The sequence below is a fragment of the Peromyscus eremicus genome, chromosome 7 (genome assembly GCF_949786415.1).
Source record: "Peromyscus eremicus chromosome 7, PerEre_H2_v1, whole genome shotgun sequence".
In the NCBI taxonomy this organism is placed as follows: Eukaryota; Metazoa; Chordata; class Mammalia; order Rodentia; family Cricetidae; genus Peromyscus; species Peromyscus eremicus.
Window position 1 is genome coordinate 40,846,151 of NC_081422.1, and position 71,806 is coordinate 40,917,956.

The following is a 71,806-nucleotide window of genomic DNA, read 5'->3' on the forward strand; positions in this document are numbered from 1 at the left end:
GATTAAAGGCATGGACCACCACGGCCCCACCACAATCACTCTTAACCGCTGATCCACCTCTCCAGCTCCTGTGGCCCATGATTTAAGAAAATAAATAAATATTTGCCAGCCTTTCACTCTTGATATGCTAGCTTTCTGTAACAAAAAGGCCTTTGCTCTGAGGACAAACAGAGTCGGCCAAGCTGGCTAAGACAGTAAAGACGGTTTTCTGTCTTGAGGCATTTTACCCATTTTGGCCTTGACTCAGTCAGTAATCGGTCCCCTGACCATCATCTTTCCTCAGGCCCTACTGGCCTCTAGGGAGGTAGAAAGAGAGGCAGCTGCCCTTGTTGGGAACAGCTCAGTTCACTTGGCTTCCTCTGCTCCATTTCTTCCTTAAGCTCTGATATTTTAGGGTCAGCTCTTGCCATAGTTGAGCACAGGGACAGCCTGTTGGAGATCTTCGGTGTGTTGAGCTGTGGGGAAGCCAGCCACACGGGCTGTGCTCAGTGCCTGTGTCTAGATACCTGCTCTGAACTCCTGATTTTGAATTATATATTTGGTTTACCAAACCTATCTGTTTGATGTACTGGAAAAGGTGCTGAACTCAGAATCATTGACCTGGGATTGGTTCCGAGTTCGCTCCTTGATAATTTTAGTTTCTTGAACAAGTACCTGGAGCTCCCTGGAGCTCTGTTTCCTCATTGTTGGTGGGTCTTAACTTGTAGAGCCATTGAAGATGGTCACAGTGTGGTTAGTTATGGGAAACCCCTCACTCTCCCTCTTGCCCAGGCATCTGAATCCTTCCAGGAAATAACAGCTGGAATGCTATGCCCTCTTCCTGGGACCTAGGCTTCGTGGAAGCTCTCCTTTTCCCTGGCTTGGTGGGATGAAAGCCTCCTGTTACTTCTTTGTGTCTTGGAGCCCCTAGCCGCAGTGGAGCTGGCGGGTGATAGGTAAGCCATGCTCACATGGCCAACTTCCTATATCCTGGCAGAGTCTCTCTCTTGCCTCCTCTTCCCAAGTCCCTGCCATTCCTTCCTTCTGACTGCACTCTCTCTTTCATGGCCCCTGCAGCCAGCTTGAGCAGGCTTCTGCCTCTCCTCCAGCCCCTGAGGACTCCACAGCTAGTGTCCACAACCAGGTTCCTGGCCTTGAGTGTCAGTGCTACATGGCGTTTTGAATTCCCCTCCCTCAGCTCCATTCAAGCCCCAATCTGTGGTTGCCTTTGTAAAGCATGGGCCACAGAACACACTGGATTGGTTGTTGATTGGCTGGAGCCTTTGGGTCAAGACACCCTGTTGCTGCTGTTCACTGGTTGGGGTCCCGAGAACTCTAGAAAACCAGGATGAAGTCGTCAGCTCTTCCGTGGGCATCTTGTTGCTAGTCTGAACATCATATTTATCATGATCATCACATGCTTGGCACTCCTTAAGGTCCCTGTGGAGCTGATATGAATGCCCCAGCAGCATCTCATGAACCTGCACATGTGCCTGTAAGGTCCCACACCTTGCTTCCAGGTGCTTACCTGGTGCTTCAGAGGCTGCTGTGAGGAGATGCATGATTCAGACATGCGTGTAGTAGGTTAGCCCAGAAGATGTGGAGAGGTGGAGGGACCACCATTCCCACCTTGCTCTAGAAAGAGCAGCCCAGATAAGAGCTTTGGATTCTGGAGTCCAGGAGAGCAGGGTTGAATACCAGCTTGTCTCCTCCATTCCTGTCCCTTCCTTACTTCCTGCCTCATCTGTCTCCCTTCCGGTTTCAGAGGCTGGCCTCGAACTTGTGATTCCTCTTGCTTTGGCTTCCTGAGTACTGGGATTGCACCACACTGTGTGCCCAGCTCTGCTATTTCTTTTTGTTTGTTTATTTGTTTTTTTTTTTTCGATTTATTTATTTATTTATTATGTATACAGTGTTCTGCATGCATGTATGTCTGCAGTCCAGAAGAGGGCACCAGATCTCATTACAGATGGTTGTGAGCCTCCATGTGGTTGGTGGGAATTGAACTCAGGACCTCTGGAAGAGCAGCCAGTGCTCTTAACCTCTGAGTCATCTCTCCAGTCCCTTCTTTTTGTTCTTTTAATTTGTATTTGTGTGTGTGTGTGTGTGTGTGTGTGTGTGTGTGTGTGTGTGTACATGTTCGTGTGTGAATTAGGACATGTGCACGTCACAGTGTATGTGCAGGGGTCAGAGGACAAACTCAGGTGTCAGTTTTTGCCTTCTGGCTTGTTTGAGACAGGCGCCAGGAATATCCGTGACTCTACCTCCCGTCTTGTCACAGGGGCACTGGGATTACACGTGTGTGCTACCGTGCCCAGCTTTTATGTGGATTCCGGGGATCCGAACTCAGGTCCTCATGCTTATGTGACAAGCCCTTGACCGGCCGAGCCATCTTCAGAGCCCTGCCACTTTCTGCTGTGAGACGTAAAGCGAGTCCCTCAGCTTCTCCAACCTCAGTTCCCTTCTGTGCAAAATGGGTTAAGATTCCTCACCCTGAAGATGAAATGAGAAAGGAGTACTGGGAAGCCACCAGAGCAAACACCGAGCATGCAGGCCACACGGCTGTACAGAATCAGCTCGGCTCCTAGAACACTGGAAAAAGTGAAACTTCATGTTCTTGAGTTTTCTTTCTCCCTCCCTCCCTCCCTCCCTCCCTCTCTCCCTCCCCCCTCTCTCCCTCCCCCTCTCTTCCTTCCTCCCTCTCTCCCTCCCTCCCTCTCTCCCTCCCTCCCTTCCTCTCTCCCTCCCTCTCTCCTTCCCTCTCTCCCTTCCTCCCTCTCTCCCTCCCTCCCCCCTCCCTCCCTCCCCCCTCCCTCCCTCCCCCCTCCCTCTCTCCCTCCCTCCCTCCCCCCCTCCCTCCCTCCCCCCTCCCTCCCTCCCCCCCTCCCTCCCCCCCCTCCCTCCCTCTCTCTCTCCCTCCCTCCCTTCTTTTGATTGTCATCAAATGACTTCTTGGGGGAGGCAGAGAGCGTATGGTCACCTAGAGTGGAAACTGAGGCACCCACTCTCACGAGACACCAGGGGCTCACACTGTGAGCGACTGTGTAGTGGATCCTGACCCCAGGCCTGTCTGACATGGGGCCTGGCTCACTTCTAGCCTCTTGGCCTTCTGATCCAGCCCGTCTCCCTAACATCTTTGTGCCTGGCTGGGACCCCATAGCGTGGGGCAGCTAGCCTGAGCTCTCTGTCCCAGCCCCGGCTGTCCCAGCCCCAGCCCCAGTTCATGGTTCCCCAGTTCTGCTCCCCAGTGTCCGCTCCTTGGCCGAGGGGCTCACTTAGGAGCCCGTCTCTTTGTGGCGTTGATTAGAGGCCTCTTCCCACAACATCAAAGCTTCAATTAACGCGGGCCGCTCGCAACCCTCTTGCAAAACTCTGATAAGAATAGAATTTTCTCTTGGAAAATGGATTTTTATTTAGTTGTGTGTACTGTTGGTTAAATGACCTACTCTATACACTAGCGCCGAGATTCTGGGGACAATTAGGGGGCTCGTCAGGAAGTGGTTATCTGAAGGAAACAGGCACAGGCTGTTTAGCTGTCTAATATCCTGATGGGGGTGGGGGGCAGAGGCAAATTAAAAACAGGCTTCCCCTCCTTTCCAGACGTGGGGATGGGGTGCTGGGCTGAGATGGGACTCTGTGGGAGGTGGATGTGGCTGGATGGTGGCTCCCCAACCTTGTGTCTAGATGACTGCTCACATTCTCTCTCTCTCTCTCTTCTCTCTCTCTCTCTCTCTCTCTCTCTCTCTCTCTCTCTCTCTCTCTCCACTCCTTCTCTCCCTCTCTGTGTGTAAATTCATGTGTGCCATACGGGTACTGTGCAAGAGTATAGTCTGGCTTGGAGAGGATAGGATTCAAGCATAGAACAGAAATGGAACCCTGGAGTTAGGAAGCATGAATGGCTAAGGCTGGTGGCTCCTTAACTCTTAATTTTTTTTAAAAAAAGATTTATTCACTTTATTTCATGTGTGAGTGTTTTGCATGCATGTCTGACTTCATACCACATGCATGCCTGGTGCCCATGAAGGTCAGAAGAGGGCATCAGATCTCCTGGAACTTGAGTTATGGATGGCTGTGAAGCACCATGTGCAGGGAGCGCATCCAGCATGGGTCCTCTGCAAGAGTAACAAGTGTTCTTAACTGCTGAGACGTCCCTCCAGCCCTCTCCCTACTTCTCTGAGGGCCATGAGCCACTCTTCAGCTTGGCCTCTCGAAGGAAAGAATGGGATGATACCTAGAATACACATGTCCTCGACTCTGTTACTTCTGGAAAGGAAAAGAAATGGCCCTTCTTCAGCCTTCCTTCCTCACCCCATCCCCAGATCCCTACCCAGGATCCCTGCACAGGATCCTGGAGAAGTCACTAAGTAGGCACGTGGATAGACTCCTCCCTTGGGTCTGAACATGTTGTTCATAAGTCAAATCCTCAATTCTATATTACATTCCATCCAGCTAAGAAAGTTTTACCTATTCTCTAACCACAACATACATGTTCTTTAGGTGTGAGATGAAGCAGATGCATTTGAGAAGGGTATTGGGTGATTTAAAGTCAAGGGAATAGACAGGTTGGAAGGGGGTGTTTGGGCTGGGGATGGAGGCTGACCCTGAAGGCAAAAGGAAAGAGTAGGAAGAGAGGCAGCTTACAGGCCAGCCTCTTCCTGGAGCAGAGGAGGCCTGGTGTGGCATGCCTATATTGATTCAATTATTCCCTGCAATGTAATACTCTGCATTCGTGTGATAGCAACAAACAGAGTTGAAAGACATACAAAAATAAATGATCTGAAAGTTAACATGGCTGAATGGGCGTCTATGAATTCGAGGAGCGAGGTTTTGTTTTACATTGTAAAATCAATAATGTGCAGAACAATGTCCTAACTTCCCCGGGGGACCCCAGCAAACCCGCCCGTATTGATCGCCATGCAAATTAATTGAATTCATGAAATCCACATTGCTGGGTAATTGATGCTTCTTATAATTACCTCCGAGTTATGAGCTTTTAGGGGATTGCATTGATTCCTGGGCAGTGGGGAGGGGATAGAGGCAGCTTCCTGGAACTGTAGGCAGTGCTGCCCAGGTGGCCAGTGGGCAGGTGGGGGATGGTTGAGGAGTCAAGGGAGGGCATTGCCTGCTGGTGGTGGAGGTGGGATGGGCACAATTCTTAATTCCTTTAACCCAGCTGGGAGAGACTAGGCATTTGAAGGGACCCCAAGGAGGAAGGCTGCCAGGGGGATTTGGGGCCCCCAGAGTGTCAAGGCTGTTCAAGGATTAATAATAGCAAACAACTTCCGATATTTACAAACAATATACCCCAAAATTAACCCCCTAAAATTACTTATGAAGAGTGTACTATTACTGTTTCCTTGGGCTGTTGAAGTCATGAGGTGAAGCAAGTTGTTTAAGGACACACAGGGGTGGGTCTGGATTCCTTTGATGAACATTTAATCTTCAATTGGCTTCAGAGTCAACACCTCCAGATCACACGTGCCATCTGTGTGTTGACCCCGGTGAGCATTTTTCTTTTCTTTTCTTTTTTTCTTTTTTCTTTTTCTTTTCCTTTTCTTTTTTCTTTCTTTCTTTTCTTCCTTTTCTTTTTTTTTTTTTGAGACAGTATTTCTCTGTGTGGTTTTGGTGCCTTTCCTAGATCTCGCTCTATAGACCAAGCTGGCTTCGAACTCACAGAAATCCACCTGGCTCTGCCTCCCAAGTGCTGAGATTAAAGGCGTGCACCACAACCGCCCAGCCTGATGAGCATTTTTCAAATGAAGGGTCTGTGACGCTCACCAGGTCATCACTGATGCAAACATCTGTTACAAAAACATGGTTTGCACTCATAGGTTTGAATTCATGCTTTTGCATCACGTGTTGTGTGACCTTGGAGAAGTCACCCAACTTCTCGGATCTTTTCTGCAGCTGTGACACCAGGAGGCTCAGGTGGATGCTCTCCATGCTCCTGCAGGTTCAGTATCTGAGTGTTATAGGGCATTTTTCATGTGGCTTCCCCCAAAGCCCCATGCCAAGGAGGATGCTGAGGCATGATAACCTTGTTTGGCAGAGGAGAAAGTTTGACGGAAGTTAGGTCTCTCGTGGGAGATCATGTGGTCATGTGGTGTGTCAGTGGCAGGGACATGACAGGGATGGATGTGGCTGTGAATGTTCCCCCTTCTCTGTGTCTCCCTTCCCTGGGCTCAGTGTTTTCATCTGCAGGAGCTGAGTCTGGCGACCAGGGATGGATTCAAGGGTGAGGGATGCTATTGCACAGGCACCCATGCTGTGCTGTATGGAGCACCTTCACTAAGTGTTTTTCCAGAATGCTTCCCAGAAAGGAGCTGTAGGACCCCAGATCCCTTCTCTCGCTTCCCTGGGTTTGGCAGAAGATGAGAACTGAATCTTCTCATCATCATTCCCATTTTCCCTGGGTCTGTGCTGGAACAGTCGAAGCCAAGGTCCAGCGAGACCAGTTTCCTGATTGTCAGAGTCTAGCCTGGTATAGAACTGGTATATGACTGAAGCACCATGAATCACACAGTCCATATTGGGAGCCTGGTCTGGCTCCATGTCCCTGTCAGGGCTGTCTGGCGTCCCACAGCAGTGAGAATGGGGCTCAGAGTTCAAGGTTGTGGCTGCGACTGGCTGGCAGCTTGGCCCTACCTGAAGTGGAGCTCTCACAAGGATGTTGAAGACTTGATGCAAGGAGACTGTGGCCACAAACCCCTCACTGTACTAGCCAGTGATGCTGACTCTTCATCTCCTGCATCAGTGGTCCTAGGAGGGACCAGATACTGCATGGAAGCTGTATGAGTAGAGGGGACATATGGGGCATGCTCAGGGCTCCTTCTAGTGCCCTAGCCTCCTGGCTAACTCCAGCCCGTGGTGTCGAGGCTCCAGGATCTGCTAGGGTGTGTTTCTTAGCACTGTTCACAGTCGTGGGGAGGGGACCCAGGAGGCTTCCCTGCCCTATTCAAGCCCACAAGTGGCCAGCTTCTGGTGGAATTCTTTTGTCTCTCTCCCAGGGTCTAAATCACAAGATCCCAAAGGACTTTGAACACATCTATTTTTTTTTTTTTTTTTTTTTGGTTTTTCGAGACAGGGTTTCTCTGTAGCTTTGCGCCTTTCCTGGAACTCACTTGGTAGTCCAGGCTGGCCTCGAACTCACAGAGATCCACCTGGCTCTGCCTCCCGAGTGCTGGGATTAAAGGCGTGCGCCACCACCGCCTGGCGAACACATCTCTTTATGAGTTCTTGGGAGGACTCCATGATTCTTGAGAGATGAGAGGGGTCTTATAAGATCATCCAATCCATCCTCATTGAATGAGGCTCAAAGAGGTCATAAAACTTGTCCATGGTGACATGATCAGTAGATGTAATAGTTGACTCTTCAGTCCGGGGCTTTGAATTATCCCAGGCCTTTCTATGACACCAAGATAATCTAATCATTGAGCTGTCATTTCCCCTCTGGGCATCCTGAGGTGGCGACAGGGTGGTGCTGGTGCTGGTGGAGTCTGTTGAGGAGGCTCTATACCCTGCACCATTCCATATTTATCCCAAGGTCCCTAAGACTCCATCCCTTCTAGCTACTGGGCCCCTGACTATGAAGAGCACAGGTTTCCAGATCTGGCTACATCTCCTCACTCTCCATCAGTTCAGGAGAGAAGCCTAGCCTCCCTCATCATCTCCTAGGGTAGAGATGATGCTAGGACAGCCTAATTAGATGAAGTTAACGAATGCATCAGGAGTGGGTGTGATTCAAATGGAGAACCAATTGTAGGATGGTTGGTGTTCCTCGCTCTCATTTCTCTGCAGGAGAGGAAATTTCTCTGTCCATATTGAAACCCAAGAAAGGCATAGGCTGAGGCCTGGCACAGTCCCTAGAACAAAGGACACTCTCAGATCATCCATTCAGCCTACCATATGTCCACCCATCCCATCCATTTATCCACCTATTCATCATCTATCTAAGCACCCACCCCATCCACCCACCCCATCCATCCACCCGTCCATCATCCATCCATCCATCCATCCATCCATCCCTCATTCATTAATTCATCCATCTACCCCCATCCATTCCCCCATCAAGTTTTCCACCCACCACCAACCCTCCATCATCCACCCATCTATCCTCATTCATTCCCTTGTGTATCCACTTATCCATCTATCCATCTACCCACTATGTCTGTATTAGTTACTTTCCTCACCGCTATGACAAACTATCTGACAAGCAATTCAAGGAAGGAAGGAAGAATTTATTCTGTCTTCTAGTTCAAGGGAATGCAGTCTGTCGTGGCAGGGAAGACGTGGTGGCAGGATATGGTTGGCTGGCCATATTCATCTATAGTCAGGAAACAGCGATGAATACTTTTCATTCATTCTACTTTCTCCTTTTTATTTTAGTTCATTTATTATCTAAAACGATGTGTCTCTGTGTAGGTATGTGCATATGAAGTGCTGTCGTGGTTTAAAAGAAAATGGTCCCCAAAGGGAGTGGCACTATGAGGAGGTGTGGCTTTGTTTGGTATGGTATGTGTGTAGGCATGTTCTTGTTGGAGGAAGTGTGTCACTGTGGGGGCAGGCTTTGAGGTCTCTTTTGCTCTAGCTTCGCACAGTGTGACACTGAGTCAATTTCCTATCGCCTGCAAGATGTAGGACTCTCAGCTACTTCTCCATCACCATGTCTACCTGCATGTGGCTATGTCCCACCATGATGATAATGGACTGAACCTCTGAACTCTAAGCGAGCCACCTCAATGAAATGTCATCTTTATAAGAGTTGCTGTGGTCATGGTGTCTCTTCACATCAATAGAAACCCTAACTAAGGCAAGTGCAGATGCCCGTGGAGGCCAGAAGACAATGTAAGATCCCCCAGAGCTGGATTTTCAGATGTCTGCGAGCTGCCTGACATGAGAGCTGGGAACTGAACTCAGGTCTTCTGTAGGAGGAGTACACCCCTAACCCTGAGCCATCTCTGTAGCCCCACTTTCTTCTCTATATTCAGTCTGGGACTCCAGCCCTTGGAATGGTACCACTCACATCTCTACCTCAATTAACATAATCTACTAATCCCTCACAGGCATGCCCAGAGGCTTGTCTTCTAGGTGATTCTAGATTCTGTGTTTGACAGTCACTGGTAGCCATCACGGTGTCCTTTCTTTCTCAGGCATGCACTTGTGTGAGCAGTTTACTAGTGAATACAGAGCTGCAGAAAGCTGGAGGGAGCAAGGCAACAGATGTGCAGGGAAGAGGACAGATTGATGCCCTCTGTAAGAAGTTCTTGAGATTCCCAACAAGTAATTCCCATGGAGACCTCAGCAAATGAGTGAATTACTGTGGTTACCAGAGTTATTTAGGAAGAAGGAATTTCAGTTGAGAAAGTGCTTCCACCTGTTTGGCCTGGGGGCAAGCCTCTGGTGCATTTTCTTTATTGATAACTAATATGGGAGGCCCAGGTCTCTGTGGACAGTGCCACCCCTGGGCTAGTGGTCCTGGGAACTGTAAGAAAGCAGGCTGAGTAAGCCATAGGGAGCAAGCTAGTAAGCGGCACCCCTCCATGGACTCTGCATCAGCTCCTGCCTCCAGGTTCCTGACTTGAGTTCTTGTCCTCATTTCCCTGGGTGATGGACTACACACTGTGGGCTAAAATAAACCCTCCCCATCCTAAGTTGCTTTTGGTCATGATGTTTATCACAGCAATAAAAATGCTAACAAAGACAGCTACCTTCTGTGAAAGGAGCTCAATCCTTGAGTTATTTAAAGTCTGTGCTGTGGGGCTGCAGAGATGGATCAGCGGTTAAGAACATAGATCATTCTCATAAAGGACCTGCGTTTGGTTCCCAGTACTGATAGTGGGCAGCTCACATCTGCCTGCCACTCCAGCTCTGGGGGATCTTATGCCTCTGGCCTCCACAGACACCTGCACTCACACACACAGATCTGGACACAAACACATACACATATACACAAAGAAAAACAATAAAAATACGTCTTAAAAAAAATCTGTGCCTAAGAGCACATTTTGTATTGTAGACCTGGGTGAGAATGTTGTTACTGTCATAGTCATCAGGAACACTGAGGAAGACCCATGAGGCCCTTGTCTCTGGTCATCTCTGTTGTGCCCAGATCGCGACCCCCAGAGAGACCACCAAAGACGAGCATGCCGGAATGCAAAAGCAAGGTTTAATTCAGGATATACAAGCCTAGGCAGGGACTTCATCCAATACATCCAAAGTAGTGGAGGCTGGAGGAAGTGCCCGCCTGTCTGCAAGCTCAGTTTTTAAAGGCAAAAGCCACAAGGTTACATCATTTAGGGGTGCTAGTACGGGTACAATTCTGATTGGCTCACTTCTAGGGGCTTTCTAGAAATCATGGCTTAGTCTTACTTTTAAGGGAGTGGTTACCCACCACCATTTCTCATTGGCTGCCCTCAGGTGGGGACATTTCTGTGGTCAGTTACCCTGGAAACCAGGGAGAGGACATTTTATAGTCCGGCAGTCACTACCTCGTGACTACCTTGTGACTCTGTACTTTTACACTTCCTGGTTTTTGGAATCTGGACTGACTTGTTTCAGTAACTATTGGCCTATTCCTAGAAGGAGAAATCTTAGGCCTTAGTTTTTAGGTGAAAGCATTTTGGTCTTATTTTTTAAGATGGCTCATTTTGGTCTCAAAATCTCCAAGGTTCACAGCCACTGAGGTGACCCGGCGCTATTGCTAGCACAGTTGAGGAGACTGACACTAGGAGAGGTAGCAGAGGGAATGCGTCCCCGTGAGTGTCTTGTTTACTTTGTGGTCACTGTGACCAAGCACCTGCCAGAGCAGCTTAGGCATGAAAGGACTTGCTTTTGTCTCCTTTTGAGGTGCAGACACTGTGGCAGAGAAGCATGCCTGTAAGAGTGGAGGCTGAAGCTCTTCTCCTCCACAAAACAGGAAGCAAGACTGGACAGGAAGTAGAGTCAAGTGTCAAACCTCTTGGTCCACCCCCAGTGACCCACTTCCCCCAGGGAGGCGCCAATCTCTTCAAGGTTATACATTGTCTCAGTAGCACCACCTGCTGGGGACCCAGCATTACAACCCCTGAGCCTGTGGGGGACATTCCCCATGGAAACTATGACTGTGAGGAACCCAGGGTTGTGATGAGAATGGAAGTAATCAAGGCCAAGATTAGCTCCTTACACAAATTGGAAGATTTGGAAGAATGTTATATGACAGAAAGGGCTGGAATTCTTTTTTCCTTTCTCCCCCGCCCCCCCATGTGCTGAGACTCAAACTCAGGGCCTCTAGCCTGCTAGGCAAGTGTTCTACCACTGAGCCACATATCCCCCCTTCTCCCCCTCCTCTCCACTCCCCTCCCCTCCTCCCCTTCTCTCTTCTCCCTATCATCTCCTCTCCTCCACTCCTTTCTTCCCCTCCTTCCCCCCCCCCTCTCCTTCCCATCTCCCCATCTCCTTCTCTCTTCCCTTTGAAACGGGGTTCTGAGACCACGGTCTGTGGGCCACATGTGAGTGTAAAATCAGTGAAAAGCAGGAACGAGAGCCGTGCTCCTGGCTTGAAGGGTTGGGTGCCAAGTGTGGTGACAGAGGCCCAACTTTGTCCTCGATGCTGTGGGGTCTTTTTCTCCTTTGATTTTTATGTAATAAGGCTCTGCAAACCATGCGGATACTACCCCACAGGACAGGTTTATTCATACCATTTTACAGTTGAGAAACTAAAGCAGAGAGATATTATGGGGAAGACAAGGGTTTGAGTCCAGATGACCAAAGCCACCGTACACTCTTTTACCTTGGCCTGCCCTCTAGCCTCACAGAGCTTGTCTCATCTGGTATCATCCAGAACTCCATCTGTGGCAGCATCGGCTGTCAGCACTACCTGGTTGTCTCTGCTTCATCTCCAGATCCCTCTGCAGTGGACGCGGATCAGGCCAAGTTGTTTCAAGCCCAGGTCCGTCACTGCCACTGCAGTGGGGAGGTGTGGCTCCAGGCTCCGTCGCCAGCCTCAAGTTAGCTGGCCATCACTGCGTTAGCAAAGGATCCCGGCACAAAGCATATCAACACAGCCACCGGTGTCACCCGCATAGTCTGGGGTCAGGAACTGGCTCAGCTAGGTGGTTTTGGCACTACAGTTCTGGTGTGGCTGGAGTCAAGATGTTAGCCAGGGCTGCGGGGTCCTCTGCGGGCTTGACTGAGAGTGGCCTTGGTTACGTGTTTGTCCTGGTCAGTGATAGGAGGCTCCATTTGTTGGGACACAGACCTCTAGGATGCCTGTCTCCAGAGCACGGCTTCTCCTAGAGTGCAGGAGTCTAAGAGAGAGGACAGCAATGTCGGTTTTTAAAAATTAATTAATTGTTGGTAGTGCTAGGAACACAATAAAAGCCAGGGCCTCAGGCATGCCAGGCAAGTGCCCTATCATTGGGCTATAGTCCCAGTCCTTGCAATGTCTAGTGTCTACAAGATTAGAAGCTACCTCACTTCTGCCACACCCTCTTGTGCTATATATGTAAGTCACCAAGACCGGTCACATTCAATTGGAGGGGGACTAAGTTCCATTAAATCCTTTAATTACTGTATATTTTAATTGATGTGTAATAATTGTACAAACTTCTAGGGTGGATGTGACGCTTAGATGCATGTATATATTGCACAATGATCAGGCAGAGTGAGTAGCATTCCCATTACCCCAGACATTCATCAGTTCTGGGGAAGAGAACATTAAAAAACACCTAGGTATTTTGAAAAAAAAAAAAAAATATATATATATATATATTAGCTGGGGATAGCAGTATATGCCTGTGACCCCAGCACTTAGGAGGCCAAGGCAAGAACACAAATTTGAGGCCAGCCTGGGCTACATGGTGTGTTAGCCTTGGCTAGTGATTGAGACCTGGTCTCTAAAACAAACAAAAATAAACAAAATAAACTGTGGGTGTAAGGATTTGATCCTTAATTACATCATCAGCCTTCGCCGGCTTCTCAGCCTAAAAAGCGGGTGGGCCCTCTGTGGACTCTCTGTCCCCTCTTCTTTCTGCTCCTTCCTCACATCAGCCCCCCTCTCTCCCTCCCCCCTTCTGTGTCTCTCTCTGTCTCTCTCTCTCTGTCTCTCTCTCTGTCTCTCTGTCTCTCCCCCCCCCCCCCCAATAAAGCTTTAAAAAAGGTAACCGTGGCTATGATTCTTTTAATCAGCACGCTCCTTCGCTGGCCATGGCCGCTGCGGGCGGCGACCAGGCACGAAGGGCAGCGCCACGGCATAACCAACAGTGGGTACAGTTTAAAACCACCACCCTTTCAAATATTTTATTGGCCATTGAGTAGGTACCAGCCAGGCCTCTGCCAAGTGCTTTGGGGAAGGCTCCTCTCAGCTGCAGTTCTGAGTCCACATGGGTCGGTGCCTGCCAGCACCCAGGCTCTGATATCATCCAGGCCTCTGCAGGTTGACCCCAGTCTCCAGCTCATTTCTAAGCACTTCCTATTACTGTAGGCCAGTATTTTCTGCTTATTTTACTTTACACAGGGTCTCCCCACGTAGCTCCGACTCTGGCTGCAGCTCATCTATTTTTTTTTTTTATAACGATAACCATTTCCTTATGGAGCCAGGCAAGGCACAGGTACCCACGATCCTTAAACAGTTCTGTGAAGTGAACGGAGGGAAGAGCACAAAGTCAAGGGACCTGAGCAAGATAACAGCTGGCCAGCAGCCTGGACTCAGACAGGCTTTCTCTGTCCTGTCTGCTGCCCAGCTCCTACCTCGCCAAACTCCCCCAGACCCCAATCTGTCCCAGTCGTCAGGGTCTGGCTTGAGCGTGGTCCCCAAGAGAAGCTCTCCCCTCCCTGGCCATGAGAGTCCCTCTGTCCCTTTGTCATTCTTTGTGTATACGCCTCAGCTTCCCTACAGGTCTGTGAATGTTGGAAGTCACACGCCTAATTGTTCCCACAATCCTCTCCCCTAAAACAATGGGACACCAATACGTGTGAAGTTTCCTCAGCCAGGCTTCGGAGGGAGGGTCGGAGGCTCAGTGTCCCCAGCTGGGGCTGGTGGCTGCAGGAATGTATCCAAAGGCTCTCAGGCCAGCCAGCCAGCTCTCCTTGACCATTTATTTCTCTGCCGTGTCCCTCCGCCCAGGGCTGACCCCCTGCCCCTCCTCACTTCAGCCACCTGGGCTGGCTCCTCCTGTGTTCATCGCCGAAACTCCCCGAGCGAGCGAGCTCTCTTCCTTAAATTGATTCTCAGTAAAAACCTCTCTTATTCTGACTGCTGGGCTTCTTTAGATTTCCTGGAATCTTTTGTCTCTCTCCCCTCCCCCCAGCTCATCGAAACCACTCTCTCGGGTCTGTCTGTCACCCACCCCGCCTGGCAGGGGGACTTGTTGCTGGGCTGCAAACCCTCATCCTTTCTGTCTCCCCTCACCCATCTCCCTGGCTCTGTCTCCAAGGTTACTGCTGCCTCTGCCTCCTCTCCTGCCTCCCCTTCCTCCTTCCTCAGCCGTTGCTGCAGGGAGGCTGGAGGACTGGGGGCTGTGGAGCAATGGAGCCTTCCCCTCTTCCCTGGTCCCGTGATCTCCCCTTCCTCTCCCGTTCCTTTCTCTCCGCCCTGGTCTGTAACCTGTCCTCGGGTCCCCATCTCTTTGTCTCTCTCGTTCTTCCCACCCTTCGTCTCCCCCGACTTCCTCTTTCTTTTTCTCCGTCTCTCTCCATTTCACCCCTCCGATTCCTTTGGACTTGCCTCGTATCTTTTTCTCTTTTGTGATCTTCCGGCTTGAATCCCTATTTCTCCTTCAGAAACCAGAAACAAAGACTCTGTCTTGGGTTTCCTGGCCCCGCCCTCCCCAGTATGCCCATTCCTTAGAGTTTGGTGCTAACGGGCTTTCTAGAGCCTTGCAACAAGCCCCAAGTTCAGAGTCCAAAGCGAGGCTCAGTTCTGGTCATGACCGGGCATGAGGTGCCAGAGAGAAGAGAGGGCAGGACACCAGGCTAGCTTGTGTACCCCACTTTCCAAAGACATGGCAGACCTAAGGATGTCCCTGTCACAGATGAGCCTGACATAGGCAGAGGCCAGTGCCAAGCGGTGAGCTGTCATGGATGAGCGATCTGTTGTGGGAAGTTTTCTGTAGTTGTCTGTGACTGTGATCTACAGGTAGCCCTGTTTGTGTCCCCCCAGACAGTGAGTCTGAGGACCACAGGCCAGGGCTTGGCATACAGCAGGCACACAGTATGGGTGTGTTTCCTTTCTGACTGTGCTGGGAGGGAGGTTTGCAGGACTTCCGGCCTCCTTGGCAGATAGCGTTAGGTAATATTCCAGACAACAAAAAGCTTTTCCTTTTGAGGGAATTTTCCAGACAAATTAATATTTCTCTTTCAGAAATTATTTAACTATTCCCTCTGTTGAAAAAAAGATTCATTTTTCTTTCAAGCATTGATGTCTGTAATTAAAACACAGTAGGCGGATACAATTGTTCACTGTGGTCATTACAGCCTAATGCAGTGGTTCTCAACTTGGGGGTCACATCCCCTTTGACAAACCTCGATCTCCAAAAATATTTACATTACTGATTCATAACAGTAGTAAAATTACAGTTATGAAGTAGCAACAAAATAATTTTATGGTTGGGGTCACCACAGCATGAGGAACAGTTTTAAAGGGTTGTGTGCGTTTGGGCCTCCTCACCACTTCCCTTTGGCTTCACTGTTTCTAGAATTTCCTCTCTGTATGTCTTTAGATTGGGAGCCTGGGAGAGTGAGCTGTTATGACAGGTGTCTCCTCAGGACATGAGCAAGAGGGAGGCTTCAGGATGGCCCTTCTCAGTCCTGTTGTCCCCAGTGAATCTAGAGAGGGGCTTTCCCTGGCTTCTGTCCCATTCTCAGGATGAGACAGGGAACCAGGACCAGGAGTTGGACATAAACTCAGAAATCTGGATATAGAGGAAGGTGATTCACGCTGTTTTGTTGGTCTAGCCTCCGCTACAAGTGCTTGAGCATGCATATATATTGTATCAGCCCTGGGCCATCCCTCAACTGCGGGTGCTATCTTTCTTCTCATCACTATGGCCATTTCTCTTTTGTTTTTCCCTCCCCACCCCTTTCTTCAGGGTTTCGTGTAGCCCAGGCTGGCCATGAACTTACTGTGTAGCGCAGGATGACCTCAAGCCTCCTGCCTTCGCCTCCTAAGTACTAAGATCATAGGCATGTGCCACCACACTGGGTTTATACAGGGCTTGTGGTTGAACTGAGTTCGGGGCGCTGTGCATGCTGGGCAAGCATGTCCCCAGTTTGTGCCACTGCTTTAAAAAAAAAAAAATGAACGCACACCTCACATTCTCCAGGGAGCTCTGCCCAGTTCATTCCATCCATTCATTCATCGTGTGTTCACGGATAAATTTACCATGTGCTGTCAGAGACACCAAGACCACCTTAGCGAACAAGACTATAAACTTCCAGTCCCTGTGACACATGGGAGGGACAGACATTGAAAACCAGGTGCTGTGGGTGACAGCTCCTGCTTTAGAGTCAGGGAAGGCCCTGCCTTCCTCACAGGAGAGGCTCCCTCTTGCTGCAAGTTCTAGTTCATGTTGGCCCCCAGCCACTCCTGTGACACTGGGCATGTCCGTGAGCTGATTTTCCTCGTCTGTGCAAGAAAGTGTCCCTTTCTATTCTAAGATGATTATGCTTCCACTTAAAAGCAAATTGACCTTGAGACCGATTTACAAATAAAAATTTTATTTCCAGATGGGCCTTGAGGAAAAGTAGGGAATTTCAACTAAGCCTAAAGAGGAGGGAGAAGTTGGGAGACGGCTCAGTCACCAAAGGGCTTGCTGTGCAGACACGAGGACCTGGGTCCAGGTTTCCAGCACCCACATTAAAGCCAGGCCCAGGGCTGCAGTCACAGTCTCAGCATGGAGGAGGTGGAGACAGGAGGATCCCTGGGACTCCCTGGCTAGCCAGCCTCACCAAACACACAAACTCCAGAATCAGTGGCAGACCGTGGAGAGTGATTGAGGAAGACTTCAGAGTTGACCTCTGGCCTGAAGGAGCACGTGTACACACACACACACACACACACACACACACACACACACACACACACACACACAGTCAAAGACAAAACCACAGCCATCACTCCTAAATCCACTTTTCAGGGCAGCTTGGCTCTGAACCGGTAAAAATCCCTTCTCGAGGTCCCCGAAATGCCCTTTCAGCTGCTCTCTCTCCTACCTGTCCCTTGCTTTGTGCTTCTGTGCACTGCCCACCCAGGGAACCTCGGAACCCTGAGACTTGGGGACCACACCATCTCCAAAGCCAAAGGGACTCTCTGTGGATGCCTGGGCGAGTCGGGTGTGTGGGGCAGCCATCTGTGGTCGCTGGCTGTCCCTCTGGGCGGGCCTCGGAGGACAGGCGCCCCCCAGCAGCCGGCGGGCAGCAGGCGGGCAGCACACGCCTCCTGGGACAGGCTGGGGCAGGGTGAGCCCTACCCGGCGGCTGGGGAAGCAGTTCAGCGAGGGGCCGATAGATGGCGGCACTGCACCGCTTCAGGCCGGCGCTGCCGAGGTCCTCAGGACCCGCGGCCCGCAGGTGGGCAGTGTGTGAGCAGGGGCCAGGAAGGGTTTGTCTCTGGTTGTTCAAAGCCCCGGGCGTGGGAGCTAAGGCTTTGGCCTGGTTTCATTGAACGTGTGGCTCTTGTGGCCACCATCCAGAGCGACAGGTAGGTCACTGCACACTGACTGCGTCCGCTCTGGACTGGAGTTCCCGCATTTCTCTCCAAACCTCCAGGATTATTTGTTGTTTCTGAGCAGAGCAGTGTAGGACCACAGACCCTGGCTCATCCTGCCAGGAAGGAAGGATGGAGGCAGAAGGGACAGAGATGGCTAGGATCTCTGGCGTCATTCTCACGGCCCGCCCGCCAGGCCTAGTTTTGCCACTTGCTTGCTGGGTTACCCTGGGTAAGTTACTGAGCCTCTCTGAGTTTTCCCATCTCTAAAGCGAGAACAGTGAGGATAATGTTAGGCTTCATCATCGCTCTTTTAATGAAAACTCTGACCCCACCTCAGTGTATCAGCCCGGTGAGAAGTACTTCTTTGTTGTTGTTGTTTTGTTTTTTGTTTTTTTTCGAGACAGGGTTTCTCTGTGTAGCTTTGATGCCTGTCCTGGATCTTGCTCTGTAGACCAGGCTGGCCTCGAACTCACAGAGATCTGCTTGACTCTGCCTCCCGAGTGCTGGGACTAAAGGCGTGTGCCACCGCAGCCACCACCACCGGGCGAGAAGTATTTCCTAGCTCTGGTCTCCCAGCGTTCCCTGGCTTCTGCCCTCCTGGGGCTCATCACCTGCACGTTTGCTCTGGGTGATGCCTTTTGTTTTAGACAGAGTCGCAGGTAGTCTAAGCTGGCCTTGAACTCACTTTGTACACTTTGTAACCAAAGATGACCTCGAACTCTTGATCCTCCTGCCTCTCCCCGCCTTCTCCCACACACAGCTGCTGGGATTATAGGTGTGCTGGGATTACAGGCATAGACCACAGCTGGTTTATGCCGTGTTGGGGATGGAACCGAGGGCTTCATGCATCCCAGACAAGCGCTCTGTCAACTGAGCTGGTGCCACCAGCACCCGTCATAGTGCTTCTTTTCCGTGTGCCCAGTGCTACACATACATCCCAGTGAGGTGCCAGCTCTTAATGGGGAGACTGGGGCTGGGGAAGATGGAACACCTCTCTCGAGGCCACACTGTAGCACTGGGGTCCAAACAGGTGTCCTAGCCCTGGACTGCACCCGGCAGGTCTCACGTTTTAGGACTGGCTGCTGTTTTCTGTCCCGATGCTATGGCTCCCACCCCTGCTCCATGCCCTGGCTGCCTTGGTGCTGCTGTCCAGTTTCTGAGCATGTGGGGCAAAGGGCAAGCCAGCCTCGGCTGCCCTGGGGTGGGTGTCCTCTGCACTGGGCAGAAGAGGAAGAGCTAACTCATGGAAGGTTGATGTCAACACCACTGGTCCCCCTTCCCCGCCCTCCCAGTACTGACTTGTTAGGCCAAAGGCGCTGGCACCCTAACAGCGCCTGTCAGACGCCAATGAGTTGATGAGGTAGAAACTGGTTATTAAATGTAATAACAGTGGTTTTGTTTTTCCGCGGTTCTGCCTCTAAGTGCCTAAGTGACAGCTGGCTGGGGCCACCATGCTGCCTTTTAAGCAGCCTGAAGATGGGGCGTTGGGAGCAGGTGGGGCTCTTCCCAGGCTATGGGTGGAGGGGTGCCTGGAGGGGTGTCTGAGCCTCTTTTGGGGACATTTTTCACTCTCAATGGGGCACCAGCCCTGACTCCTGGGACATGGTCAAGGCTGGATGGAATGTGTAGGTTCAGAACATAAAACGATGCTGCACTGTGTCCCTAGACCTTCTGAGGCTTATGTGTACCACTTTGCTCATGGACCTGTTCCCGGGGCTGACGGCCTAAGAAGTGGGGTTTGGGGGTTCTGGAAGTTCAAGGGGAGGTCTGTGCTTTTTTGGGATCAGTTGCTTGTGGTCCCGGGACCACGGCTTAAGTTTTTTGGGCTGCTACATCTTCATAATGGAGGACCGAACAGAGTTAATTTATTTGCTTAGTTAAAAATATGAAATTGTTGGATCACAGATAGAAACTTAAGATGAAGAAAATGTGGTACACACAATGGAATATTATTCAGCCTTAAAAAAATAGGAGATCCTGTCATTTGCGACAATGGGAGTGAACCCGGAAGACATTAGGCTAAATTAAGTCAGTCAGTCCCAAGACAAGGACTGCATGATTTCTCGAGTTAGTGTGTTTGTGTGCCTGTGTATGCATGTGTGTGTGCATAGGACTTTGGGGATGAAACCCAGAACCTCACACATGCCAGGCTAGCCTTCCCCATCCCTGCTTTACATGAGGTGTCTAAAACAGTCAAACTAACAGAAGCTGAGAGCGCACTTGGGAGCTCAGGGTTTGGAGCAAGTTGCCGGGGTTTGAGAGGAAATGATGGGGTGTCACTCAGGGAGAGCACAGGTTTTGAATACGTTCTGGAGATTGCTGTTTAACAGTTCTGAATGCTAACAGTGGGCACTGCACATTTTCTAAGAGGGTAGCCCTCATTTGAATGTTCTTATCACACACACACGCACACACACACACACCATAAACAAAGGGATGCAGGAGCACTGTGTGTGTGTGTGTGTGTGTGTGTGTGTGTGTGTGTGTGTGTGCGCGTGTGTGTGTGTGTGTGTGTGTGTGCTAGATCTGATTTTGGGATGGTCTCACGGGTGTTCACATATGGCCAAGCTCATCCGGCTGTACTGTTAAATATGTGCAGTTTTTTTGCATATCAATTATACTTCGATAAAGCTGTTAAAACAAAGAAACTCACTGCAAGACACATTTTGTTTGGCCCACGCAGTGCTTTACATTTAAATGCCAGCATTTAAAGTTCTAGAATTTCCAACGGAGATCCACATGTCTGGCCTTTCATCAAACAATGGTAAGAGCTGGTAACTTGGTGCGCATGCTACTGGCTACAGTAAATTTCCCATGCTGCAGAGTATATGCTCTCCAGTTTCCTTAGTCCCCATCACTGCTCCTGTCCCTGTCCCAGAGGCCACTTGAGACACCCAAGCTGCCTAGGTCACCTGGTTCCTGCCTGGCCCTGCCTCAGGAGTCCACTGAGGGCCTGTTCCAGGTGTGGTGACATGATATTGCTATTGGAAATTATGGCAAAAAAAAGTGAGAGCTTGACATGGGGAACCCAGACCGAACATGTAGAGACCAGAGACTTCTCCAGCCTTGTCTCCAGCTCTGAATGTTAGATTTGGATGCCAGGAGTCCCCAACCATCCTTCAAGGCATCCCCCCTTGGTGCTCAGCCTGGAAGGGGGTTGTCTCCTCCCAACCTCATCAGAGCTCAGTCTGATTACAAATACCTTAGGCCCTTCTGAGTACATGTGTATGCATCTGTACACATGTGTGAGTATAGGTGTGAGTGTGTGTGTATGTATCTGTATAGTTGTGTGAGTATAGGTGTATGCATCTGTACACGTATGTGAGTATAGGTGTGAGTGTGTGTGAGTGTATGTATATGCATCTGTACACGTGTGTGAGTATAGGTGTGAGTGCGTGTGAGTGTATGTATATGCATCTGTACACGTGTATGAGTATAGGTGTGAGTGTGTGTGTGAGTGTATGTATATGCATCTGTACACATGTGTGAGTATAGATGTGTGTGTGAGTGTATGTGTATGTATCTGTATATGTATGTGAGTATAGGTGTGAGTGTGTGTGAGTATATATGTATACATATATGTGTGTGAGTATAGGTGTGAGTGTGTGTGAGTGTATGTGTATGCATCTGTATATGTGTGTGAGTATAGGTGTGAGTGTGTGTGAGTGTATACGTATACATATATGTGTGTGAGTATAGGTGTGAGTGTGTGTGAGTGTATATGTATGCATCTGTATATGTGTCTGAGTATAGGTGTGAGTGTGTGTGAGTGTATGTGTATACATATATGTGTGTGAGTATAGGTGTGTTTGTGAATGTATGTGTATGTGTATATGCATATATGTGCAAGCATATGCATTAATATCCATGAGTATATATGTATGTGTGTGCTTTTGTCATCATCAACCATGTGTGCTCCCTGCCTCAGTTTCTCCGTCTGGGAAACAGGCCGTTGGACTGGGGAAGAATTTGAGTTTGAGGTTGTTAGGCCACCTGCTGGGGAAGTGACAGGGACAAGCCACCTGAGCCAACTCTTGCTTTTCTTCCCAGAAAGCTTGCTCTGGGAACCAGAAGCGCCATACAAATGAACAATTAGTGCTATCAGTTCTCTGTGTCTAAACAGCAGAAGCTATTTTCCCCCTCCCTGTGCCAAGGGGATGGCAGGAGAATGAAGTGGAGTGGTGTGCGTGGCAGTGCCTTGGAAGGATCTTGTTCCTGTTGCAAGGGAATCTTGCATTGTGATTATTAATATAGTTTCACCAAATGGTCTTGGCTGGAAGCCTGATGATGCAGCAGCTGCTGAGGCTCCGAGCTCTCCAGTGTGGTGGCTTCCCCAGGCTGCACCCACCTCTTCTCTAGCTGCTTGCTTTCCTGTGCCCCTTAGCACTCAGCCCCTGAGCCCCATTCTACCTGTTCCACACATGGCCCTCGCTTTCTGGGTACAACTGGCATCATGGAGGGGATTTTAGCCATCACTAGTGATTCAGTTGATGGGGAAATTGTCTGTGAGCCCCTACCATTGCCAGATGCTGTTTGGAAGCTGACATTAACGCGAGGGATTGGATGGATGAAGCCCTCGGACTTGGCAGGGCGGTGGGGCTCACGGGGAAGAGGGGATGGAAACAGCAAACATGAATACACACGCAGGTAAATTCACAAAGAAAAGCACACAGAGCAGATGCTCCAGGGGGGTGGGGTGTGGGTCACAGAGGGTGATCAGGTCCGGAATGGAGGAGCTGGTGTGTGAACTAAGGTCTGAAAGATGCAGAAGAGGTGCATACTAGGTGGAGAAAATAAGGTTGTCTTGTCCAGCCTCCTTGATTAACTGAAGAGAACAGAGAGGAGCTGTACTTTACCCATGGTTACACAGCTAGAATTCTGTTCTCTGGGCTTCCAAGCTGGCTCTCTGTCACTTACAGACCTTATTTCTTCCTTAGGAAGTGTCAGCTCTTAGAGGGTGAGGCTGGGCTCCATTGACCTCCCCTCCTGACAATCATCTCTCTGTACCCCAGCTAGCCCTCTGTACCCCAGCTAGCCCTCTGCACCCCAGCTAGCCCTCTGCACCCCAGCTAGCCCTCTGCACCCCAGCTAGCCCTCTGCACGCCAGCTGGCCTTCTCCTTGTGTCCGGATCTCCAATCCGGGATAGCCGTGAACCCGCTTCACTCCAGCTCGCCAGAGATACAAGGGGCAGGGCAGAAACAGAAAGAAAAAGCAAAGTGGTCGAGTGCTTCTTGTCATTAGTTGCTAAGCGCAATAAACCCAGTGGAATCCCAGCCTTATAATGACCTCGTTTAATTAATGCTAAATGACTGTGGGACCCGTATGGATTTATACATTAGATCCACATTAACACCAAATCGTTTGATCACGAATCACTGTTAAAATAATGAACACGGGCTTTTTACAACTGGATGAGAAGGATGTGGCAGGCTTCTGCCAGCCTGGGGGTTGAAGCACCTCCCAGGTCCTTTGCCTCTCTCTCATTCTGCAAGTCCCCCCCCCCCCAGAAGGTACTTATTGAGCTGTCTGTGCACTGGGTGTTTGTGGCAGGGGAGGGGGTGGAGCACTACATCCCCCAGGAGCTTGCAGGCCTGCTGAGGTGGTGGGTGTGCACTTGCTAATAAATGTAGCACATTTAGCAAGGGCCTACTAAGTTCCAGGTGTTACAAATATTTAACCTATTCCACCAGCAAAGGGAGGTACGTATCAGGACAGGGATGGCTGATAAGAGAACAATGTTCATAGAAGATAAGAAACTTAAAGTGAGAGTGATAGCCCTCGCCGTGATCCCAGGGCTTCGCAGGTGGAGGCAGGAACGTCAGTAGTTCAAGGTCAACCTCTCTCTTTTAGAGCGGAGCTCTCTAAAAGCAACAACAATAAATCCCTCCCCCCCAACACACACACACACACACACACACACACACACACACACACACACACTCACACAAACCCCTCCAAAATATTTACGTTTTTCTCTACAGACCAGTGGGCTTGGGCCAGAGAAGCTTTCTACTTATTTATTTATTTATTTATTTATTTATTTATTTATTTATTTATTTATTTATTTATGTTTGTAGTAGGTGGCAGTTATGCAGAGACTCACAACAGGTCATAGTGCTGACAATAACTGACTGTTGAGTGATAGTCCTCGAGGGACATACCACACTCTCTCTCAGGTTCAGGGGACGTCACAGAATGGCTGTGGGTGGGAATGGGACTGAAGACCTAGGAACTGAGGAAGGGGTGAGGTATTATCCTCAGACATGATGTGACTCTTCTTGCACTCTGGAACTCTCAGCAGCTGTGATTATGAGACCCACACAAGAACATGCCTATCAGCATCCTGTCATGAAGTGGGGCAGGCTCACAAGGCCTCTCCAGTCCCAGAAGATCTATGATCAGTTAATCATTACTGAGGGAGGGAGACTCCTGAGAGTGGAGGGGGGCCATTTGAGAAACCAAGGCTAAATATTGTATAATGGAGTCCCTAAGTAAACAGACTAGATTGGGGAGTATCTGGAATGTTGGCCCAAGAACTTTGCAAGTATAGTTACTTACGGTGACTATCTGGTATTTATATCTTTGTTCTCCTCTGTCTCACTACTGGAGACAGAATGTTTCTGTCTTTGCCAAATGTGTACATTGATATTGTAACCTCTGAGGTATTTTCGGAAGTGGGACCTTTCGGACATGGTTGAGTTTTCATGAGTGGGATTAGGGACTCTGGAGACCTCCCTCCCCTCTTCTGCCATAATCCAGGAAACCGGCCTTCACCACGAACTAGGCCCCAACTTCTACATTTCATTCTTTCTGTAACGTTACCAGTTTGTGAATCCATCAGGGGATGAATCTGTCCATCAGGTCAGAGAAGCCAGGACCTAATCATCTCTGCCAACGCTGTTACAGATTTACCATGAAGTTTCCTTTATTGGGCATTTCTTAATCCATTCAAACTGACGATCAAGATTCACTCAGACATTTCAGACTCAGAATTAGACATTTGTGAATGTTGGGATGGGGTGAATGAACTCCATAAGCAGGAAGAATATAGATTTTGAGGGGCTGGGGGACTGGGTGTAGTGGGTTGAGTACTATTCCCAAGAATTCCCATTGACTTGGAATCTCAGAATGACCTTATTTGGGAACGTAGTGACTAGTTAGGAATGCCAGGATGAAGTGGGGGTGGGGCCCTAAATCCAATAATTGGTGCCCTGCTAAGAAAGGAGGACAGAGAATCATACCTCTAAGAAGGCCATGGGGATGGAGGCAGAGAATGGAATCACTCTATCACTTCTGTGTTGAACTGTGTCCCAGCCCTCGGGGATGCAGAGGCAGGTGGATCTCTGGGAGCTGGAGGCCACCACACCTAGCTAACTTCTGTTGTTTTAAATCAGCCAAGCTATGGTACTTTCCTCTATCTGCCTTAGGAAACCGGCATGGCATTCTTTCAACTAACAGAAACCTTTAAATCTGGCACAGACACAGCAGTCACCTTGGTTTACAGCTTTGTTCATGAAGTCCCTCCCTTCCCAAGATCACTCACGGGCTTTATTCATTTTCATCCTGTTGGGCCTGTTATTGTGCCTTTCAACTTATGGCCTTTAATCTATCTGAAATTTGCCTTTCATTTTATTTTATTCTGTTCTTGAGACAAGGTCTCACTGTGTAGCCAAGGCTGGCCTTGAGTGGGTAGCAGTCTTTCTCAGTTTCTAGAGGGCTGGGGTTGCAGGCTTGTGCAACCATGACGAGCTTTGGAATTAATTCATCTTTGTATGAGGTAGAATTTTAACACTCTGTGTGTGTGAATCATAACTAAATATGTAATCCCTTTACTACTGATTCAGGTGCCATCTTTATCATGTATCAAGTTCTTATGTATTCATAGACCTATGTGTTCCCAGTACTGTCCCATTGGGTTGATATGTCTGTGCTTTTAAAAATTACCATTTCATTAATTTATGTGTATGATATTTTGCCTGCAGTGTGTGTCTGTGTACCATGTACATGCCTGATGCCTGCAGAGTCCAGAAGAGGGCATTGGATAGCCTGGGACTGGAGTCATAGATGGTTATGAGCCACCATGTGGGTGCTGGGAATTGAACCCGGGTCCTTTGCAAGAGCAGCAAGTGCTCTTAACTGCTGAGCCATCTCTCCAGCCCAGTATGTCTGTTCTTGAGTTAGTGCATGGAATTCTATAGTTCTAAAGTACACCCTAACATCTGATATAGCAAATCAACATACACTGTGCCTCTTTTTAAAAAGTGAACTTAGGTTTTTGTAGACTTCAGAACTTCACTTTTCTCTATATTAATTTTGGAACCTACCTTTTAATTTCTGAAAAATTATCTGCAAGAGTTTCGAGAAACTTTAAATTCAGAGGTGTAAATTTCTTGCACACACATGAGAAGCTGCAGACTTGCTCAAACACGGCGTCTGAATCTATCCTATCTCCACAGATTGAGAGAAATCACTACAGATGGCCCCTTTTCACCATGGCTACCTCATCAGTGGAGTGTGTGTTCACTTCAAGAGGATGCTGGTGACAATGTTTGGTTGGACATCAGTGATTTCAGTAGCCACTAATGACAGTGACTGGATCAATGAATTTATTCATAATTGCAAAGAGTGATGTTTTAATTTAGTGCATCTTTATTTGTGTGTGTGTGTGTGTGTGTGTGTGTGTGTGTGAGTGTGTGTGTACGAGTGTCTGTGTGTGCAAATGCGTTTGAGTATGTGTGTGTGTGCTCCCACACACATGTGGGCATGTGCATATGCAGAAGTCAACCTTAGGTGTTTTCTACCATGCTTGGCTTTATATATATGAATGTGGCTTCTGAGAACTGGACTCGGGTGCTTATGCTTACATAGCAAGCATTTTACCAACTGAGCTCTCTCTCGAGCCCTTTATTCTTGATTTTATCGATTGCCACATTGTTTCATTTTATTCTTCCTTGCTTTAGGATTATTCTTCAAATTATTAAGTAAAATATTTAGTCTATTTTTCCGTCTTTTTTTTTTTTTTGACAAATATAGCTAAAGTCATTCGTTTTCCTTAAGTCTTGTGTTGGCTGTGTCCCTAAGGTTTTGACATGTGGTATTTTTATTGTCATTCAGTTATAAGTATTTTGTAATTTTCCTAATACTTGCTTCTTTGACACAAGTGTTATTAAGTAACTTGGGCTCTAGGTTTCTATGACTTTAGTATTAATAAGACCCTGTCTTTTTGTTATAGATCCCTATTTTTATTACAGGTTTAGGGATGGTTAAATAATCATCCTGTGAAAGTCACTTCAGAAGGAATTTGTTTGAATGTTCCAGGTGAGCTAAAATGTAATCTGTACTGCCCACAGCTGGGGCATTGTACTATATTTCAGTCAAAAATTATCAGTTGTGTTACTCAAATCTGTCTTTGCTCAGTTTTGTCCTCTCGATCTGTTTCTGAGAGGGGCATATTAAATCCCCAAACTACACTTTCCCTGTCTCTTTTCTCCACAGTACCTCAGCTATTGCTTTATGAGACATGGTTTCACTATGGAGCCATAGCTAGCCTAGAACTCACTATGATTGGTCTCAAACTCACAGAGACCAGCTGCCTCTGCCTCCTTAGTACTGGGTGTGTGCCACCATGCCCAGCCTGCTTAGTAGTCTTTGGGACTATATTACTAAACACACACACACACACACACACACACACACACACACACACACACACACTCATGGTGCTGTGTCTTGCTGTTCATTGCTAGGGTTTGAATATAAAATGTTCTACCCACTCTGATGTTTTAAGAGCATTCATCCAAGCTAGTAGAACTGTCATGCAGGCTGTGGAACCTTTGGGAGGTGGAGCCTGGCTGGCAGAAGTAGGTTCCAGGAGGTGGGCCTTTGACGGTCATAGCTTGACCTCTGGTCTAGCCATTCTCTGCTTCTTGCTCTGCCGTGATGAGAACAGTGTCCACCTCACGCTTCTGCTATGAAGAATGAATCTTTTCCTCACTACAGTGGACTGCGATTTCCTCAAACCATGAGCCAGAATAAATCCATCATTTCCTAAGTTGTTTTTGTCAGGTATTGGTCAGTGACGTAAAAGTGGTGGACTTAATTGCTCTTTACAGCTCTGAATTCCTTCATTCTTTGTAGTTGGCTCTTTGACCTAGAATTCTACTTGATTTGAAAATGAAACTGTGGTTTCATTTCACATGTGTTATCTTTCACCTTTGGCCATTTGGATTCAGTTTCTCTTCAGTCACAGAACCCAAATAAGATGACGTTATTTCTTTAAATGTCCTGAAGAAGCCTAGGATTGATGTGCCTTCAATATGGCAGACATTTGTTTTGACAAGAGGTCATGGAAGCCCCACAGAGTCCTTAGGGATCATTCCACGATCCCTTGGCTGTGAATGTTCCTCATGCTCATGGTTTAGAAGAAAGGGTAAGAAAGCAAAGTAGGGAGGGTAGTCCTTGTTTCTTTAAGAATACTTTCTGGAAGTTGAGTACCACTACATCCCACTATGACTTAGTCATAGGCTATGCCTGGTAGGAGAGGTACTCATTATTCCCAGAAGCCGTGTACCCAACTGAAAATCGTTTTCTATGAAAAAAATGCAAGAATGAACAGCATTGACAATTTTTCCATCTGTGCCATACTGTCCCCTTATTTTTCAAATGTTCTATAGATTATATTTTCATTGAAAAGTTTATTGACATAGTTATAGATTTCCATGCACGGTAATAAACAATATGGAGAGATCCTGTGTACAATTTAATGAGTTTCCCCTAATGGGAACATTTGGGCAAAGCTCTAGTGTAATATCATAAGGGAGATATTAATGTTGATATAACATACCAAACCCATTAACTACTCAGATTTCCTTATTTCTTCCTTATGCTCATGCATGCGTGTGTGCATGTGAGTGTGTGTGTGTGTTTCCAGCGCCACAGTGAAGATATTGAACAGTTCTGTGAACACAAGGATCCATGCTGCTCTCTTGCAACCACACACACATCCATTTTCTCTCTTTCACCATCCCTAACACCTGGCAAATTCTGATGGTCTCTTATTTAAAGATGTTTATTTTAAAATGTGTGTGTGTGTGTGTGTGTGTGTGTGTGTGTGTGTGTGTGTGCGCGTGTGCACATGCACTTGCGTGACTGTGTGAGTTTATGTGCACCACGTGCATGCAGCAGCTGTAGAGGCCAGAAGATGACATCAGATCTCCTGGAACTGGAGTTACAGGCAGCTGTGAGCTGCCATGTGGGTGATGGGAACCGGATGGACCCAGGTCTTCTGCAAGAGTTATAAACATTCTTTACCCGCTGAACTATCCCAGTCACTTTAAAGTTATGTAAATGTTGTCACATGGTAAGTAACATGTGGGATTGACTTGCTTTTCATTTAACGTATATCCCTAGAGAGTAGTACCCAACTATAAATACACTATATGCATGCATGAAATTCCATTATTATATATAACTAATATATGTCAACAAAAATGAAAAAGATCAGTTGAGGAGTTGGGATATAGCTCAGTATGTAAACCACTTGCTGCACAAATGTGTGAGGATATGAGTTCAAACAGTTACAATTGATGTAAAGCCAGGCCTGCTAGTGTATATCTGTAATTCCAGCTCTCCTGTGGTAAGACAGCAGACAGAGACAGGCAAATCCTCGGAGGCCTGTGGACCAGCTAGTCCAGTGTGCACAGCGATGAACAACAAAAGAGACCCTGTCTTGAAACAAGGTGGGAGATGGAGGGCCAGCTCCTGAGGTTGTCCGACCTCTGCATTGTAACATGAATTTTAAAAGGTCTTATTAATAAAAACAAACCCGGAGCCAGGTATTGGGGTGAATGCTGAAAGATCAGAGAGACAGAACCAGCCACAGCCACCTCACCTCGCCAATTCCTCAGCTGATCTTGTTTCCTCAAACTGGAAGCCTCTGTGTCCTCATCCAAATGGATCTCAGCTGAACTGCTGCTCAAAAGCCTAAAAGCTTAACCAGGCTCTAGTTCCTGGTCTTTACACCTTATATACCTTTCTGCTTCTTGCCATCACTTCCTGGGATTAAAGGCGTGTGTTACCATGGCTGGCTGTTTCCAGTGTGGCTTTGAACTCACAGAGATCTGGATGGATCTCTGCCTCCAGAAGGCTAGGATTAAAGGCGTGTGTGTCACCATTTTCTGGCCTCTATGTCTATCTAGCGGCTGTTCTGTTCTCTGACCCCAGATAAGTTTATTAAGGTGCACAATATATTGGGGGACACACTATCACCACACTGCATGCATGAATTTCATCCACAAACAGCACATACATCACACATACCAATCAACCCACCAACCAGCCGATCATCCAATCAATCAAGTAATCTTATTCGTGTAGGTCTATTTCTGTGGACCTTCATTCTTTTCCATAGACCTCTCTGCAAAAGTATGTTTTTCTGATTACCCTGGCTATATAGTCAACTTTATTATTAACAAAGGTGATTTTTTTTCCACTTCATTTCTCTTTGTCATCATTATTTTAGCTACTGAAGGGCCTTCAACAGAAGTTTTAGATAAGCTTGCCTGATCCCATAATTGGTTTTATGGGTCAGCTTGATTAGGCCATGGGGTGCCTGACATTTGGTTAAAAATTGTTCAGGATGTGTTCCTGGATAAAATGAACTTTTTCTTTTCCTATTTCTTTTTCTTTTCTTCTTTGAAGTAGGGTCTCTTTGTGTACTCACAGCGATCTGCCTGCCTCTGCCTCCCAAATGCTGGGATTAAGGCATGCTCTGCTATGCCCAGAGAGACTAACTGTTGAACCAGGAGTCTGAGCGAGAGAAGATGGCTTTCACCGGTGTGGGTGGGCAGCATCCGGTCCACTGAACAGAGCAGGAAAATCGAGGAAGGGGAGACTTGTGTGCTCTCTGGTACGTCCTTCATGGGGGGGGGGTCACCAATCTCCCCACTCCCACTCCCTGCCTTACATTTTCCTGGTTCTCAGGCCTTTGCACTTGGCCAAGAACTTCCAACACTGTTGTCCCTTTCTGGGCCCTGAAGTAGGGCTGGAGCTGTACTGGTTTCTAGCTTGCTGACTGCCAATACTCAGACTTCGCAATCCTGTACCACGCAAGTCAATTCCTTACCATAAGTATCTGGTTACCACAACCAGAGATTGTGTTGGTTCTGCTGTTCTGGTGACCTGGTTAATGTACTCATATCTATAAAAGCCTTGATGGAATTCTTTTTTTTTTTTTTTTTTTTTTTTTTTTGGTTTTTCGAGACAAGGTTTCTCTGTGTAGCTTTGCGCCTTTTCCTGGAACTCACTTGGTAGCCCAGGCTGGCCTCGAACTCACAGAGATCCGCCTGGCTCTGCCTCCCGAGTGCTGGGATTAAAGGCGTGCGCCACCACCACCCGGCCTTGATGGAATTCTTATTGGATATGCTTTTAGGTCAGTTGTGGGAGAAATGGCGCCTTTGTTCTGCTGTACCTGGCTGCCCAGGAACACAGTAAGTATCTCCACTTACTTAGTTCTTCTTTGACCTATTTTTTGATCTTTAGCAAACAGATCCCATGAATATTTTATTAAATACACCTATAAGTACTTTATATTTTTTTTGGCATACCATAAATGGCAGGGTGTACCATAAATGTTTCTTTCTGCATGTTTATAAACAACTATACAAAATATACTTTTACATGTTTGCTCTCATGGAAGCTTTTTTTTTTTTCGAGACAGGGTTTCTCTGTGTAGCTTTGTGCCTCTCCTGGAACTCACTTGGTAGCCCAGGCTGGCCTCGAACTCATAGAGATCCGCCTGGCTCTGCCTCCCGAGTGCTGGGATTAAAGGCGTGCGCCACCCACCCGGCTCATGGAAGCTTTTGATGAACTCATTATAGAAAGTTTTCTGTGCGTTCCATGGGATTTTCAAGATAAACAATCATGCCATTGTAAAGCAAGACAGCAGTTTTATTTCTTTCATTTAAATGCATGTGTCTTTTGTTCATTTCTCTTGCTTTTGATTACAAGCTGGGACTTCCAGTATTATTTTAAGTTGTGGTGAGAGTGCACATTTGTGCCTTGTCCCTGCTTTTCCCTAAGAGTCATCCCTCTCAAGTATGATGTTAGCCATAAGATTGTGTGTGTGTGTGTGTGTGTGTGTGTGCTCATTGTTGAGTAATTTCCTTCTTTAGTAAGTGTTGGATTGTTATATTTCATAAAATGCTTTTTAACATTCATTGATAACATCACATGATTTCTTTCATTTTATTTTATTTTTGAGACAGGGTTTCATGTAGTCCAGGTTTTCTATGTAGTGGATGGTGGCTTTGAACTTTTGATCTTTCTGTTTATACCTTCTGAGTGCTGGGGTTGCAGACATGTACTACTACTGCACCTGGTTAGTTCAGTGTGAGGCATTTCCCCTCCGGTGCATCTTGGGCAAGCACTCTGCTAACTGATGTACATTCTCAATCCCAATGCTTTTTCTTCCTTAGTTAACTGAAATTATGGACTACACTGATTGTTTTTTAGATCTTGAAGTAGCTATCCTGAAATATTTAGAATAAAGCCCACTTGGTTATGATGTATGATTCTTTGTATACATATTGAATTCAGTTGGCTTTTTTACAATAATATTTTTTTAGCTAAGTTCATAGACACTCTGAGCTCAAGCTTCCCTTTTCCGTACCGCCTCGTTTGTGTTTAATCTTGTTGTCAGGATGATACAGGCCTTGTGAAGGGAGCTGGGGAACCTCCTGGAAAGCGGTGTTAGCAATTCTGTAAATGCTTGATGAACCCTGCATTTTGGGGAACTTGAATATGTTGCTGGAAGTTTTTCTTCAAGCATGAAGTACGATTTATCATGCTCATGGAGAGGATTGTTTTCTGTCCCAGAATTCCTGAACTTTCTATTGTTCTGTCTTCCCCCATCACCCAGGATTCTCTCACCATCCCTCTGAAGCTCTCTAACCAGTCAGTCTCTGAGTGCGGTCTGGGGTCTGTCGGCAGGCATGTCCCCATTTCCCCATACTGTTGCTCCGTAAAGAATGTTTAGTTGAGTGGTATTTCTCTCAGCACCCCATTCTTCTAGCTTCTGTAGCGACATACGAATAGCTTTTAAAAAGCTTTATTAAAATACGGAGTTTATTTCACACATCTGTTTTTGTCTCCCTACCATTCCCACATCTGACCACCACTGTTGCTATGTCCTATCATAACATTCAGTACATACTTAAAACCTAGTAAAGGGTGGAGTTCTGTCCTTGAAAACTAAACAAGCCATTTTAGACAACACATTCTTGGCAATGGCACCTGGACAACATTTATCAAACACAGTAGAGAAAGTTCTCACTTTGCATTATAAAAAGGACAGTCAGATATATCAGCTGGGACAGAAATGAAGTAAGACAGAATATTTCAGACTGTTTAAACTGTTTTTTAAAAGAGACTTCCTCCACTGCCAGGGATCTTGAATAGCTTTGTGGTCAGTCATCTGGAAGCAATTCTTCACATAATTAATGAACTTGGCTTCCACTTTGGGAAGAGAAGCACCCTTTTCGATACTTGCTTGTATTTTTGCCTTAATGTCTTCTACAGAACTAGGTCCTTTTGGTTTTACAGGAGTGCCCCCTCTCCCTGCTTTTTAAAGTCTTTTCCATTTTGGTTTAATTTTTGTGACTGTTTGTCTGGGGTATCTTGTACAGATTTCTTCAGTCTCCTCATCATCTTCATCATCCTCAGCATCTTTGTCAAGTTTTACCTTTTTCTGTGGAACCTTGTTACCACCTCCAGGAGCAGATCTCTTTCTGGACATACTTAAGAGTTTTACATCCTCCTCATCTCCCTCTTCTGACTCTGCATCTTCCTCTATAGCTACTAGGTGCTGTCCATTAATGTGCACAGGCCCTGAACCACACTTTAACCTTAAGACCACAGCTGGTATAATCTCACAGCCCCAAGGGGGAACTGCTGGTTATACAGACATTTTCAAAGTTGCCAGTGTTACTTTAGTTGGACCACCTTCATAGTTCATTACTTTTGCCTCTACCATGTGTAATTCGTCTTTTGCCCCTGCCCCTAACTGGAGCTCATTCTCATCATTGTCCACATACAATCTTTGTTAGCCTTTAGTTCATGACCAAAAAGTAGTTCTGAGGCCAAAGAGGGCTCATGTCCATCGGGTCTTCCACGAGGTGGAGGCATGCCCTTTGGGGTGAAGTTGGAGGGAGAAAACTGCCTACTGCTCCTCAGAACAGACACACAGGACAGAATTACGCCAGGGCATATGCTTTTTAACCTCTACTTCCCATTTTCATGTGTGTGTGAGTGGTGTGCATGTGTGTACACACATGTTTCTTGCACATGTGTGTAGGCACCTCTATGCTGGGTATGTGGAGGCCTGAGGTTGATATTGAGAGTCATTCCCCCATGGCTCTTCCACCTTATTCACTGAGGCAGGTCTCTCAATCAAATCCAGAGCTCATCAATAAGGCTAGTCTGGCTAGCTGGCTTGCTCAGGGATTGCGGTGTCTGCCATCTAAAGCTGGAATTACAGGTGAGTCACCACGCTCACCTGGGATTTCCCTGGGTTTCTAGAGGTCCAAACTTTGGGTCCTCACACTTGTGAAGCAATCCCTTTAATCACTAAACTTCTCCTAGCCCTGGGCACAACTTTAATTTTAGCCTGTTTGAGGTTTGCTAGTCTTGAATCTGACGAGTTCAGCCACCATTTCTACGAATATTCTTCCAGTCTCATTTTCTCCTTTTTCTCATCCCACAGTTGCGACCGTGTGAATATTGGGTTCCTTTCATTATGTTTTAAACTCGTTTTCTTCTGTTGCTCGGACTGGGTGGACAGAATCTGTTTATCTGTCTTCGCATCCACTGATGTCATCTTTTGTTATCGCCACTCTAAATGCATCCAGCTATTAAAAAAACTCTCTTATTGTGTTTTCAGGTTCTCTAATGTCCATCATAGAGTCTATTTAAAAGTTGTATGTGTGTGTATATGTGTACATCTGTACAGCTTCAGTCTTTATTAGGACTATTTTTTCCATTTGTTTCAAGATAGCTTGTAATCTGTCATTGAAGCATTTTTAGGATAGCTTTTAAAAAAAATGATCCGCAGATAATTCCCATGTCTGATTCATCTCAGTGGGTGTTGTTGATTGCCTTTCCTCATTTGCATTCTGATTTTTCTTGATTTGGGGTATTATAGGTGGTTTTTAAATTGCATCTTGGACATTTTATGGATCACATTAGGAGATTCAGGTCTTAGCTGAGCTTTGTGTTTTAGTGACACTCTGTGTTCAGTGCACAGGAGTCTGGACAGTATCTTCAAAGACAGTTGATTTCAGAGCCTTTCTGATGTTGGCTGATCCACGTGGTTTATCTGATGCTGCCAGGGTCTGGTGGCTTCTGCTTATGTTTACCAAGGGGTAAAGGCTGAACTGCCAGGTGTCTCTTGGGGAAGGAAGGGAGTCTCAGGCAGGTGAGGGTAGGTGGCTGTTTTCCCAAGTGACGTGCTGTTGGTGGATGGCTGCCATTCCCACTGTGGTGCTGTGTTTTCTAGATGTCTCTTTGGTCTGGGAGAGGAATGAGCCAGATCCTCTTCTGCTGTGAGGCTGGGGGTTGCTCTTGTCTGTTGTTCTGTTGGGTTGGGGTATAAGATGTTCTGTTACCTGCTCCTCTAGTCCTAGGTCACAAAACACTTTGTTTTCTTAACACAGTTCAGAGTTGTCTTCAGGTGGCCTCTGGCATCATTTCTAGGGTTTATAGTTACATTTAAGAGAGAGAGAGAGAGAGAGACAGAGAGAGAGAGAGACAGAGAGAGAGACAGAGAGACAGACAGAGAGACAGACAGAGAGACAGACAGAGAGAGAGAGACAGAGAGTCAGTTCTAAACCATCTTGCTAAGCTTGAATTCTAGATTTTTTTATATTTAAATATGTCATTTCTAGAAAACATATTGCTTGGTATTTCTTTTTAAGAATATTTAGCATGTATGTGTTTCTCTCTCTCTCTCTATATATATGTATGTATATACACATATATACTTAATGAGACATATGTGTGTGTGCGTGTGTGTCTGTCTGTCTCATTGTGTAGCCCAGGATAGCTTCACACCCATTATCTTCCCGCTTCAGCGTCCTGAGTACTGGGATGATATGTGTGCACTCCCACACTCATTTTCCTTTTCTTTATTATAACTTGGATTCATTTTAATGCTCCTTGATGCGATCTTATTTTATGCAATATATCTTTTTGCACTCCCTCCCTTTCTGATGTTAATTGATTAAAGCAAGTTTTATTTTCTTGGTTCTGGAAGATGTTCCATTCTTCACACGAGAGGGTCACCCATCTTACCCTGTTTCCATGAGGTTTGCAGTACAAGCCTGTGAGGATATTTTCTGGCCTCACTTGATATCAGGCATGGCTTGAGGGATATGAGTTGAAAAGGCCTGTCTCTGATGTCAGGATAGCTTTAATGCTCATCCTGTGGTCCCAGGGCCCTTTTCTCTCTGCCGTGGGGTTGAAGTAGGCCTGCTTCTCCAGCCCAGTGATGGAATAAAAAGTTACAAGGGAAACACATCTGCCTTATCTGGCTTACAGCCAACATCTGAATGAAAAATAAACCACTGTTGTTGCAAGCCACTGAGGCGGGGCAGCTTGTTACTGTAGCATAACATGGCACATGCTGACTAGTCAAAAGCGATTCGTTCTAGTTAGAATTTTTCTGGTGATTGACCTATTAAGACCTCTAATTGTATGCATTTTTCCTATTAACTTCTTAAACCTCTCTCTTGCCATGGAAAAGACATGGACCTCTTTCTCACCTTCATGATAGTCCCACCTTGTTCCATCAAGTTAGAGTTGCTTAAAAATCTTAGTTACAGGTGGTTGTGGATACATGTTTGATTTTGACTCTCACTTTTTTCTTGTTTACTCTCTTATTTTGCAGCACATTTCTTATTTTATTTATTTTCTTACCAGTATACACTGTGGATTTTTCAAAGAGAATATTCTAAGCTGGGTATCGCTCATTGGTAAGGTACATGCTGAGGTTGTACAAGGTCTTGGGTTCTCTCCCCAGCATCACACATGCACTCATGCATGCGCAGGCACACACACACACACACACACACACACACACACACACACACACACACGCATGCACAAATAAATAAGTAAAAAAAAATCATGATATGCTCAAAGAGAATATTTTGCAGTTTCACCTCCCTGATACTATGCTGAAATTGGGCCAGATATTTAAGTATAGGATAGAGCTAAAGGTTTACAGGGTGTTTTCTAAACACTAAAATAATACTTTATTGCATTATGAGAGAGAGAGAGAGAGAGAGAGAGAGAGAGAGAGAGAGAGAGAGAGAGAGAGAATGTGTATGTGTGTGTGTGTGTGTGTGTGTGTGTGTGTGTCTGTGTGTCTGTGTCTGTGTGTGTATACCATGGCCCACATGTGGCGGTCGGAGGATAACCAGTAGGAGTCATTTCTGTGCCTGGGGGATTGAACTCAGGTCATCAGGCTTGGTGGCAGGCACCTTCACCCCGGAGCCAGCTCACAGCTGGTAGTTGATAACTAAATGGCTCAGCATTGGCCTGAACTACTTCACCTCCTTGTTCTTTAGCTGTGTCTGTTCTGGTCTGCTGGTCCATGCACCTTCTGACTCTGTTTCAACACTCATCTTCCCCATACTGGATTCCCAACCACCTTTTGGTTATAACTGTGTCTTCCCACTTCAGACCTGAACATCTTCCCTCATTTCTTTATTTATGGTGCGTGTGTGTGTGTGTGTGTGTGTGTGTGTGTGTGTGGCCATGTCATAGCGTGCATAGGTCAGGGTCAGAAGACAGCATTCAGGAGTTGGTTCTCTCCTTCCACTACATGAGTTTCAGGGACCAAATTTAGGTCACCAGAAAGGCAGCAAACACTTTTCTTCTCTGAGCCATCTTGCTGGCCCACGAAGTTATTTTAAATTCTTGTTCTGCCTAGTTCTCCAGTTAATGTTTAATCTGTTGCAATTTCTTTTATCTTTTTTTTTTTCCCAACAAGGGTGGCGCTCCTCAGCTATTTCCTCATGTTTCCCTGTGAATGCTCTCTGCCAGGAGGGGTCAGCCACCTTTGCTGTCACGGAGACTGTGAGGGACCAGATATATTCAAGACTCAGCCTCTGTTCCTGTGGTGGTTTAAATGAGAATGGTCCCCATAGGACCCATAGGGAGTGGCACTATTAGGACTGTGGCCTTGTTGGAGTAGGTGTGGCTTTGTTGGAGTAGGTGTGGCTTCATTGGAGGTGGTGTGTCACTAGGGGGCGGGCTTTGAGGTCTCAGAAGCTGTCCAAGGTGGCACTGTCACTTCCTGCTGCCTGTGGATCCAGATGTAGAACTCTCAGCTACCTCTCCTGCACCGTGTCTGCCTGCATACTGCCTTGCTTCCTGCCATGACGATAATGGACTAAATCTCTGAACTGTGAGCCATTCCCAATTAAGTGTTTTCTTTCATAAGAACTGCTGTGGTTCTGGTGTCTTTTCACAGCAATAAAACCCTAACTAAGACACTGGGAGTGGGTTTGAGGTTTCAAAAGCTGATGCCAGGCCCAGTCTCTCTTCTCTCTCTCTCTCTCTCTCTCTCTCTCTCTCTCTCTCTCTCTCTCTCTCTCTTTCTCTATGCCTACAACTTGTGGATCAGCACCATGCCTCTGTCTTGATCTGTGTCATGATGGTCATGAACTCATCCTCTGAAACTGTGAACCCCCCCCCCCCCAATTCTTCCTTCTATAAGTCGCCTTGGTCATGGGGTCTGTAGAGCAATAGACAGTCCCTCAAGGTGACCGGAGGGTGTAGAGGGTGGGATGGTGATTAAGTTCACCTCACTGTGTAGAACAGTGATATCTTTTGGCCATCAGCCATGAGCCACCATCACCCCCTTCCAACCTTCAGGGAAGCTGCCTTAAGTTCTTCTCTTAGTCTTCCTTGGGTGTGTATGTGTTGGGTTGCTGGGACACAGACGTTCTGACAGGTCTGTTGATTCTCCCTGTCTGGATTCCTACTCACTTGGATGGAACTCTGCCCATGTTGTCCGTCTGGGCCTTGAGCTGCTTTCTGCTGCCTAAGCCAATGACGAGGTTAGCGGAGACCCATCCTGTTCTCTCTTTGACATCCTTGACTTTGTTTCCTCCTCTTGCTTCATAGCAGCATCAGGCTTGGGTTTGGGGAGGGAGCTGTTCCTATCTGACAGTTCACTCACCTTTTTGCAAGTAGAAGGGTTCCTTTGACTTTCTTTTCTACCCCCTCTTTCTAGTGACTCTTTGCTTTAAATGGGATTGTCTTTTGCAGGTGTGGGCAGCATCTGGAGGTAGATCTATGGTTTCTGAGCCCAGAGTGTCCCCAAGTGAAGGGAGTCTGTCAGCTGAAGTTGTGTTAAGTCAACCAGGCTAGGTCACTTCCAGGGACCAGTGCAAGAGCTGGGAGCAGGAGGCATCCTTCCCTTCATACGTCTGGTGACTCAACACTGAGTAAGGGGACCTCAGGAACACTGGTGAGTAAGGCATGGGAGGAAGTGACCTTCAGAAGGACTGGGGCTGGGATCCACCTGCCTCCCGATTGTCGCTTGATGTGGAGAGAATTATGTAAGCAGCTTTAGCGATGCCAAGAAGATGAGAGACCAAGAAGGAGACTCCAAGTCCCCAAAGACAAGTGACACATGGAGTTAAGAGTTCTGAGTCTTTGATTCATTGCCCACACACTCATCTGCTTGGTCATTCCACTGGGCTTTATTTTAATGACTGGAAGATTGCTGCAGAGAGGCGTCACGAAGGCCCTACCTGGTGGATCTGATAGTCTGATGGGGGAGGGCAGAAGCATGCAGTATTTGGGACTCCTATTTCTCAGAGATGGGCTGGCAAGAATCCTGGAGGGAAACTGAGGCACTGAGAGGCGAAGGCAGGCTGCATGAGGGCGGGGAGTACAGGTGTTTAAATCTCAACACAGACTCACCAATTACTCATCTCCTAAGGCAGAAGGGCTTGGCTCAGACTATGAGAAACAAAGACAGAGATGTGCTGGGTGCTTGGAAACCTGGGTTCTGGCTCCTTTTCAGGGACTGTGAGGTCAAGGCTGCTTCTGGTCACCATTAGACATTTCTATCCCGGTTCACCACTTTCCAGGACTAGCCAAGCTGAACCTTCAGGCGAGGCATTGGAGCCCCCGATCTGGAGAAGATGAGGCTTCGGAGGGCAGCGGGTCAGTCCTAGTCTCCAGTTGCCGAATGTCAAAGTCATCATGTGACCTTGAGGAGCCTCTTCTTTCTCTCTAGACTAGATGGCCCCTGTTATGATTCTACCTTCGGCAATGGGATTCCCAAGCAGAGCAAGGGCCCTGTCTTCCTCCCTGCCCATCTTCTGATCCCCCGATGAAGCCCTCATCACAGTTGGGTTTGGACACACGATTGAGATGGGCAGACTAAAGCCCCAGCTTCCCCACACACTGCAGCTTCGAGTGGGTCGCCTGCCAAGTCAGTAACCAGGAAGTAAAAGCTCAGTGTGGGATATGTCCCCAGAGCTGGTAGCCGAGGCTAGGAAACACCATCCATTAGCAGCCTGTGCCACTCATGACCAGGAGATCATTGTGTAAAACAGCCTGGCTCAGATCAAACTTGGCCTGCCACAGCACTGTGCAGGGCAGGACTGGCCACTCTAGGTCACTGTGGTTATTAATACCCTGCTCTTGGGTGATGAGGCTCCGGGCGCCTGCTGGTGTGATGTGTTCAGAGTGGAGCAGATGCCGCTGCGGACCCTGCACTGCGGACCCTGCGTTGGGGGTATCTCTATCCCTGTCCCCTTGCCCAGACACCCTGGCTTTCCTCTCAGTCTCTCATCGCCTGCTCCCTCTGCCGCCTGCCTCCCTCCTTCCATCCGATGTTGCTGAAATTCTCGCAAAGTGCTGATTTTATTGCGTGTGACAAGTGGCAGTTCATTAAAAAGTGGGAGCAGATGGGGAACGGATTGTGGAAGAAGATTAATGATGCACACAGACCACTAAATAGGGCCGGGTTTGGGAGTAAACACAGTCACCACTGCTCCCTCTGAGTGGGTAATCCTACGCTGTCACATTCTTCCTTGTTAGCTCTCTCCGGGCTCCAGGCAGGGTGCTATGAGAGTGCCTACCTGAGGGGGGCGCCTTGTCTGGACAGCCTGCTGAAGGACCAGGCTGTGGAGGGGTCTGGCTGGGCAGTTTTAGAAGTAGGGAGGGGTATGTTTGCATTTTTAGAAGTAGGGTAGAGGATGGCTGCCTTTTAAGTCTGGGGCTGATGTGGACGTAGAAATGGCCAGATTTTGCACGAGCCCCCAGAATTGGTAGCTGAAGTTGGGAAACACTGTCTTCACATTGCTTGTCCCTAATCATGACCGGGAAAACCCCCAGGAGCATCTCCTGATAAACCTGCGAGGTCGGATTTCCTGAAAGCCACCTGAATCTGGTTGGAGTTTCAGGGTAGGGAGACTCTTCCTGGGGCTCGATATGCATATATGTTTTGTCCTTTGTGTTCCCGGGTTGTGCATGAAATTCTAGGAAAGGGATACAGGAGGGAACCCTCTTAGAGAGACAAAGATGGGCCGCAAACCAAGAATCCTGCATGTACAGTCTCCATATCCTTCTAGGGGTCAGAGAGTGGCTCATGCCTCACTCAGAAGAGTGGAGATGGTTATGCAGAGAAAGATCAACACCTCCTAAAGGACTGACTACCTAGAACTTGTGTGCTACTGTAATACACACTGACATCTATAATGTGCTGGCCAGACATGGTAATTAACTGGTGTCCCTTCCTTTCTCTCCCCTTCCCTCCCCTCCTCTCCCCTTCCCTCCCCTCCTCTCCCCCCCTTCCCCTCCCCTTCCCCCCCTCCCCTCTCTTCCCCTCCCCTCCCCTCCCCTCTCTTCCCCTCCCCTCCTCTCCCCTCCCCTCCCCTCTCTTCCCCTCCCCTCCTCTCCCCTCCCCTCCCCTCCCCTCCTCTCCCCTCCCCTCCCCTCCCCTTCCCCTTCCCTCCCCCTTTTCCCTTCCTGTATTTTCTCCCGCAGACATCATGCTGTTACAGCACTCTGTCAAGTCACAAAGCACCCTCAGCATCCTCAGAATCCTGTTAATGGTCTGAATGGGAGATGTCCTCATAGGCTCAAGTGTTCGAATACTTGGTTCCCAGCAGAGGGAACTGATGGTAATACGGGGCTGGTTGGTGGCCCTGGTTACCAGCGGAAAAGTCACAGGCCATGGCAGAACCCAGTGATGTCTTTTCAGAGCTTTATTAGGAGGGAAAATGGGCGGGGGTGGAGAGAGAGAGAGGATAGGATAGGACCCAGGCCTGGTGGAGGGAGCAGAGAAGAAACAGAGAGAGAGTAGGGGGGTCCGTGTTCGGCTTTTTAAGGTGGGCATTGCGTGACCACACTGTGGGTACATAGTTGCCAATGCCCTTTGATGACGTAAGATGTCAAATCCGGAAGAGTGAGGGCAGGATCCTAACAGGAACTGCTTTAAAAGGTTTTTATTTTATGTTTATGTGTGTGTGTAAACATGAACGTGTATGTAGTTGCCCTCAGAGGTCAGCAGAAGGCATCAGATTCCTGGGAGCTAGAGTTATAGGCAGTTGTAAGCTGTCTGATGTGGGTGCTGGGAACCGAACTGTGACTGTCTGGAAAAGCAACAAGTACTCTGAACTGCTGAGCCTTCTGCCCAGCCCTGAGAACTGTGATGTCATTAGAGGTGGAGCCTAGCTGAAAGAAGTGGACAACATGAGGGTGGGTCTTGATGTTTATAGCCCCATCCTATTTCCTTTTCTGTCTCTGCTTCCGGTTTCCTCTCTGTTTCTTGTTCTACTGACGTGTGAGCATGCCTCTGTTACATGTTCCCGCTGCCAAGGAATGTTCTGCTGCCATGCTTTCTCCTTCAGGATGGGCTGTGTCTCCTCAAACCATGAGCCTCTCTCTCCTCAAGTTGCTTCTTGTCAGGTATTTGGTCATTGGCTGATGTAATGACATCATTGGTGGATGTAATGACATCATTGGTGGATGTAATGACATCATAGGAGGATGTAATGACAGACATTATATGATACACTACAGGGCTGAGCAGAAGTGTTTTAAAATGAGATCTTCAGAAAAAGAAATTACTGATCCAAATAGGTGAAGAAGAAGCACCGTTCACTACAGGCGTTTGTTTTGTTTTGTTTGTTGAGATCTTCCCAAGTATTCAGGTCTGGTCTTGGAATCTCCTTGTAGTTGAAGATGGCCTGGACTTCTGATCCTCCTGCCTCCATGCCAAGAGCTAGGATTACAGGAGTACACGGCCGTGCTTGGCTTTACCACAGGCATTTGTGTACCAGGAGGACACTGGTTAAGTGTGGAGTCGGTGGATTCCAATTTCCTCCCTAGAGGGGAGGGAAGAGGGGAGATTGCAAATGGTTACTTGAGTTTCTCTTCTTAGTCTTCAGTTTTCCTTCCAGGGACGACATGTGGGGTAGGGCCACCACTCAAGGTCTTAGAAGTCCTCTTTGGTGTCCAAAGCCAGGGGCTTGTTCAGCCTGCTGGGTGGTTGCCTGGCCAGGTCCCTCTAAGGGAGGCTTCCTGGAGGTAGCATGGCAAATGTTTTACTTATCATCCCATTCAGTGTCCCCGGGAGCCTATCTGTCTGTTTTCCTAGCACCATGGCGCCCTTGACATGTAATGTCAGTTTATACCATTCTCTGCTTCTCCACCACTGTGGTGAGCAAAGGTGATGTTGCCTCCTCCTACAATGAGGAGCTCTGGGCTGCCAGATCCTTTTCCTGTCCCCTCATCTCTGCTTCTCTTTTGTGGCCAAGAAAAAACTCCAAGACTTGGCCCAGGGAGACTGATCAGATAGCAGATCAGGTGATCTGGTGGAGCAGAACCCACAGCAGGTGTTTTTTCTCTAGTGTCCGAGCTAGGCTTCATTTCTTCCCACCTACTCTTTCCCTGGACTCTCTGCTTTTTGCTTGTGGACTCATTATCCTCACTGGCCCTGTGCTTGTAGCCTCAGAATCTCCCCCCACCTTTTCTCTCTCTCATTGTTTAAGCTTTTCTTGAGATAGGTTCTCACTATGCAACCTTAGCTGGCCTGGAACTCACTGTGTAGATCAGGCTAGCTCTGAACTCATAGAGATCTGCCTGCCTCTGCCTCCTGATTCTCTGCACCAGGGACCAAGTGTGGCCCTTCAGCAGCTCTCTCTCTCTTTTCTCCTTGGCAACAGTCCTGAATATATTTAGGGTACAGTGGTTCCATCTTATAAATTATATTCTCTATTCTCTTTACAGCTGACATAGGCAGGAATTCCAGAAGCTATTCTAGTCCATGAAGTGACCTTGGGATTAGAAGTCACACACTAGGACCACAGAGCAGAGAGTGGAGGTGTCTGAGTCTGTGACATCCCTGGAGCAGCTGTAACAGCCCCAGAATGGCATCTTGACAAAGTCTTACTGGTGTGAAACACTTTATTTTTGGTCTCTGTTATATCTAACCATCCCAAGCCCTAACTGATACACTTGACTTCCTGATTTATGCTCCTTTTTTTTTGGTTTTTCAAGACAGGGTTTCTCTGTGTAGCTTTGCGCCTTTCCTGGAACTCACTTGGTAGCCCAGGCTGGCCTCGAACTCACAGAGATCCGCCTGCCTCTGCCTCCCGAATGCTGGGATTAAAGGCGTGCGCCACCACCACCCTGCTTATGCTCCTTTCTTATAGGCTAGTGAAGTCCAGTGTCCTCTGCCTCTCCATAACCTCTTCATTCTCCTGACCATTGTCAGTTTTAACCGTATTATTACCCAAATCAAATACCGTCACCAAGTCACCATTACTTTCCAAATGAACTTCAAATCCTTCCCCCGGTACCTAGAACCTTCTGTCACTGGTCTCAACTTATCTTGCTCATCATACCTCCTGTGTCTTTGCATTAGCCAGCTGGCTTTCCTGAAGTCCACGCACACACACCCAAGCTTTGCTGACTCTTTCCCTTCTGGGGTTTCTCCAGCCTGAAGTACTCCATATTCTCTATCCTGCCTGTCAAAAATCAACCATGGGCTCAAGGCTAATCTCCAAGCTGCTTCCTCTGTGAAGCCAGCCCTCTATCTCTGGGCCAGAAATAAAGGCTCTCTCCTCTCTGTCCTGTAGTAGGCTGTGTGCAGCTGTTGGGACCTGTCAGTTGTAATAATCATCTCTGCGTCCAGGCTGGAGCCCCTGTGGGTCTGGTCTAAGTCTTGTTCATCATTTTTTGTTGTTTTTGAGACAAGGCCTTACTGTGTAGCCCAGGCTGTTCTGGAACTTGCTATGTACACCAGGCTGGCCTTGAACTTACAGAGATCTACCAACCTCTGCCTCCTGATTGCTGGGATTAAAGGCGGGCGCCACTATGCTCGGCCCTCGTTCATTCTTCTGTTCCCCAAGTGGCCTGTCTGTAAATGGGTCCTTGGGGAATGCAGGCTTATTGGAGTGACCCTGACTTCCTGTCTTGCTTCTCCTCTGGGCAGGGTGCATAGAGTTTTGCAAAGCTCTGCCCCCGAAGCTGCAGAGTTTCGCTCCCTTGACTCTCCGTCTCTCCGTCATACAGCCCCTTCTGTGGCACCAGCTGCGGAGAAGGGTGTTGGAGGGGTCAGCAGAGAGACGAGTGCTGCTGTCCAGGGAAACAGAGATGTCAGGGATGGCACGGGGGAGCCAGGCTGCTCATTAGATCTGCTGAACCACTGTCACAGGCACGTTCCCCCGCAGTGACAGAGTCACCACTCCCTACTCGGGGCTTCATCTCCTGACAGCATTGACCTGTCTGGGTGCAGCCTTCACTCACAAACCCGAAGGCCACCGAGTGTCAGTGCCTTCTCTGTGAAACACAAGGCCATTTGTCTTTCAAGGGGGACGCCTCCTCCCTCTCGGGCGAGCTTTCAGGTTTCTGTCACTCAGCGACTATAGCTGTACACCAAGGAGTCAGGAGAGAACTCTGGCTTGGGTCAAACTTGGCCTTGGATTCTGGGGCTTTTAGACCCTCCTGTTCATGTAGCAATAAGTTCTTTCTAAGTGAAGTCTCAATTAAAACAGTAAATCATTACCAGGAAAGTGCAGTGGGGCCACAGAGGACTGGAGCCAAATTTGAATATGATAGGCCTATAAATTACGGTGACAGTGTGGGGTTGCTCACCAGGGCCCCAGGGACTAAGAAGTGTGTGTACAGGCAGCTCAGGGCCAAGAGACTTGCACGGCCACTTTTGATGGACATACGTTGTTTAGATCTTTTCCACTCAGGGTGCAATCGAGTTGCAAGGAAGCAGAGGATTTGAAGTCAATATGCCAGGCTTCAGAGTCCAGCCATCATTGAGCATGAGCATCTGTACCTTCTCTGGACCTCAGTATTCTTGTCTGTAAAAATGAACATTAATGGATAGACAATCTGGCAGAGCACATGGCTGAGTTTCTCGTATACGGCTAATGCTTCATATGTTATGACTATCCACCAGCATATAAGCTCTCTGAATATGAGGTTCTCATCCACGTTGACCATCCTGACATCTGGGATCTATACAACCAGCCAGGCCTACCATGTGTACTGTGCATGCAGTGAGTACATGTGTATGTACCTCGAGTCAGGTTTGCAAATGCTGAACGATATCTTTTTAAGTTTTGCCTGTTATCTCCATAGTGCCCACTGCAGCATCCTACATGAAGCAGATGCTTAGCAATTGAACAATATACCCAGGCAGTAGAGGTGCACACCTCTAATCCCAGCGCTTGGGGGGCAGAGGCAGGCTGGTCTCTGTGAATTCAAGGCCAACCTGGTCTACAAAGGGAGTTCCAGGACAGTCAGGGCTGTACACAGAGAAAGCCTGTCTCTAAAAACTGAGAGAGAGAGAGAGAGAGAGAGAGAGAGAGAGAGAGAGAGAGAGAGAGAGAGACTGACCCTGGGCTCCACCCCAGGACTGCAAAGACAGTTTGCTACTAATCTCTTTGCTCTTCTGGTCCTAGTCACCTCTGTGCCCTGTGTGATGGGAAGCTTGATGCACAGGCAGGAATTGATGGGGAACACTCGGAATGCTTAGGATGAAGCTGAGGCTTGGACTGATGTCCCTTCTATGAGTTTCTGTTTCATCATTGGTAAGACAGTGATAGTGAGAGTCTGAAGGGTCTGGTTTACGGTCAGTGAGATCGCAAGTAGGCAAACTGTAAAGTGACTTGCATGAAATGTGTTGGGAGGGGCTGACACTGGCTGGCTAGAGGTCTGGCCTCCAGAAGGTGGGAGGCTCCCTTTGGAGTGACTGGCTTCTTCTACAGAACTTCCTAAATTGCCCAGAGCTCTGTTAGAGTGTAATCCACCTAATGAAAGAGTGCGGATCAGACAAGGGATTTATCAAAGGAGGGAAGAGGAGAGCAGAGCGGCTGTCATCCGGCTCCTCACACGCTTGTCCTTTCAAGTCCTTGTAGATAATTCTGTTTCTGCACCAGGAGCAAAACTGGGATTTTGCAGGACAGGAGGGACAGTGTGTTAGGAGACGAGAGACTAGACTGGAGGAATCTTCCGAGGCCTGAGGCTGGACTGGTGTGAGATCTCTGGCCATGCTGCCCTGAATGGACTGTTCTCAGAAGCTAAGCAGCCTCAGGCCTGGCTAATACTTAGATTGGAAAAACTGGGGGCTCTGTGTGTGTGTGTGTGTGTGTGTGTGTGTGTGTGTGTGTGTGTGTGAGTATGTGTGTATGTTCAACTCTACTGTGGCATCTCTTCTTGCCAGAGACTTTGAGAAGCCTCCGAATAGCTTGGCTCCAGCTTTTGGACACACTTCTTCCTCCATAGAAGTTAATGTATTGCTGGCTTTGATAGATGCCATGTCAGAGGAGCAGCAGATGGCAATTGAAGTTCAAGGTGTCAGGCCACCAGGAGGAAACTCTCAGATGGGTCCTTGGACAGGCAAGGCCCCGAGACCATGGAACCCAGAGTGTCTTTTTTTTTTTTAAAGATTTATTTATTTATTATGTATACAGAAGAGGGTGCCAGATCTCATTACAGATGGTTGTGAGCTACCATGTGGGTGCTGGGAATTGAACTCAGGACCTCTGGAAGAGCAGTTGGTGCTCTTAACCTCTAAGCCATCTCTCCAGCCCCCCAGAGTGTATTTTGCTTCTGCTGCACCTTTACATGTTTGCTGCTGCCATCTTTCTCTGGTATCTGGCATGGTGTGAATGGGTGTGGGGAGATCCCCACTGCCTGTAATGTGATGTGTTTATCTCATGGAAACATCCCATTCTACTGGGCATTTTTACCTGGAGATTATTATGAAGATGATTTCTTCCTAAACTGTACTGTCAAATTGATAATAATAATATTAGCTTAAATAGAGTTTTGATAATAAAAAATAAAACAAGGAAGTGTCACACAGCTAGAACACATGAGTTTCTATTGAGGAGCCATATATACTGTGGCTTAGGTTCATGATTAAGAAAAACAATTGAGTCCCAGTAGCCTGGCTAGCTTAAATTCTTTTAACCTTAATGTTTGGAGATGTGTTCACAGGTTTCAGAGTACATAATAGCTGAAACAAAGCTTTGAAAATAACAAAGTTAGACTAAGATGCTTTTGTCAAATAGTTTTGAGGTGAAAAACCCAAGAAGATAAAGTTTTAGAAAGGCACATAGTTGAATGCGGAACTCTTTAAGGTCAGGGAACAAGAACAAAGCAGCCCAATTATTACTAGCTGATGCACTTTTCTTGCTAGGATGGGTTGATGATCAAAGGTGATGATTAATTCCTTATACTCATTTCTGCCCTCAATCTCCTGATATAAGAAACTATTGATGAGTGGGTATGCACCTCAAAGATTTAAAGTAGAGCTGCCTGATTCTTTTTCATATATAAAAGTTTAGGTTTCTGATTCCTTTAATATTCCTTATAAGATTACCTTTCAAGATAAGTAATAAAGAAATTGGCCCTTTCTTTGTAACTTCAAAATGCGGCCTACCAGTAAAAGACCTGACCGGGAAGAATATCTTGCTTGCCCACACGGTTAATCTATAACAAGTTGCTTGAGTATGAATGCATGCGGGTTCTTGGGATAATTTGTTTTTCACCTGTAATACGTAAAATGTTTAATCATGTAAGGGATGTGGAAAACATGCTGTTTTTTACTGTTCACTTTGTATTCATTATAATCATTCACTTGAAAAACATAGTGTAACCACATTGTAAGTTTATGCTGCCTGAAAGATTTTGCTGGGGTATATAAGCTGTAGGGAAAGAATAGAGATAGAGTTAAATAGAGTTAAAATGAGTTAGAAGGAAAACACTAAGAATGAGAAAGTTAAAATGAGTTAGAAGGAAAATATCAGGAATGAGAAAGTTAGAAAGAAAACATCAAGAATGAGAGAGTTAGAAGGAACTAGATGGGAAACATCAAAAATAAAGATAGAGTTAGAAGGAAAACATCAGGAATGAGAGAAAGAAATCACCAGGAAAATAAAAAAAAATAGAGAATGTAAAAGAAGAATAAAGAAAAGGTCTGAAGGAAACCATCAAGAGGGTGTGTGAGTGTCTTTTTCCCTAACCTCTTCAGATAGAAAAGTCTTAGTATGCTCCGATGCTGTGGATTTCCTTTGAGCCCTGTGCTGCTTGGAGGCTGGTCCCCCAGGCAGTGATAGACAGTCTCTGAGTGGTAGTGTCCCCTCCCTAGCTCATTTACTGAAACTTAATCCTAAAGTGGTAGTATTTAAAAGTGAGAGGTGGTTAAGCCGTGAGGGTGCCACCCTCATGAAAAGATAAATATTTTTATAAAAGAGACCTAAGGGATTGCTCCTTGTTACTTGTATCTTATAGGGCCAGAGCAAGAAAATGACAAGGGACGGGATTTTTCTAGACACATAATCTGTAGGCACTTTGATTTTAGATGTTCCAGCTTCCAGTACTGTGAGCTATAGATGTTTGTAGTCTTAAACTTATCTAGTTTGAAATATTTTGTTAAAGCAGCATGAATGGTTGAAAAAAGTGCCCTTCTCGTAAGCCCCCTCCCTAGTCCCACCTCTTTCATGTGTGTGTGTGTGGGTAGTGTGGTGTTGGATGAGGATGGTGATGTCAGAAAACTGAGTAGGAATTCCTCTAGGAAGCTACATTCAGGTTAGGCAGTGAAGCAGCATCCAGGGGAATGATGTTGGGGCTCTGGTAACCAGAGAACAGGATGGGTGGGAAATAACAGGACCAACAGCATAGAATCATGCTGAGAGATAGTGAGTGCCACTCATGAACTAAAGTAGCCCATCCCAAAGACTCTCCTGGAGGAGGCATTAGTATTATTATTGCTGTTGTTATTATTTCATTATTTTGAGAGGGTCTTCTTGTGTAGCCCAATGCTGACCTTGAATTTGTGATCCTCCTGCTTCAAGCTCTGTAGTGCTGGGGTGATAGGCTTGCAACACTGTACCTGGCAGGGCCTTATTATTAATCACATTTTATTATGGAGGAAACCATGGTTGAGCTTGCAGAGATAGCTGATGAGTGGGCTGAGCAGGCTGAGCATAGGCGGACAAGAGCCTGCAGGGGCAGAGTAAATGGAGAGGGCAGGGAAGCTAGAACGTTGGATGAAAAAGACGGCAAAACTTTTCTGTGGGGCTGGCCTCGTGCAATCATGTACCCCACATGTAGAACATGAAGAGAAGTAACGGTTAGTGCTGCTCTTGAGGATGTTAGAGTCCAGGGAGGAGAGCGGGTGAATGCTGACATAAATATAATACCATGTGGGGTGTCAGTGTCGGAAGGGACTGTATACAGACTGTGCTGAGAAATCCCAGGGAAGCTACTCATGAGCTTCTTGATGTTGGAGAGGTCACATGGAGGAGGGAGAATTGCTCTTCTGTAGTGTGGACAGATTGTCATTTAGGGTGTTGGTGTTGGCCAGAGAATTCTAGAAGGAAGGAATATCTGCCCCATGTTTTTTTTATGTTCTCATACAGGTTCCCACTGTAGCTAGTGTGTTTGTGCCCTCACTTTACAGAGAGGACGCAGAGTTTCACACCTGAGATGACATAGAGTGTCTTTTCTGTCTCAGCGCGGTGGCTGAGAGTGCTCCAGATTAATGATGCCTCTTAGCCAAGGGAGATAGTGATGCCCACACGAAGGTCCTGAGTGCGTTCGTGTGAATGTGCTGGTGATCAGATCAGCTCCTTGAACATGATCAAGATGTTGGTCCAGTTCCAAGTGTCAGACTGTGTGACAGAATTCAGGATTCTGATCAAAAGTGCTTTCCAAGACCCAAAGCCTATTTAGTGGACCATTTGCAAGGTGATATACTTCAGGGTACAAATGAACTCTAGCTTGGACCACTTATCTAGACTGACTTTTGTGCTTAGAGACTGTTCTACTTAAGCAGAGGAGATTAATACAGATGTCTTTAGTGGGATCAAGGCCATTTTGTCCCCTTCATCCCAAAGACATGTTACCTTTAGAGGCTGAGACAAGCTTAATGACCTTGTAAAATACAAAGAAATTAGCAGAGAGAGGGTGTATCACAGGTCAGCTGCATCCTGATGGGAGATGAAGCTTGGAAAGTTCTAGAGTACAGAAGAAATGGGCTAGGGGTGTGCTAGAATGAAGTACCCGGCAGCACCCAAGGGGCAGCAAGAGAAGATCAAGAATGGGACTCACTGAAGACAAACACCATAAACTTTACTCTTGGTGGAACTAATCCTGCAGGTCAGGGTGGAATGCAAGTCCTGACCAGTGTGCTCATTGCTCCTGCGAAATTTGTCAACAAGAGGGCTCATATAATGACACACATGTACCCAAGGAGACATCACTGATGAAGGGACGAAATATACAATATGACACATAATTAACGTAGAATGGATTAGGGGCCAACTTGACTTTATTATCCACATGCTGCTATTGGCTGGTCATCAATGGGTGACATTGGAAAGTCAAGATGGACGATGGTGGTGTTGATGACAGCAATGATGGTGATGAATGTCATCCCTTCTAAAATTCCTGAAAAGCAGAGAATACGCTCTCCGTTTCTCAGGAGAGAAAACAGAGGCATAGAAAGGTTTGGGAAACTCTCCCTAGGTTGTACTGTTAGGACCAGGGCTGCAGCTTTAGGAATCAAGTCCTCCAAAGCTAGATTGGGACCCATTTCTTCTTCCCCTAAGTTGATTTGGTAAGGACAGCAGTCCTGAGCCCATGGTTCAGAACGGCCTCTGGAGGGCATGTGGAGAGTCAGGTCACTCCATCTGCATTTTTGGGCTTCTCTAAAGAGTACAGACCCAGAGAAGGTTCAGTCTGGACTTGCAACTGACCCCTCCTCTTAGAACTGAGTGACCTTGGGTGAGTTAATCACTCCTCTAAGCCCACCCGTTGGCTGAACAATAACAGCAGCCAGATCCACCTTAGAGCTCCCATGGGACTAAAGAAGAGACAGAAAAAAAAACCTAACACGGTGCCTGGAGTTATGGAGGACTCAGTTTACCCTAAATGCCCTGAACCTGACCTGTTCCCATATGAAGAGAGAGGTACAGTTGCTCTAGTGGGCACCAGGCAGGTGATGTTGAGGGGCATTGGCGCATCCTTTCTTGAAGCAGTATCAGTGGAGGCAGGGTAGGAAGGGGCTTAGGAGGGCTTTCTTGACCTAGGAGCCTGACCTCATTCAGATTCTGAGGACCTTATTCCAGGAGACACAAAGCAAGACCCCTGGAGGCGTTCCTTCCATCTGAGACTGGCTTCTTTAGCCTGATGGTGTCTTATACTCAGAACTCCATGGTAGAGGAAGAGACCCTCCTCCTCCTAGCCTCTGCCTGGGGCTCTGCCTACAGTTCCCTGCCATCAGCAGGAAAGACAGGTTGGCCTCGTGGGCACTGGTGCATGCGAGGTGATTACCCCTTTAATGTTTAATGTGCTGAAAAACCATTAGACCCCGAAATGGACAAGTTCTCAGTTGGTGACTTTAATTATTGTTAAGGCTTGGTCACGCCTGCTTATTAGCAATTATGCATGGCGTCTCCCAGGGTGTTGTGGCCTTCCCTTCGGCTGCCTTCTCCTAGGGAGAGTGATTGAGGACCACTGCCTTCCTCTTCCTGGGAAAGGAGGTACTCAGCACACAGGTGGCTAGCTTGTACCACTCTGTGCTTGGGAACCTGCTGCTTCTCAAAGAAAGGAGACAGCAGGGTCTTCCTCAGCACATGGGCAAACCCAAGGGAGTGTCACACCACCGGGTGCCCTTGGCTAGACACTTTTGCTCCCACTGTCCTCTGCCTTCTGTCACCACCTCTATTTTACAGACGAGGAGCCTGACTGAGCCTAGAGCAGTTAACTGGTAGCAGAAAGCCCTCGAATGCTACCTGCATTCCCCTCTTGAGGAACTGGGAGCTGAGGCCTTGGGCAAAAAAAGCAGGAAAATCTCATGTGACCTCAACTTTGCCCTTCCTCCCACTCTGTCTCCATAGCTACCTGGACCAGGATGGAGCCTCTGCCAGGCTGGGAATAGGAAAGTAGGACACAGTCGATTGAATGGTGGACTTGGGAGATGATATAGAAGTTAATGAGAGGCAGAGAGAGAGAGAGAGAGAGAGAGAGAGAGAGAGAGAGAGAGAGAGCGAGCGAGCAGCAAACAGTCCTGGCTGCAGATTCTCCAGTCCTCTGGAAGAGCTGGCTGTACACTGTCCTTTCAGGTTCCAAGAGCTATTCCCTCATCATCCTGTCTGGTCCTTACTTGATTTTGAGATGGGTTCCTATCTATCCCAGGATCCTTAGTAGTGCTCACCCGTAACCACGGGAGGCCAGTCCTGATGGCCATCAGGATTTCCTGGATTCTGGTGGTGTTTGTTCATACTCCAGGGGACTGGTAGGTATAGCTGGAGGATTCCATCCTGGGAAAATGAGGACACCCCTCACCACAGACCACCAGAAATATTCTTGTCTCTTTGAGGATCTTCCTGAGGGGGCCACCTCTCTCCCCTTCTATCCCTCCCCTGATTTAGGAACCCCTAACGTTGGCCATGCAAGATGAATGGCTGAGGAATGCCGGGAGCCAGCAGACCTACCTCTGGCCCTGATTTTTAAGAAGGGAGGGGGGGAGGAAAAAGTGAACATGAGTAATGGGCCTGGGATGAGGCGTGCGAGATAACACTGAATAATAACGCGTCAGAAACTACAAGATGTATTTTTTTTATTTCCCAGTGGAGTTTCCATTGCACTAATCCATCACTGTAGAGCAGGCAAGATTATGCATCCCAGAAAAAAAAAAAAAAAAAAAAAACTCTGGGAGATAAATGTGAGTAAATTAGGGTTTATTATATTATTTGGGGTGATATAATTTCCAAGCGGGCCCTTATTAAATTACTTCCTCTGGTGCTGACACGTCCCGCCTCATGGTCTCTGCACCCTCACTCCACATTGCCTGTCCGTGGTAGCTGCTTTGTATTTTAATGTCTGCAGTGGGGGCGGGGATGGGTGCCGTAGAAAGAGCTGGAAGGAAGTGCTGAGTCACAGCTGGCCTTTGGGATGAGCTATTTCTATCTCCAGCCTTCCTGGGATCACAGACCCACACAATGCCAAGGCTGGAAAAGAATAGGGAGTAGGCTGATCCACACCTGCGTGGATGGGGCAGCTGAGGCCCGAGGGAGAAACATGACTTGCCTTCCTGTTCTTTGGAACAGATGGGTAGAAGCCAGGGGGGACTGGCGTTCCGGGTGCTTACTGCACGGTCATTCTGTGCGCTCTGTGTGGGCTCTCTCTGTTTGGCAGTCTTCTTGGCTTCAGGTTATGGCCAAATCTAATAGCAGAGAGTGGCCTGCAGAGTTTTAAGGCCTTAGCCATCTAATATTAGATCTGACCAGCCACCCAGAGTTAAGTATAAGTTAAGCCCTGTGGTCAAGCCTTGGCTCGATCATGAAGGTCTTTGTGAGTTTATGTAAGTGACTTTACCTTTCCGAGCTTTTCTAGTAATTATGTTATCTTTGTGAAAAAATTTTGAGGGGCCTTGATAACTTCCAGATTGTGGTTTTTGTTTGCCTTGGCAATAGACCTCTTCCTTCTCCCCTCTCCTCTTCCCCTCCCTCCTCTCCTCTCCTTCTTCCCCTCCCTCCCTTCTCCCCCCAGCTACCCTCCTCTTCCTTCATATTCAGCAGGGTCTCATAATATAGCCCAGGCAGGACTGGAACTTACGTGTAGCCTGGCCTGGCAGATCTCAGGTGCGTGAGAGCTTACCGAATAAACTTTAACATATAATATATTTAACTGAGGCGTGACTCTGATTAAAAGGGGGATTGGAGCTGGAGTTGTGTGTGTGTGTCGGGGGGCTGGGGTGTGGTCCCCTCCTTGGCTTACCCTTAGGCTTCATCTTTCTTTCTTTACCCAGTCTGAAGTGACAAGCAGGACCCAGCTCAGGCATTTGTCCTGATTTGGTCTCATGTTGCTGTTCTTAGGTTCTCATCCAGAGCTGTCCCAACTCCAAGGGTCGGCTGCAGAACGTTACCCAGCCCTGATCACACCTGAGCAAGGTCTGTGAGATCCAACCACACAGCCTTGTTCCCTCTCGTGGCCCCAAGGAATAGGGGTCTGTGGAGCTCGACCCAGTGGGTGACCACATGGCTTTCCTGTACAGTGGCTTGGGTTGTTCATATGTAGTGTGTGTGTGTGTGTGTGTGTGTGTGTGTGTGTGTGTGTGTACATTTTTGTATGTGGGTGTGCCTGCATGTGGGAGCCAGAGTTTGACATCTGGTGTCTTCCCTACTCATTCTTCACATTATTATTATTAATTACTATTATTTGTGTGTGTGTGTGTGTGTGTGTGTGTGTGTGTGTGTGTGTGTTGTATGTGTGTGAGTGTCTGTATTGGTGTGTACATTTTTGTATGTGGATGTGCATGCACTTGGAAGCTAGACATTGACATCTGCTGTCTTCTCTAGTCTTTCTCCACCGTGTGTGTGTGTGTGTGTGTGTGTGTGTGTGTGTGTGTGTGTGTGTGTCTTCTGAGGGAGTGCACTGGCCCATATGGATGTGAATGGAGGCCAGAGGTGGACATCAGTATGTCCTTCCTGGATGTGTCTCCACCTTTTTGAGACAGGGTCTCTTACTGAACCTGAAGCTTACGTTTGAACTGGACCGGCTGCCTGATCAGCCCCTGGGATTCGCTGTCTCTATTTCTCAGCACGGGCTCCAGGCACGTGCTGAGCCCAGCTTTACATGCCTTGTGAGGGCTGGACTCAGGTCCTCACATTTGTGTAGCCAGCATTCTACTGACGGGGCCATCTCCCACCTCCGGCTATTCCTTCTCTTCATCCTTTCCAGTATGTTTCATCATCTTCAAAATGCAATAATTTGACCTCATGAATGAGTGGATCTTAACTGAGAAAGTACCATGGGTCCAGGGGCATGGTATTCAACACACTGTAAGCGGTAATGGCCATTTTCCTTGTGAATTCTGCTGCCTGGGGGTCTTTTGTGAGGCTTGTATTCCAGTACATTGCCAATGCTTCTTAAGCAGATGCGTGCATACCGACTTGTTCTCTGAGCTGCAAAGGGCTCAGGGTATGATGGTGAGTCCACAGAGAGCAGGTGTTTGGATTATTGAGTACTTGTCAAGGGCTATGGAGGGAGATTTTACTTGGGTGCATTTTAGCAAAATTATAAAGGTAAGAAGGAAAACAACGACGCCATCCACAGACTCCACAGCACCTCTTGAGGAGGCTCTGCAGGTTGGCGTGAGGCATGGCCAGGAGCATCCTTGAGGTTGAACCCAAGATGTTAGATTGAGTTCTTCTCTGGAGGCTTTGGAGGAAAATATTCACTTCTAAGACCACCCACCGTGTTGGAAGTTATAGGGGTACAGCCCCATTTCTTTACTGGCTGTTGGTAGGGGTCACTTTTCCCTTCCAGAGGCCACTCTCAGGTCCTGACCACTTGCTCCCCACCTCACCTCCCTCATCAGAATATGGTCCCTGGCTTCTCTCTCAACCCTTTTGTTTTTGAGACAGGGTCTAGTTAATATCAAGCATGCTGGCCTTGGACTTTCAATCCTCCTGCCGTAGCTTCCCTGGAGCTGAGATTACAGGTGTGTGCCATGACACCTGTACCCAGGCTTGTCCTTTCTGACCATCAGGGGGAAGCTCTTTTTAACTTAAGTTTAATGAATTAGTTTTTGGAACTGGGGATAGAATTCAAGGACTCTCAAGGGTTAGAATTACACTATCCCAGAAGGTCTGCTTTGAAAGGGCTCAGTGGTTAGATCAGGCCCAAGGTCACCTGATTTGGGACCTGCAAAATTCCTTACAGCACTTCCTAGATTTGTGCTTTATTGGCTTCAGGGATAGGGGATCTTGAGGGCCAGATTGCCTTCTGTTGAAAGTGTTCTTTAGCATGGGGACTGAGGGGTCAGCAGGCTTTAGAGGGTAAAGCAGGACCTTCCAGGTAGAGGATCGAGGATAAACAATGGTGGATATAGGAAGGCAGGAGAAGGGTGGGGTGGTTTGGAGCCCACAGCGCTGGATGGACACTGTGGGTGGAGGGATGGGGCTGGGTGGGTGCTGTGTGTGGTGGGGTAGGGCTGGATAGGTGTGGTAGGTGTCCATCGAGAGAGGTACTGGAGTGTTCAAGGACAGCAATGGCCACTTGGGATGGCTCAGGAGGAGAGGAATTAATACAGACTGAGAAGAGCAGCAGCAAAGGCCTCCTTTGCTGTCCTGAAGAGACACATGCTTCCCTTCCGTCTCTACTCCATGGTTCTTATCCACTCAGCAAATAGAAACAGGGCGAGTCTGCCCAAGGACAGGGTGGTAACCAAGATGGACTTTATCTGTGTTCCCCACAGGAGGCTCAGGGTTGTCTGAAGAGGGGGGAGGATGCAGAGGGCATGCTGCAAAAAAACGGGTAGCAGAGAGGGGTCGGTGGAAGCCTGAGGAGTTTCTCTACCACGGGCCTGTTTTAAAGAAGGCAAAACAGGAGCCCTTTGTCCTTGCCCAGAGGTCTGTGGAGTGCTTTCCTGGGGTACTTACCTGGGCCTTTTCTCTTTTGCTCAGTAGGAAGTCTGGGCTGGCTCTGGGGGAGTCCGAGACCATAATTCTGAGGGAATGGGGGCGGGGGTGGGTAGAAGAAAGTACAAAACCGTTTGATCAGAGTCCGACCCCTGGAAAAGAGCTAAGTGTCTTTTTGCTGGCAGCTGCTGCAAAAGGTGCAATCATTAGAAGGTGGCATTTTGCATTAAAATTGTCCCCATCAGCCAGTGACATTTTCTTGTTCCTTCTGGTCAGGAGACCTTTTAGTGCCACAGATTCAAATGACTCAGGCGTCAGAATTTCTCTCCCTCTGGGAGAGAAATGTGGTCCAATCACCCTGGGGTGGCTGTGCGCATTAGCCAAGGTTAAAAAAGCAGGTGAACTAGTGAGTACAGCCAGGGCTGAGGGCTGAGCATGGCGACACAGACCGTCGTAGAAGTACACAGCCGAGTTTTGGGCAATGGAGCCATCTTTTTGTGTGGCTAGGTAATGGAGCTGACAGTCACACGCTTTGTGAATGCGTTCATCGCTGTGGAGAGAAAGATCTCTCTCTTTATAGGTGTGTGCGTGCACCAAGGAGAGAAATGAGCAGGTGTGAACAAGAGTGTGTGCAGGGAGGCACCTATGTGGGCTCATTTACAGTGTGATGCATGTAGGGACAGAATGTTTTCATCATTAGATAATGGCTGGGGGGACAGTGATAGTTGACCCCCAAAGATTGCCTACCTATTCTTAGGGTCATTGTTATTTAGGTAAGGGGTACCACATATGCCCAACTGTTAAGCTTAAAAACTAAGGGTCCTTTTGTATATATATGTGTAGGTGAGCAGTACATGCGTGTGTGCATACAGGTGCTGGTGAACATGTGTGCACATGTATAGGGAAGCCAGGGGTGGATATTAGATGTCTTTATTGATAGCTCTCCACCTTATTTTTTTGAGGCAGGTCTCTCACTAAGCCTAGAGTTGTGGCTAGGCTGACCAGCCACTGAACTCCGGGGACCCTCCATTCCCAATGCCAGGGCTAAGGACTGGTGCTGCCAGGCTCAGTGTTTTCTGTGGGTGTTGTGATTATGAACTCAGGTCATCATAGTTATATAGCAAGTACTTTACTGACTGAGACATCTCCCCACCTTCCCAAGAGTCCTTCCTCCTCATGTCTGAGTTTTAACGCCTCCTCTTCAGACAGACCTTCTCTGAGCACTTGAGTTCAAATATGTTGTTCCCTGTCCCCTCCAGGCTTTCCTCTGCTGAAGTATTTTTTCCTATGGGGCAACATCTTATTATGGGTTTGTGTGTAAGAACGTTGTCCTTTTACATCCTGCAGAATACTGGGCCCTGGCGACAAGGCGTTGTTCTCAGTCACTTCTCTATGGAGTAGGCACTCAGTGCATGCTTTGTAAGCTGATGGGGTGACTTGTGTCCTTGTGCTGTCCTAGGGCTGGCTGAGATCGAGGAGGACTAGGTGTGCTGCTTCAGTGCTGGGCACTCTGTTGCAAAAGTTGGCTTCTGGGGGCATGAGCTCCTTGTCACAGAAAATAGTCAGAGACGGAAGGAACATGACTGTCAGCCTGCACCTGGGGTGTGTGTGTGTGTGTGTGTGTGTGTGTGTGTGTGTGTGTGTGTGTATGTGTGTGTGTGTGTGTGGTACCAGCCAGCGCCATGCTGGGGGTTACAAGGCTCCTCAAGGATGGGCCCCACTGGCCCTCCCTTCCTTTCTCCTGTCTCGTTCTCTCACACCTCCATACCTGCTTTTGCGTCTGCCCTTGCTGTAGACTGGATGTATCTTCTTTCTCCTTGTCTAGCCCCATTTCGGCCAATATTCCGAGATCAGACATAAGAATGAGTGAGGGATCCCTAGGATAAGCATTCAGGGCAGCTTGGGCCACTTGACGGAAGGATGCCTGCCTCTGGGTAGGCTGGAGTGATGGCTGCATGTGTGTGAGGTGCTGTGGGAACCCAGAGTCAGAGCCATGGCACCCAGTCTGGGGTTGTTACTTCCTAAACATACAACCTTGGGTGAGAGTTTCAAGTTTATCAAAACCTCAGGTCTCTCAGCTGCAGACTGCCCATTTTTCAGAAGAGGAAGCTGAGGCTTGGGCCACAGAGTTAGCCAGTCCTAGGATTTGGATCTCAGTCCTGTGTAGCTATGAAATCCATGGTCTCAGACCCTGGCCCGTGTAGCTTTCCATGTCCCATCAGGCCCACTTCAAAGATCAGATGCAGATCTGAAGAGATAAAGGCTCCCTGCTGGCCTCTCACTGCTGTGGCTCACCCATCCCTCCATCTCTCGCCAGCCTGCCCCTAGGGGACAGGTGCAGGCCGGTGCCCTCTCTGCCTGCTTCTGCTACTTCTAAACTTTACACTGGGCTCTGTCATTAGCCCAACAACAAGCTCCCTGTTTGACTAGCCCTGTCCAAATTTGCTCGGCGCGAGCAGGAGCCCATGGTAAGTAAACGGTTTTCTGTTGATATTTGAACGCTAATGAAGAGGCAGCGAGCGAGGCCCATTAATAACTGAGGAGGTGATTGTGTTTGCAGAAGGCCTGTGTACAGCATGTCAGCCTGTGCAAGGCCTGGCCCGCCTCCTTATTGATTTCCCAATAAGCTGAGCGCGGCTCTTGTTCTTGTTCAGAGCTTCCTCCATGCAGTCCTAAGATGGGGTCAGCTTCCCCCCAACCCCCAGGAAAGCCTGGATCTCAGGTGAGGGCAAGGGTTTTATTTGTCATTTATTCATTTACCATACATGGATAGAGCATCTAGCGTGTGGTATCCATAGGTCATCACCAATAGCCAAGCCCCATCCTTACTTAGAGATAGAGTGAGTTTGCCCTTCATCTTCCTGGGGATGGTGCCCTTGGTACCTGTGGAGAACGGACTCAGTGTCTGTTTGGACATTTTTTTTTTTCAAATTTTAGTACAGGGTCTGAATCCAGAGTCTCACTCATGCTAGACAACTACTCTGTCACTGAGCTGTACCCTTAGGTGTTTTCTTTTTACTTAACTTAAAAAAAAAAAATGAGACAAAGTTTTATTAAGCTGCTCAGGCTGGCCTTCAGCTCACACTGCAGCTCAGGCTAAACTTGAGCTTTTTTTCCTCTTCCTGTAGCCTCTGGAGCAGCTGGGATAATGGGCCTGGGCCACCAAGCTTGGCTTGCACGTCTCACCAGGTACCAGGTGATTCCTATGCCGACTGTACACCAGGTGATTCCCATCAGGACCCTCTGTCACCATCTGGTGAGGACCTGTGATGGAAGATGGCCCTCTGACAGGCACTGTACTTCCTGCCTATGTCATCCTTAGCTCTCAGGTCCCACAGGCTCAGTGTGGGAGCTTTTGGTTTTATGTTGGAAGAAGGGATGCAGGGCAGAGCAAGCGGCCCACTTGCTCTCCTCATTAGAATTATTCTGGATCTTGAGCTCTTCCAAGAGATGCCACACCAGGTCTGAGGCCAGGGCTCAGTGTGAAGCTGTGGTGGGTACCAGGACTCCCAACCTGAGACTGGTTTTGGGGTCCTTTGTTTTGGCCTTGCAGAGGATTGAGGATGACCAAAGTACTGACTTGTCTCATGAGCTTGCAGTCCGGCAGAACAACAAATTCAAACACCAACAACCATGGATCCAGGGCTGGGGAAGGAGAAAGAAGGGAGACAGGAGGCGGGGCGGGGGGGGCACTTCCTAGAGGAGGTGGCACTTGGGTTGGCTCTTAAGGCTGGTTATGAGCCCACAGGAACATAATTTTTGCTTCCCTGGCAGAGAAAGCAGGACTAGACCATCTCTGGCTGCAGACTTGTGCAGAGACCCAGGTTTGTCTCCTAGACTGGATGGGGTGGGTTATTTTTTGGGTGAGGACTTTGTCAGAAAGGTCCTTTCAGTGGGCCTGGAGTCTAATGTTCAGGGCTAGGACCAGAGGCCTTGAAGACAGCATCTTCATGTGTCTATGTATATCTACATGTCTATGCCTATGTCTATATTTTATCTATATATGTTTGTGTTTGCATGTAAGTACATACGTGTGGTGTGCTCGGTGGAGACCCAAGGTTAATGTTGGGAGCCTTCCTTGACCACCTCTCCATTTTATTCGTTGAGGCAGAATCTCTCAGTGGAGCCCCAGAGCTTGCTGATACTAGCTAGCCAGCTTGTTATAGGGATCCTCTGTCTCCACCCTCTGAGTGCTGGAATTGTAAGTGTGTTGCCATGCTTACCTGACACTCACGTGGGATTGGTTGATCTGAACTCCAGTCATCACGGTTGCATGGCAACTACTTTGTCCATCAAGCCATCACTACGGCCCCAGCATCTTCGCTGATGGGGCGTTGGTGTCCACAGATCTTTCCCATTGAGTATTCTAGGGAAAGGATAAAGGAAGGCGTGTGACATGGGAGGCAGGAGGCTCCGACTCTTACCCCAGCTTTGCTGCTGACTGGAAGACTCACTTTCTTTCCTGGAGCCCTCATGTACTTGTCTCTAGAATAGAGCCAGTGATATCTGCCTCAGTACATTCTGGGAGAATCACTTGAGGGAAAGAGAATACACAGAACGATAAATAAAAGTAATGCAGCTCTGAGATCCCATCAACGCACCAAGAAACACAACCCAAACATCCGAATCCAGCTTTGGTCCCTAACTAGAGACGTGTACATCTCACAGATGCTGGACTCTTTTGTACTGGCATCTTGTTTACAGCCTTGGGGTCAAGGGCAAGGAGTTAGATAATAGAGAACAAAATGCGGTTCAGGAACTGGGGGCCTGATAACAATGTTGGGGACCAAGAGAGTGAGAGAAGCTGGGTGGCGGCGGTGGTGGCGGTGGTGGTGGTGGTGGCGGCGGCGGCGGGCGGCGGCGGCGGCGGCGGCGCACGCCTTTAATCCCAGCACTTGAGAGGCAGAGCCAGGCGGATCACTGTGAGTTTGAGGCCAGCCTGGTCTATAGAGCGAGATCCAAAATGGGCACCAAAACTACATGGAAAAACCCTGTCTTGAAAAACCAAAACCAAAAATAAATAAATAAATACATAAATAAATAAAATAAATTAAAAAAATAAAAAAGAAAGGAAGTGAGAAAGTTCAAACTTGACTCTTGAGTCAATGCTAAGGACATCAACTTGGCTGGTGTCCTTTTTCTCAGAATACAGGGGCCCTGACCAGGCTTCTGGCTTCAAGGCCCCCTCTCAGTTAGTGCCTGAGCCATGAGGAACAGGCAGATGACTCGAGAGGAAGAAGAGACCCAAATCCCAGAGCAATGAGACGCTTAGCTATCAGCTGAGGTGACTTGACGTGGAGAAGTGGAGAAGTGGAGAACAGGCCTGTGCCCTCCTCTGTTCTGGTGATTCTCTGTCTGATGAGAAGATTTACTTCTGATAATGGCTTTAAGAGCAGAGTTAGTGGGGGACCACTTGGGAAAGACTCTCTAGCACGCTGCATCTCAAATGTGGGGCCCAGCCACACTGCAGACTCCTCAGCTCTGCTGAGATTCTGATTCCGTTGAGACTGGATACATGGGGGACTTGGGGAATAGGGAGGAGGTGGGGTCAGGAGGAACTTCAGATATTATCAGAAAGCCATAGGGATATGGGGACAACCACTCTGAGACGGATTTACAAGCTGGGAAATAAAGAATTAGATGCTGCAGGTAAGCCAGACATTTGAGGCATTGCATTGAAAAAATCAACTGGAAATTAAAAAAAAAAAAAAAAAAAGCCTCAGGTTGGGTGTTGGCTTAGGAGTAGAGTACTTGCCTAGAATGTATATGAGGTCCTAGGTTCAATACCCAGTACTGCCTCCTCCCCGCAAGGCAGCCTCAGTGGACATCTGATTTCTTAAGATGTTGGTTCATTTTCTTTAATTTAAAGGGAGGGTTGGTCAGGGTGGAAACACAGGGATTCGTCCTTGGCCTTTGTCCTGCATCAGTGTCTGAGGCCTGGCACCTTGGGGGCTTGGCTGCTGATGTGAGACCAGATACTGGGAACCACTCCAGCTCAAGAGCCACTGGTAATAGCCACTGGTTATTTAGAACCATCAACACATCTGGAAACTGGAGACGTGCACTGGGAAAGAATAAGAGGAGAAGAGCTGGGCTCTGGTAGAATTGGAACAAAAATGGCTCGGGGGGGCCCAGGCTGCATGAAGGGAGGGAGTGTTGGTTTTAACATGCAAAGAGCTGACTAATGCCTCCCTTTAAGGGAGCGGCTTGCAGATTCAGAGCCATATGGGTAGACATGGATGTATCTGTGCAGCGCTGGCTGCCTGCCTGGGAATGAGCATGAGGCAGCGTGGGAGGAATCAATGCTTTCCCTCATTATGCACCTGCCTTGTCCTATTATATAAGAACTGGCCTTTTGGAAATGGTAAGCATAGCTGGTGCTCTTCTCTCCAAGTGGGTTGATGAGAGTGAAACATGTATGGAGCAGCCCGGGTACCCTTCCTCCTCTCCCACTGGGCTTCCCTGCCTGCAAGGAACTCACAGAGGACTCTCTTCCTTCTTGGGGCAGTTTGTCCTTGCCTGGAAAAGACCTTTAGCTCTGAGTGTTGTGGAATATGATTTAAGGTGTGTTACTTTTGTTTATGTTGCATTTGTTTAACCCTGTGAAGCTGTGTTACTGTGCCTGTCTAAAACACTTGATGATCTAATAAAGATCTGAACGGCCAATAGCAAGGCAGGAGAGAGGATGGGTGGGGCTGGCAGGCAGAGAGGATAAATAGAAGGAGAAATCTGGGAGAAGAGAAAGAGCCAGAGAAGGACGAGGACTCCAGGGGCCAGCCACCCAGCTACACACCAAGCCATGGAGTAAGAGTAAGATTTACAGAAATAAGAGAACAGGAAAAGCCCAGAGGCAAAAGGTAGATGGGATAATTTAAGTTAAAGAAAGCTGGCAAGAAACAAGCCAAGCTAAGGCCGGGCATTTATAATTAAGAATAAGCCTCCATGTGTGATTTATTTGGGAGCTGGGTGTCAGGTCCCTTAAAAGAGTGTAAAACAAGCAATGACATCTGAGTACAAAAGCCATTGCAAGTTCATTTGGAACTTCTCAGCAATATGGATGAGAGCTCTGTCTGTCTACGTGGAGGCAACTGCCCTTTGAGCCAGACAACAGGGAATGGCTCCACTGAACTGAGGGAAAGAGAGTGCTGACAGAGGAGAGGGGCATAGGCAAGTGGTGGAGGTATCCGGGAAAGGAGCCATGGGAGAAGGCTGAAGGAGGCTGGAGGTGGGCCATGGGGGCCTTACATACCAAGCTGACTTTGAACTTTATTGGATAGACATAAAAGGGATCCATTGGGATTTAAATAATCTGGAAGTTTGTCTAGAAGAGAAGATCGAGCGAGGGGAACAAGGTCATGAACTTTGGGGTGTCACACGTTGCTGCAGGAGAGATTTGGGTGCTGTTCTCAGAAACTGGGAGCAAAGGAAGGAGTCAAGGAGAGTGGGGGAGACAATGGCTTTGGTGGCAGACCAAAGGTTTTATAGAAAAGATTTTATATAAAATTTTAAATGAAGATTTTATAATTTTTAATTGTGTGGATGTGTATATGTCTGTGGCTATATGTGCATATGAGTACAGGTGTCCCAAGGGGCAGAAATGTCAGATCCCCTGAAGCTGGAGTTATAGGTGGTTGTGAACAATCTGATATGGGTGCTGGGCATCCGCCTTGGGTCCTCAGCAAGAGCAGTATGTGCTCTTAATGGCTGAGCCATCTCCCCGTCCCTGGTACAGGCTTTTGAGGCCTTAGCTATTGCAGGAAACCTGGAAGGGATCCAAGCCTCAGAGAGGGAGGTTGGAGGATGCAGACATCAGAGCACAAAAATAAGGAGGAATGGGTGAGGGGGAGTAAGGAGGAGAGGAAAGGTCGTACTAACATGCTGGATACATGACTGATGAGGAAACACACACTAATGGACCTCAGGGACAGGGGTGGTGTGATGGCGTCTTTCTTCAGATCATTTTTATAGGCCTGTGTAGATGAACAGTCTTATTAATAAGAAACACAGAGCCAAATGCAGAGTTAATAGCCCAAGAGGTCAGAGCAATAGCTAAGAGCCAAAAACCTTACCCTTCACTGCCACTGCTGCCCTACCTCTCCGCAAGAGACCTACTTCCTGTGTGTTTGTCCTTTTTATTGACTTTCTGTTCTGCCTTCTCATTGGTCGTAAACCCAACCACATGACCTCCTCATCACTGCCTGTCTGTACAGACCTCCAGGTCTTCTATGGTTGGTATTGAGATTAAAGGCGTGTGCCTCCATGCTGGCTGTATTCTTGAACACACAGAGATCCGCCTGGCTCTGCCTCTTGAGAGCTGGATTAAAGGCATGTGCCACCAATGCCCGGCTTCTGCTATGGCTTACTATTAGCTCTGACCCCCGGGCAACTTTATTTATTAACATACAGATAAAATCACATTTCAGTACAATTAAAATATCACCATAGGCCTGTCTTAACAAGGCGCTTAATCTAGCAGCAGGTCCCCCGACTCTGAGACCTACGAGGCAGGCGTCAGGCCATTGCCCTCTTTCCTTCCCAGTGGCTCTGAGCTTGTATAGTAAGTTGAGGGTCTGTCTAGACATCAACAGGTGAGGCCAATTTTGCTGAACTTCTTAAAAACAAATAAAACAAAAAATATCAACCAAAACCCAAAGTACAATAAATAAACAAGTGGACCAAAACCAAAGCACAGATTTTGGTGTATCTCAATTCCCTCAACAAAGAATGTCCTCCGCCTCAGCTTGGCACAAGTCATGGGCACCCTGAGCAGGACAAAGAAGGCCGACCGTGCAGGGAAAGAGCCCACAATAAGATAAGCAACTTCATGAGAAGGGGAGAGTGATACATTTTTCCCCAGGGTTATGTGTGGATTTGGGAGAACCTGGGAGAACAGCTTCAGATAGATGAGGCCTCAGCAAGCTCCCCTTGCCTCACAAAATTTGTTCTTTTTAGTTTTTTGAGACAGGGTTTCTCTATGTAGTTTTGGTGCCTGTTCTGGATCTCGCTCTGTAGACCAGGCTGGCCTCGAACTCACAGAGATCTGCCTGGCTCTGCATCCTGAGTGCTGGGATTAAAGGCGTGCACCACTGCCACCTGGCCCACAAAATTTTGTTCTTCAACAATTTAAGCATACAGAGATGTGAGGAGTCTTCAGTGCTCAGCCAGCACACCGCCTGGATCTCACAGTCCCCACTGCGGTCTTCATTGTCAGTCTGTCCAGTCATCATCCCTTTATCGTCCATCAATTAGCTTTCCTGACGAACAGCTTTACTGTTCATTTTATTCATGCCATAAAGTTCATCCACTGTAAGTACACAGCTGAGTGGCTTTTACTAACTTTAACCCATGGTGCAGTCCGGTTTTAGGGCCCCACTCTTCACCCTTACACAAGTCCTTCGGGTCCACATGCTGTCCATGGCTGCTCCTGCCCTCAGCATGAGACAGCCACTGCCTGCTCCAGCCCTTCTGGGTTTACCTGTTCTGGAAATATTCATGTAAATTGAAATGTGTGACCTTCGGTCTCTGGCCTGGCTTCTGGCCTCAGTATAACGTGGTTGAGGTTCACTCTGGCTGCATCCCCACCCTCACCCTCACCCCCACCCCTCTCTGCCCTGCAACTTCATTTTGTAGAGCCTCATTCCACTGTGTAGGTATACTGTGGTGTGTAGGGACAGTCACCAGTCAGTGGACATTTAGATCATTACTAGTTTGGCTCATGTGAATGATGTGGCTGTGAACCTTCCCAAATTAGTGTCTGTTTAGATGGCCGGGAGACCAAAATTGACCACACCCAAATAGATTTTGCCAGTAGATTTCCAGAAGGTTCTTCAGAGGTGCCTCAGGTGTAAGAATGGCTTTGCAGTCTTTTTTGTAAGAAAGACATTTTCTCTGAGAAGAAGCAGATAGGACAGGGTTCTTCAAGCTGGCATCTGTGGAGGAGAGCTCTTTTTGTATGGTTGACAACTGGCCTAGGCAGAGATGACCACAGGTGATGGCTACCTGTGAGACTTTATATGATAAGCTGACTTTTTTTTAAAAATAATTTTGTTGATTTTTAATTTTATGCACATTGGTGTTTTGCCTGCATGTATGTCTATGTAAAAGTGTTGGATCCCTTGGACTGGAGTTACAGACAGTTGTGAGCTGCCATGTGGGTGCTGGGAATTGAACCTGGGTCCTCTGGAAGAGCAGCCAAGGCTCTTGACTGCTGAGCCATCTCTCCAGCCTGGTAAACTGTTCAGTGAGTTTGCCTCATACTAACCCATCTCCAATTTCTCCCTCCTGGAAGTCCCAGCTTTCTTTCTGTACAGTCCACAGGTTTCAGCTATTAGCCTTCCTGTGAGTGTTATGCTTTTTTTTTAAAAATATTTATTTATTACGTACACAGTGTTCTGTTTGCATGTATCCCTGCAGGTCAGAAGAGGGCGCCAGATCTCATTACAGATGGTTGTGAGCCACCATGTGGGTGCTGGGAATTGAACTCAGGACCTCTGGAAGAACAGCCAGTATTCTTAACCTCTGAGCCATCTCTCCAGTCCGAGTGTTATGCTTTGTATATACTTCCTGTATATACAAAAAGTTTCATATCCCCCCCCCACAACCCCCAAACCCCAACCTGTGGTATTGTATTCCCCCAAATATTGTGCATGCTAATAAACTTATCTGGGGTCAGAGACAGAGCAGCCACAATATTAAACACAGAAGTTAGGCAGAGGTAGCACACGCCTTTAATCCTAGCATTCCAGAGGCAGAAATCCATGTGTTCAAGGATACAGCTAAGCATGGTGACTCACGCCTTTAATCCCAGAAAGCAAGCTTTTAATCCCAGGGAGTGGTGGTAGAAAGCAGAAAGGTATATAAGGCGTGAGGACCAGAAACTAAAGGCATTTAGCTGGTTAGGCATTTGGCTGGTTAAGCATTTGACTAGTTAAGCATTCAGGCTTCTAACAACACAGTTCAGCTGAGAGCCATTCGGATATGAGGACACAGAAGTTTCCAGTCTGAGGAAACAAGACCAGCTGAGGAATTGGCAAGGTGAGGTAGCTGTGGCTTGTTCTGGCTCTGATCTTCCAGTGTTCACCCCAATAACTGGCCTCAGGTTTGACTTTATTAATAAGAACTTTTAAGATTCATGCTACACCAACCCCTGCAACCAAGGATTTTGCTTTTCTTTGCAGGCTTGGAAGAGCTGAGGAGGGGCTGGCCAAGGTGTTAAAATTAGAGGGAGGCCCTGCTGGCGGGATACATGCAGAGGCTAAGAAAGTGAAAGGTCACAATCTGTGCAGGGAATGTCAGCAGTTCAGGACTCTGGAGGAGAGGGACCAAGAGGGTCAGGACCACAAAGCCTGGACACTAGCTTGGGAGAAGTGGGTGTTAGATTCTATCTGGAAGGGTCTAAGGACTTGGCAGGAGCTGTATAGGCATCCACGTGACTGGAGGTGCTATGCAGGAAGGTTATGGGCTGTGTGTGGAGAACAGGCTGGCTGGGAAATGGTTCCAGTTGTTGGGTGAGTGACACAGGACCCTGCGTCTGCTCCTGAGTTGGAGGAGAGGTGGGCAGATCAGATAGGTGACTGGATGTGTTTGTTCATTGTTGAGGAGGGGACCCCGGATGTCAAGGAGCCCTGAGTGATTCAGTCTTGCCCACAGCCCTCAGAGCACCCCTGTTTTTAGTAACAAGGCAGCCCCCTCCCTCTCTTCTCATTGCAGACCTGTGTGTGACTCTCAAGGTTAGCTCCATGGGGGTCAGTGCTGTTTAAATGTTGATTACAGAGACGTGGGAGCTGCTCAGATTTCTAATTAAGATTAAAGAATGTACCCGGCTTATAAATGGGTCTCAGGAATGTATAATTTGATTAGCCTGTTTTCTCCAGGCGTTTTAATTTCTGGATTAGTGAACGTGGCCTCTGACTACAGGTGGGACCGCTTGCTCACTACCCACAAAGTTTGGGGCCTTGCAAGGTATTATGGGGGTGTCGAGGAGGCCACAGGGCAAGAGAAAGCGAGCAAGCCCTAGGTGGGTGGGGGCAGGCTAGACCGCTGCCTCCCCCCACCCTTCCCCTCTCTCCTCAGTTGTGGGAGAGAGTGAATAATGGCCAGTATAAGATCAAAAGGGAGCCAAAACATTGATCGGAAAGCAAATGCGCTCACCTGAATCTCATTTACATTCATTTATTCCTATTCAAAGGCATGAAGGGTAGACCTTCCCCCTCCAGTGTCCGGGCCTCTTGCTTCTCCTTTCTCACTTGGCGCCCAGTTAGAGCAACTGTTGCTGGGTGTTTGTGGGGGTGCTTCATTGTCAGGCTCAGTCACCTTAACTGCAGGCTCAGTTGTTGCCTCGGCCTACTTGCCTTGGGCTTTCCCGCTGAGGGGCCAGTGCACTGTAGGTTCTTCCGCTGCCCCAGAAAGTCCCCTGCTTCTGTGGGAAGCTTCCCAGTTTCCAGGACAGTCCCCCTCTTCTCCCTCATCTTTTGGTCCTGGCTACATTATGATAACTTCAAAATATTTTTTTTTTTAACATTTATTTATTTAGAAGGAGAGAGGGTGGGGTGGGGAGAACTGCACTGTGCCTGTGAAGGTCACAGGATGATTGGAGGGAGCTGGTTCCCTCCTTCGCCATGTGGGATATGGTAATCCACCTGAAGTTGTCTGTCAGGCTTTGTAGCTAGTACTGTTACCTGTGGAGCGATCTTCTTGGCCTCACATCTGACTTTTACACCCCGGGCACTTTTGCTTCCGTGGGTGCCTTTCTTATATAAATAAATAAACAGGAAGAAGAAAAAAACACCCCTCAAACTTTATAACAGCTTTGCTCTACAGATGATACATTTATATTATGTATTAAAACATTCCATTCTCTCCGAAAGGTCATTTATTTTCTTCTGATTTTAAAAGAAATTAAAACATTTCAGAGACCCTGACCCAGAGCCTTTGATGACTAGTGGGTAAGGCGGGCAGTGCTGGCATGTGCTCTTGACAGGCATCACGCCTGTCTGCCCGCTGACCCAGCAACAGGTGGCATGTCTTCTGAGTCTGGCATATTGCCTGTTGTTCTCCCTACAGAGGTCCTGAGAGGAAAACTGTGAATGATGTCCTCAGGCTAGTGCTGTTTTGGGGCCGTCCCTGCCGAAGAGCAGGATGGCTTACTGCAGGTAAGCCTCAGTCCCTGAGGTAGGCCTCAGTCCCTGCAGTAGGTCTCAGTCCTGTGCTAAGCCTTAGCCCTGAGGTAGATCTCAGTCCCTGCAGTAGGCCTCAGACCCTGAGTTAGACCTCAGTCGCTGAGGTAGTCATAGTCCTGGAGGTAGGCCACAGTCCGAGATATGGTAGGCCTGAGGCCCTATAGGAGGTCTCAGTCTCCTTGGCTTTGCTGCAATCTATCTCAGAAACTGAGACACTCCCATAGGCAGGAACAAAGTGTTTCCCAGTGGGCAGGCGTCCTGGGTGGCCCTGCCTCTCCCTAAGCATTCTGCTTGAACCAATCTCTCCTCTTGTATTTTATGTGGCTGGGAAGGGGATGGTGGTGGGAATATTTATTTTTACAGTGTCCAGCTCTTGGATCTCAAAGTTCATTTTCAAAGGAGTGGCTGGAGGACACCATCCTCTGAACTGCCTGGTGTGTGTATGTGTGTGTGTGTGTGTGTGTGTGTGTGTGTGTGTGTGCACATATGTGAGTGTGAATGTGTGTAAGTGTGTTGTGGAATATTAGTTGAAAATGTGTTACATTTGTTTATACTGTGGAACATTTGTTCAATGATGCAAAGATGTGTTGCATTCTTTTATGTTGCATTTGTTTAACTCTGTGAAGCTGTGTTATTGTGCCTGTCTAAAACACCTGATTGGTCTAATAAAGAGCTGAACTGTCAATAGCAAGGCAGGAGAAAGGATAGGCGGGGTTGGCAGGCAGAGAGAATAAATAGGAGAAGAAATCTGGAAGAGAGATCAAGGAGCAAGAAAAGGAGGGGCCAGCTACCCAGCCACATAGCAAGCCATGGAGTAAGAAGTAAAGAAAGGTATTCAGAAATAGAGAAAGGTAAAAGCCCAGAGGCAAAAGATAGATGGGATAAGTTAAGTTAAGAAAAGCTGGCTAGAAAAAGCCAAGCTAAGGCTGGACATTTCTAAGAAAGAAAAAGTCTCCATATGTTTATTTGTGAGCTGGGTGGTGGGTCC

General features: G+C 47.7%; 1 pseudogene; it reads right to left on the reverse strand.

Moving 5' to 3' along the window:
- Positions 1-33,024: 33,024 nt before the first annotated feature.
- Positions 33,025-33,826, reverse strand: LOC131914294 (nucleophosmin-like; annotated as a pseudogene).
- Between the last annotated feature and the right edge of the window lie 37,980 nt (positions 33,827-71,806).